Below are 72,089 nucleotides of genomic sequence, written 5' to 3'. Positions count from 1 at the left end.
CGAATGGTTTGTGGCCATTTTGATGCCTCACATAAAATCAGCTCTAGTCTAGAGATGCACACATAGTTTGGCTTATAGATCAGACACTGGAAGTGTCCCATATGACATATCCAAATCGTAATTCCAGTCACTGTTACAGGACACAAAAAAGTCCAGTGACTGCATTGCATGTATAGGGCTTTTCATTGATTGTCATTTGTTTCGAGCTTCTGTCATGTGTCACATAATATTAATATATCTACGTCATACGTCTTTGGTTTGTACCATTGTATATACCAATAACGTATGACAGATATATTAATATTATGTTACACATGACAGAAGCTCGAAACAAATGACTGTGAATGAAAAGCCCTATTGGATGATTCCACAACAAATCCGATACCGAATTGGGACAAAAAAGTTAATTAATCATATCAAGCATATTATTATCTAACAAATGATTATAATATTGATTTTGTCGGTGTCTGTAATTAAGTTATAGAAATAAAGGTTTATTTTAGGGAATAAATTATGACCAACTTACATTGACAAATTATGACAATTATTTGAAATATGCAAATGCATGTTTTACATCTACAATGGAACACAAAAAAAAAAACAATATTACGATTGAATTTAAAACAAATTAAGGATATATCGCCGCCGTCTACGAAAAGTAGTCCGAAAAATGCCGTTAAGTAAGAGTAGAACTTTCAATGAACGCCGCGAAAAATATTATTTTCGATTACATTGTGAAAATTATAATCCCTAATAAAGTGTTAGCGAAAAAAATTTATTTTTTGAGGAGTATCAGCAAATAACATAATTTCTTCTGTGGGTCCACGAAAATTATAATTACTAAAAAGTTCTCAGAAATAATTGTTTTCGTCGGCATCTATTATGAACTAAATCTTTTAGTTATAAATATTTTGTGAGTTATAATCTTCGCGGACACGCATATAAAAAAGAATTGTATTATCAACACTTATCAAAGAGTTATTATTTTCACTGGAAATGTATTAGGAATCACATTAATCATAGGTACCAGCGATATATTGCCTGCTAGTAGAATAACAGATGCAAGTCAGATAATGCAGGTGGAAAGAGTTGAAGGAGAGCTATGTCAGGCAGTGGACTCGTACAGATTGATGATGATAAAAGATATTTATATAGGTAGATATTGAAACAATACACTGTATAGACTAGTTATAAAAATGGTGCTATGCTATATAAAGCATAAAGCTATGTAAAGCAACCACTAGATAACTCTTCTGTACAATATCAGGAAATTCATTAGACCAGTGGTTCCAGAGGTGTAACCAGGATGATCCCAAGGGGGGGTTACATCTACTTGAAGGTCTCTGGGGGTATGGAATAATAATGATGTTAAGCGTATAGAGCTCAAAGTACAGTGGAACCTCGATAAGTCGGCCCCCGATAACCCGGAAGTCCGGCTAACCCGGACCGATTTTCATTGGACAAACATTTCAACAATAAAAATGTATGTATTATGTTAAAACATTTTATCTGCAGCCGCTTCTGGAATGTCTTAAAAATATCGAATTTCATTGATAAAACTTCCCTTCAATCATAATATAATATTTGAGAGATAATGGGTATCTGTGTAATTGAACTATATTTATGATAGTAAAAATGACTCATGCACACGGCGGCGGCAGAGCGACATTCATTATCGCAAACAACAGGCACCTGTTATTCCTTTATTTATTTTCAACTGTCTTTTAAAAATTTTGTTTTTTAAACAATGGTCTTTTAAACAATGAAAGAGTCACTGTTCTTAAATTACATAAGCAGACCAGACGAAATTATTGACACAACCAAACTGACTTGAGTTTTTTTACCTAGAAATTAATAATACTCTATATTGTCTATACTGAACTCTATACAACCATAGGTAACTGTGCATATATATTTCATATTATTTTGCTTATAAGGGACTTTATCTATAAGTATACCGTATTTTATTAATTTTTACCATGCTCTCCGGCTAACCCGGATTCTCGATAACCCGGATCGGCCGCGGTCCCGATTAATCCGAGTTATCGAGGTTCCACTGTATATCCAAAAAAAGGGGGGTTATAACCCCCAAAACCACCCCCTGGTTACGCCTATGAGTGGTTCTCAATCTTTTTGAGTCATGTACCACAAAATACTTTTTATTATTTTTGGTACAACCTAACTGAAATACATATCTAGTAGGTACTCTAATTAACTATAATAGTGGTGCTGATTTTGGCTGTTTTTGCGTTTCGTGTACCACCGCGAATGATGACATATGACATGTACCACAGATTGAGAACCGCTGCATTAGACGGTTTAGTCTCATTATTTAGTGAAGTATTGAGTAAAAATGCCAAAATAAATTTGCCATTAAATACTTATTTAATAACGAGTTTGCCTATAATATAAATAGGAACTCATATTTTACTTTAACTAAGACATACCTTTTTTTAAATACAACAGGAATCTGCCCCATAGGATATTTTAGATCTGCAATGAAAAGAAAAAAGATATTAGTAAATATGATAACCATTTAAAAAAAAAATTATATATTTTTGTGAATGATCAGATGGCCGTTCTATTTAACATCACAATTGAGGGTCAGAACAGGTCTGTGATAGAACAATCATCATATTCAATTATCTTTAAACCCTATAGCCAAGGCGAAAAGCTCAGGTGAGCTAGGAAAATATTACCATGAGATATTTTTGCAAAATCACTTTCGGAAGACACCTCATACTAAGTTTCAAGTTATTTAAACCTTTTTTTTTTAAGAAACTGCAAAAATTAACTTTCTTTGGCTCAAACAATTTTTTATATATTTTTTGCATCATTACCATCATTCTGGGTTTACTTTTATGGATCCTAGCCACCTAATTTCTTTTGTCATCCCTACTCTTCACCTTCCTCATCCAGGCACCTAATCCCATATTTTTCATGACTCTTGATGTTATAAAAGGACCTTCCTCTGGGTCTTCCACTTCTCTGAGCAATGGGCCTATCAAGGAGCATTTTTTTAGCCAGTCAGTTTGTGCACAAAACCTTTAAGTTCAAACCATCGTCTACCAGTTCTCGCAGTTCTGTCCAAGCGCTCATTTGTACAACACATTTTAAATCAGCTAAAATTTGTGACAAATCTTGTTACTTCTCTTTATACACGTGACAGCCCAAACGTCATTGAAAAACTAATATTTTTTAAGCACTGAAAATCGTATTTTTTTTTCAGTTTTAAATTGTAATTAACTCAAAACCGAACAACTTGATTTTTTACAATAGGGAACTTGCATAAATTTTTAAATTCGAAAAACATGTTATAAATCACAACAGAACATAATTTAAAACATGTATCAAAGATAAAAAGTTTTGTTTGTCTTTCGTTTGGCCCCTAAAGACGATTAAAAATTCAAATTAAAACAGGTGGTCCAAAATGCGTCGTGACGTCACTTGGTTTTACATGTACATTTTTCCAATAAAGTAAACAGAATTTTAAATTAGACGTTATAAACGTCAGTAGAAAATACATTTATGTGACCTTACAAGTGTTTTTGATCGTTAGACCTATTCATAGAAAATTTGTACTTTTACAAAATGGTTTTATTTTCAATAGTAAACCTTCGTTCCTTTCCTTCAAAAACAGTATAAAACTACAATTTTAACAAACTGGTATATATTATTACAATGATATACGATAAATGTCATTAGAATATGTGGACTTATTCCACGACGATGATCTTGCCAAATACCCAAGTAGGTGGAGGCCAATAAACTAAAGAAGGAGAAGAAGAATATACCTAAATATAAGGTTGTGTCTAGGTATATGCTAACGTGTACGCAAATAAAAAAGTTAGTGTCAGTGATTTCTTATTTTTTATTTGTTTAGTGTTTGTTTTTAAATTAACTACGGAGTGTGGACAATTATTTAGTTCTTTTAACGAGTTTAAGAACATTTTAAAACAGTACGAAAAAGATAAGAGACTATAAATTAATATATATTTTTTTGTTATAAATGAAATAGTGTTACCGTAAAAGATTAAAATATAAGGAAGACCTAAAGCTTTCACAATAATAATTAACTTGTTCTGAAGCTATTATCCTTGTGGCATTTTTGTAATCAACTATTCTAAATGAGAACTAAGCCACAATTTAACTAAAAAATTGATTTTATTAACGTTTCGACTTCTAAACCGGATGTCGTTGTCAAAATACAAAATATTATTAAATTAAACAAAAATGTTGTTGCTTAGTAAAAAAATTTTTCTAATAATTTATTTAATCTGACTAATTTTTGTATTTTGACAATGACATCCGATTTGGACGTCTAAACGTTAATAAAATATTTTTTTAGTTAAATTGTGGCTTATTTTGCATTTAGAATAGTTGATTATAATAATTCACTTACGTATAAAAATTATTTTAACAATATTTTGTACCTACATGTCATGTAAACTAAATACATATAATTATTTTGCTAACCTAAATATATACTTTTATATTATACATTGATTTATTACAATTAAGTTTGAAACATCTGAATAGTTCTGCTTCCCTTCCCTTAACAAATATGTTTCTATTAAACAAACACTAAACATATCAAAATAGCATGTACCGAAATATACAGGGTGTCCCGAAAAGAATGGTCATAAATTATACCACACATTCTGGGGTCAAAAATAGTTCGATTGAACGTAACTTACCTTAGTACAAATGTGCTCACAAAAAAAGTTACAGCCCTTTCAAGTTACAAAATGAAAATCGATTTTTTTCAATATATCGAAAACTATTAGAGATTTTTTATTTAAAATGGACATGTATAATTCTTATGTCAGGAACATCTTAAAACAAAATTATAGTGAAATTTGTCCACCCCATAAAAAATTTATGGGGATTTTGTTCCCTTAAACCCCCCCAAACTTTTGTGTACGTTCCAATTAATTCATTATTGTGGTACCATTAGTTAAACACAACGTTTTTAAAACTTTTTTGGCTCTTAGTATTTTTTCGATAAGCCAGTTTTTATTGAGATGCGGCTTCTTTTTCAATATATTTACGTAAAAATTTTATGGGGGTTTTGTTCCTTTAAACCCCCCTAATGTTTGTGTACGTTCCAATTAAACTATTATTGTGGTACCATTAGTTAAACACAGTGTTTTTAAAACTTTTGTCTCTTAGTCTTTTGTTCATAAGTCACCTTTTATCAAGATGTAGCTTCTTTTTCAAAATATACCTAAAAATGTAAATTATAAATAAATTTTCAGATTATTAACAGGTCTCTATAACCGTACTTAACCATATACAAATATGTGGTGGATTCGACAAATATTCAAAATATCTCGATAAACACTGACTTATCGAAAAAGTACTAAGAGGCAAAAAAGTTTTAAAAATAATGTGTTTAACTAATAGTGCCACAATAATAATTTAATTGAACGTACACAAAAGTTTGGGGGGGTTTAAGGGAACAAAACCCCCATAAAATTTGTATGGGGTGCACAAATTTTACTTAATTTTTTTTTAAAGATATTGCTGTCGTAAAAATGCCACATGTCAATTTTCAATAAAAAATCTCTGAGAGTTTTCGATATATGAAAAAAAATCGATTTTCATTTTGTAACTTCAAAGGGCTGTAACTTTTTTTGTGTGCACTATTGTATATAGGTAAGTGAGGTTCAATCAACCTATTTTTGACCCCAGAATCTGTGGTATAATTTATGACCAATCTTTTCGGGACACCCTGTATAGTCACTGCGCAAGCTAAATAATGACGTCACTGGCTTGATGAAGTTTAATTCGCGTCTACCTAACTTTTTTATTTGCGTACACGTTATCGTGTACCTAGATACAGCGAAATATAACCATAATAAAAACTAATGCAAAACTATGTGACGTCACGGGCCGTTTGAACTACTTTATACCGCAGAAGACTTTAAATATGTATTTCTAAGTTATTACGAGTTTTTGAAGCGTGAAATTTTGGAAATCTACTTTTTTAAACAAAACTGAACATTATCTAATAAAAAAAAAATGTGCAAGTTCTCTATTCGTTTAAAAAAATTGTTTAAAACATTGCGTGCGGATGTCCGATCCTAAGACTTATACTATGAATGGACAAAAAAAAAAACGCATTAAAAATGTGTACAGTCGAAAAAATGAAAGAATACCCATGAACGAACATATAAAACACGCTGTATTTTCCTGTCACTGTGTCACAAAGAAATTGTCCAGTGCAAGTACATGTAACAATAATTATTACATGTACTTGCGCTAGTCAATCTTTTGTGTGACACTGGCAGGAAAATACAGCATGTTTTATATGTTCGTTCATGAGTATTCTTTCATTTTTCCTACTGTATAATCAATGGCATACATGTGCGCCGTCCGAACATTGGTGAATGCATCATGTGGCTCACATGTATGCCATCCACATGGAAAGTGTTAAATACATTTTTTGCATGGGCAACTTCTGGGGTGTTCACCGAAAGTGATCATGCAAAATATCTAATGGTAATATTTTTTTCAAATGAACCTGAGCTTTTCACCTTATCTAATATGAGGCATTGCGGATAGTAAAGGCGAACTCAACAAAAACAAGTTTTTAAGGTTTATTTTGAAGGCGAAACAAGGTCGAACTCAACAATTCGATAGTTCTATGATGTAGGAAATTTAATTTAAAGGTATCATCAAAAAACATCTTTTGACCCAATGTATAGTTCGCCCTTACTATCGGCAACGGCTCATATAAGCAATAGAATTATACAATTTAAAAAAGGTAAACTTTTTGTAAACAAAAATAACTTACCTTTCACATTATGTCTCAAGATATACTCCTAGGAATATGTTACTCATTACAAAACCTGAAAGAAAAAATACACATAAGTAATGCAAAAATGTGTTACCAGCAATTAATATTTTGAAAGTTAAATTCAGACATCCAAGGAAGTTAAGTCCACAAAAATTTTCAGATGGCAACATTCAAATTCATCATATATTATATAGTAAATTATTACGATATTTTTATTTTAAAAAAATTACCTTTAAAAAATATCCTAATCGTCGATCTTTCAGTCTAAAACAAGATAAAGTTGTATTAATACCTCAATAAGATATCAACGAAATAAATTTTAAAATGGAAAATAATTTCAGGCATCCAAGGAAGTTAAGTCCTCATAATATTCAGATGGCAACATACATGATCATCATAATAAATCTGTTTAAATTAAATTTTATTTTGAGATTCAATTTTTCAACAACAAATTTTTTAAATGTAAATAATCATTTTCCTATGCACGACAAATGCTAGTTGTCATTTTTTGGAAAAGTATTTAACACATTGCGCGCAACGTCGCTCATATATAAGAGACACAGATATTTTACCAGGGGCCACGTCGCTCATTTTTGATATATGCGTATCAAGCCAGATTTATACTCAACTATTGCCACTGCTGCTGCCGTTGACGGAAATATTGCCCGAAATATGATATCGACGCGAGTGAGGTGTTCACATCAGTTCTTCGCCAATCTCCTCACAACTCATTACCGAACGACTCACAAGAAAGGAATGTAATGTGACAACAGTATAGTCTTGCTCCCTTATTCACTTGCCGCTTTGCCTGTCCAAGAGGACTGAGTGTAAATGCGGTATTAGGCAAGGCGAAAACGGCGGGTTCTTTGGATTAAATATTCCCATGAGATTTTTTTGCATAATCACATTCGTGAGACATTCCAGAATAAGATTCAAGAAGTCGCCCACGCGAAAAGTGGTCCAAATTTTTTTTAATCAAATTGCAAAAATCAAAATTTTTGGCAGGAACAATTTTTTTTTAGGGTTTTTGGACCATTCTGGATAAAAAAGGCCTCTTATAATTTTTCTCTAAAGTTAATGGTTTTCGAGGCAAAAGCATTTTAAAATTGAAAAAAAAAAAAAAAAACGAAAAATGGCGACTTTCAAGGCTTAATAACTCGGTTAAAAGTTATTACTATGAAAGTCAGAAAGTAACTAAATGAAAGTTTAAAAGTCCCCACTACAAGATCCTGAAGAAATTTTTGTCATTATTTGATTACTAAGCTGTTATTTTTAAGTAAAAATAATGAGCGCCATGTACGTATTAGGCGACCGTCCATGATGAGTGCGAAAGAGACGCCACTCGGGCAGTCCAATGGAGCATCTCACTCGCACTCACATTTACAGCCGCGTCAATACGATCTTACCACTCATTATTAATAATTAAAAATAACAGCTTAGTAATAAATTAATGCACAAATTTCTTCAGGATCATGAAGGGGGGGGGGGGCGCCTTTAAATTTGATTTAGTCACTTTCTGACTTCATAATAATCATTTTTAACCGAGTTATTAAGTCTTAAAAATGACCATTTTCGCGTTTTTCTAATTTTAAATTGCTTAAACTCGAACATGATCAACTTTAGAGAAAAATTATAAAGAGACCTTTTCTGTGTGGAACGGTCCGAAAAATCTAAAAAAAATTTCTCCAGGTAAACATATTGATTTTTGCAATTTGATTAAAAAAAATTGGACCACTTTTCGCGTGGGCGACTTCTTGAAACTTATTCTGGGGTGTCTCACGAATGTGATTTTCCAACGAACCCGCCGTTTTCGCCTTGTCTATATGTGTATACTTTATGACCGTGGACATCAATGGCCCCTGGAGACTGTTCTCCCGATTAAAGCGTGGCACGCGATGTGTTAAACGATCAGTATTATATTTTATTCATTCTGTCTGCCGCCTAAATCTCCATCCAGATGGTTGGGTGCTTGCACCTCTACCATGAACAAATTTCTTTAATGTTTTTTGCAAAGTCTAATTAAATGCACTGTCTATTTTAGTTTGATAACGTCAGAGAAAGAATTTGCAATTGTTTAATAAATTTTTTCACCAATGGGATTCCTCGTAAGAGTAGTGATACTTTTATATTACATTTTGATATAAGTTACTTTAGCACTTAAATTAGTTACTTGCGCTTAGCTAGGAATTAAATATTTTAAAATACTTTTTTTTCTTATTCATCCATTTGTCATAATTGTAAAAACATAAAAAACATTAAAAACATAAGTTTTTTCAAAAACTATTTAAATATATATTTTCACACCAATTAGGATTGAAAAATCACAATGTGTAGGAACATTTTTAATACTTACTTGTATAGGAGCATTCCTTGTCAGCTGTCAACTTGCAAAAATCAATTAGTTTAAGCTGAAAACAAAAAAAGTTGATTATGTAATTGAAAAAATATTTGAATTGTTTTTATTTATGTTCTACTTGTGTCAGGAAACTATGTATAACCACGATTATTTATCTTAGGTGTCCTAAGTTTAATTCATCATTAAAACTTTTTTCATTAAAAGAACATTATGTTAGAAGCTCATTTGGTGGTGGAGGTATGGGGCAGCATTTCTTTGAAAGCACATACAGATTTTATTATATTTGCGGAATGTGGCCCTAATGCCGATACATTAGCGAATTTTTGGAAGAACATGTGGGATCTTATATGTAATTTGTAAATGAAAATTTTCTAATACATACAGTTTAATGTTCGACCGCACATACCCACGGTAACATATCGCACCATCAATGCAAGACTATCACAACTCAAAAATTGCCATTTTTTGTTTTTTTTATGAATCTGTAATGGTAATGGGTAGTCTAACATAATGAAAGAGTATTATAACTCAAAATTTAATATAAGACATTATTAAACAATATTAATGTTAAGTTATAATACTCTTGCATTATGTTACAACTACCCATTACCATTACATTTTCATAAAAAACAAAAAATGGTAATTTTTGGGTTGTGATAGTCTTGCATTGATGGTACGATATAGTAATATGCTTCTTTTCATGAGCATTTGTCAGTGCGTCATAAATGATAGACAAAAAGGTAAGTCTGTGATAATATACATTTTAGTGACATGACATTTTAGTTAAATCTGACAGTTGTCACATTTTATTTGCAATTTGGCAAAAAAAAAACAAATCAATTGTGTTTATTGCATTTATAAAATGGTATTTTCTTTGATTTGTATAGTCTTATAAATTGTTCAGAATATATTCGTAGATATATTATATAATTCGCAAATTATTTTATTTTCGATTATGGCGACATCTATTGACAACTAGAATAAATGTCACCGACGAAATGTAATCACCGACGTGCGTTTTCTTCTGTCACATCGGCGTAGTGTTTGGTTAATTTTGTGGGGCAGTGTATTAAGTTCTCGCAATATTGGCAGATGGCAACATGCCCGAATAAATTTACTTAATGTCATATGAATTAATAAAATCCGTACCTTTTCAAAACAATCAATTCTAAATGAACTGAATTCCATGTTTTTCCTCATCTGGTATCGTGGTTTCTTCTTTTTTATTGTTTGATGAACTAAAAAAAGTAAAATTGCTGTAAATATCAACCTAAAGATAAATATATGTTCTAAGACTTAATAAAAAATCAGAAAGACTAATCAAAACTTCATTGAACGAGTCTCAATATTTGCAAGGTTCATCACGCAATATTTAGATGAAAATCATAGTATCACACATCCCGTTCTAAAATTGTAACAACTCAAAATATTAAAATTTTACAGGAGGGTGAAAACAAAATATTTTTTGATTTTTCCTAATTTATTTTTTATTTATTTTAGTTAGAAGGTATAATTCAATTTTTGTATCAATATTTTACCTGTTAGAATTGGGCTAGAGTATCATAGGAACAATTTTTGTTAAAACAAAATAACACCTAAAAACAACATTCTCTCGAAATAATAGTTTTCCTCCAAAAATTTTGATTTTTGACAATTTTTCCTGAAAGAAATGTTAAAACAAACTGCTGTTATATGGTGGCTTTTTGAATTAATATTTCTTTTAATATATTTCCCACTGAAAAAACTAATGCACCTTGTCAAAAGTTCGAATGATACTGTGTTTACCAGACCATGAGCTTTAATTTTTAATTGTGACATATCAGTTCCCTCCATCTATTGAACTATTTTGAAGATTGCGATATTTCAGTTTGTTAGGAAAAATATAATGCACAATGCATTTTGTTGGTGAGATAAACACAAAAATGAAATTTTTTGAGTTAATATACTTTTGATGGGATGTGCTATATGGATGCTTCAGAAGTAAAACGCTGTAAGTCACATTCTTCCTAAAAACGACTTATGAGATGTAACACATATTATTATGTACATATATAATGTATGTAATATTATCATTTCCTTGTTTGTATTTATGAGTATAATACTTGTAGTAGTAATAGTACTAATTACTAATATGATAAATAAAGACGGTTTATTTATTTTTAACGACTTATTTTTCTGCAACTACTTTCACAAAAATATTATTTCGTTTTAAACATTTATTGACTTACACCGATTGGCTTCTGAGGCATCGATACTTTTCATTTAATACTTACATGTATAGGAGTAATATTTTGTCTTCTTCAAAGGTATGCAATTTATCACTGAAAACAAAAGAAAGTTGTTTCAATTCTTTAATATTGATAAAACAGTTTTCATTTCTGTTTTTAATTTGTCAGGAAACTATGTATAACCACGATTATCAATCTTAGGTGTCCTAAGTTTAATTCATCATTAACACTTTTTTATTGGAACAAATAATAAAAATATTATAAAATATACAACAGATTTTTGAGATAATGCAAGGAAAATGTATGGCATGGACTGAAAAAATTACAAATTACTTATATTACTAAATAATCCAGATTAATGTAGTATGTATTTGGCAAATACCTGATAAGTAAACAGTGGATATGGTCTGTTTTTAAAACAAGAGGGGTAATTCAAATGTACCGCGCCATAATGATTGTTTGTAGTTGGTCCAATCTCGGACAAGTTTACTCCACTGTTATGAAATTTTGACACTACTGATATTTTATAGGTTAATAAGTTATATCAGCGATTTTTTGTTTTCTGCATTATTCCTTTAATTTTTTGATTTTTAGTCTACTTTTATATAAAACACACTTATTTTTAGAACTATTTCGCGACGTATTAGTGTAATATGTATGGTTTACCGTCAAAGGCCGATATGATCAACCAAAAAGACGTTTGGTGTTTTTTCTAGTGACTTTCTTGTCTTGTGGTGTGAATCAGTGTTTTTAGTTTACTCCTCCAAGTTTAAAAACAAACTATAGTTATTATTGTTCTGAAGCTATTTTTATTGTGACATTTTATTATACATAATTTACTATTTTTATTAGAAATTTCCACTTCCAAATTAATCATTTAATCTGTATTTTATGGACAATCTCAGAAGTGGAAATCAAAACGTCAAAATAAACGTATTTTAAAGTAAAAAATTGTGGTTAATCCCCAATAAAAATTGTGACTAGTTAATTAAAAAAAAAAACTGTATTACAGCAGCTGTATTTGTATTTTCTTTTTACTAAATTGTACATTTCTTTCCCTGGAAAATTTAAGCCACAGTACAAACCGACCGGAATAGAAATAGATGTGAGCATACTTTCTTTGCCTCCTTTATAATGGAATTTTTCAACAAATCTCTTACGAATTTTATTATATATAATTATAACTGAAAAACATCTGCCTACTATACATAAAATTCGTAAGAGACTTGTTAAAAAATTTGACTATAAAGGAGGCAAAGAAAATATGCTTACATCTATTCCTATTCCAGTCAGCCTGTACAGTACTTCAAATACTAAAATTTTTAATGGCTAACAATTAAAATTGGTTATTAAAAAATCGAATAATTGTTTTATATATCTATACATTGTATTAAAATTTTAAATCAGTTTACTTTTTCACTTTTATATGCCTTTAAATGTCACATCGAATGAGTTACATATCATAAGTAAACTTACTTTTTAAAGAAAATAAAATCCTTGCTATCCTGCCATTTCTGAAAGAGAAATAAATATGAAAAACCTATCATAAAAAAAAAAATAGAAATAATTGAATGAGAAGCGTCAGCAAACAATTATAACCAAAGCATGTCTTTAGGTAGTGGATAAGTAGTTGTAAGTCATCATTATGAAACAGTGATATAAAAGTATACTGTAGGCCAGTTACAAAACAAGTTATATCACCCACTGATAACGGTCTCAAGCTTAGCTTGAAGTTGAACAAATCACTTGTTTTGCAACTTAAACGTTTTTAAAAAGTTTGAAATGTGTCAAAACTAGGCAAACACTGAAGTTAGCTACACAACATGTTATAAACAGTGCAATTATAAAAATAGTTAAATCACTAAAACACCGGGTTTTTTCATTCCTCCAACCAGGAGGAATGTTGTAAAAACGTGAGGATCTGCTGAGCTGCGTTTCTTAACGTTTTATAAGGCACAATGTGTGGGCGAAGCAAATGAACGAAAAGCAAGTTATGTTGAATTTAAATTGTAATGGATATAAATGTAAACTTACCTTTAAATAAATGTGACATTACAATCTTCTACTAGTTAGTGGATATTAGCAAGCTAATATTTCTGAAAGAAAATAAAAAAAAATATAAGTCAATCTGCACTATACAACAACATATTATTTGTGATAAGTAAAATTGTCAGTAACAAAGTGTAACCACAGCAATTGGGCGTCTTAGGTGTCCTAAGTTCAATAACTCATCATTGAAAGGTTTAACTATTTAATTAATTGATTACTATCCATGTTTTATGCTTGTATCCCTATATGGCTTTTCATTCAGTCATTTGTTTCGAGCTTCTGTCATATCGTCGCCTTAGTACTATAACTTGATAACTACAACATTAACGTTTTTTGAGATAACTAGTTCACAAAATGTATTTTACTTGCCTCCATATTGTGTAAAAACTCGATAATTCGCTCCAAACGGGGTAAGTATTTATTTATGATTGACGAAAACTGATGAAACTCAAATGCCCCTAATATTTAGTGCTAAAACTTGACAAGATAAGTTATCAAGTCATTGTTTAATCGAAATAATCGCGAATACGACATACACTGAATGCTACAACTAGCTAACTCCAGTTATCTAGTTGTAGCACGTATTTTTCTGAAACCATTGAGCTTACCATGTAATTGATTTCATGTTATTTTCCATATTGGAAAACAAATCTGCACCGTATTCCTAAACAGATCAGTAGCCAAAAAGTTAAGGAACAGTATTTTAGAGCTGCAGAATGGATTTCCTATTTACCAACATCATGGTAGCAGCACAAATATCTTTAAAATCTTTAAACCCGTTTATCTCAGAACTACTAATTTCGAGTGATCAAGTTATAGTATTAAGGCGACGATATGTAGTATAATCTGTGTATATTAATATTATACACAGATTATGCAACATACGACAGAAGCTCGAAACAAATGACAATCGTTGAAAAGCCCTACTGGGAAACACCAACTACACATGAACTTACCTATAGAAAAGTTCATATGGAAAAATAAAAATGGTCTCTCCTCATGATTTCCTGAAAACAAAAAAATATGTTAAATTTTGTAATAATGTATACTGCAAACAATTATAATGGTTTTAAAGATAATCAGAACCAACTGTAACCATGGAATATTGGGCGTCTTAGGTGTCCTAAGTTTAAAATCATCATTTATAAGATTTTTAAAATAGTTCTATTAAAATATCTCAGTTGAATTTTTTTATAATCATGATAGTGTCTCGGTTGGAATTTTTTATATCATTTGTTGGCCAACTTACATCCCGACACAATAGATCCAAACCTACAGAATGAAAATGTCTGGTTCTGACAGGACGAGGTAACACCTCATTATTCTTTAACGCTAAGCACTTACAACATGAAATCTTACTCAATAAATGAACTGGATGAAGAGGTACTATTGAGTGGCCTGCTAGATCGCCAGACCTTACGCCCTTAAGCCGATGCCGCACTGCAGGAGGCTAGATGGTGGCTTGGAGGGTGGATTTTAAAGGTGGATGGTGGAGGGTCGCTGCATCCTGGTCACAGTGAAAGAGTGAAATGAAGTCAGAAGTCAGTATCCAACTGACTGCTGAGGAATCGTTTGTTTCATTTGTTACGTTACATTTGGTCTGTTTTTTAGCATATCGTCATATTGGAGGTAAAACTCACTCACTAAATTTTTCAGAAAATGGAGAAAAATCGACTTAAAGGCAAAAATTGCTTTTTAAATTCACCTGACTTGAATATTGGATTTTTTTAATGCAAATGCAAAGAATAAATAAAACAGATATTTTAAGCCATGTTTCGTCACATAGTGGGTCTGGTGGGTCCCAAATTGCCCTTATTTTATACACAGCACTTATTACGCTTTCATCCATAGCGAGGCTACCCGGATGGATTATCAAACACGACTGATATGGGTGTATGGGTGGATAGACGTCTGGCGGACCACCGGGTGGGTAGATGGTAGTGGGAGGCCACTGCGGCTACCGTCGTTGTATTATTCGTGGTATAAGTAGCTGCATGGTCGCCAGGCGGATATTTACCATCCACCATCCTAGCAAACTTCCTGCACTGCGGCATCGGCCTTAAGCCGATGCCGCACTGCAGGATGCTAGATGGTGGAATTTAAAGGTGGATGGTGGAGGGTCGCTGCATCCTGGACGCAGTGAACAGAGTGAAATGAAGTCAGTATCCAACTGACTGCTGAGGAGACATCATGCCTCTCTCTAAAGTTGCGAAAAAATGTTACTATCTTCGGCAATTATAATGGCAAATAATGTAAAAAAAATTTTTGTCATTATTTTATTACTAAGCTGTTATTTTTAAGTAATAATAATAAGCGCCAGCATGTATTAGGCGGCCGTCTATGGTGAGTGCGAGAGAGATACCATTCCGGCAGTCCAATGGGGCATCTTACTCAGACTTAGCCGCGTCAATACGATCTTACGACTTATTGTTAATACTTAAAAGTAACAGCTTAGTAATACATTAATTCATGTAGGGGGGCTTTAAACTTTGATTTAGTCACTTTCTGACTTTCATAATAATAATTTTTAATATTATTATAAAGTCATTAGTCAAGTTAAACAGTGTTTTTATCTCTGCTCGAATTATTGGATTTAAAGTGGTTTAAACTTATCCAAAATTTTCGTTCTTTTTGTGTATTGTTCTTCAAATGTATCTACGTTCATTGAAGAGATTAATTTTCTTGTTTTTGTTTGTAAGTCCAATCAATATTTGATAATATTATTTCATCTATTGTGTATACTCCTTATAAAAAGCTACTAATTAAGCCAAAAAAAGTGCCAACTGATAAGAACTTAATTGAGGTGATAGGTTTATTAGTCCAGGAATATTAGAACTGATATACTCACATTATATTAGCCCAGTGAAATTGGCATTATGGCTGCAAATAAGTGTTCAAAGTGCAATGAAGATATCAGTGATAAATCAGTGGCTTGTGACAGCTGTCATATTATTCTTCATCCGACCGAAGGATGTACTGGCTTAAGTGCTTCTGAACTTCGAGCTGTTGTAATCCAGAAGAGAACATTGTTCTACTTTTGTTCTGATTGCCGACTGTCATTCAAAAGTGTGCCCAAAATTCTAAGAGAAGTTGAAAACCTGAAGTGCGAAGTCACCTTACTCAAAGCTGAAATCCAGATGCTAAAAGATAACAAGAGTAACTTTCCAATAACCGATGACATCATAAATGAGCTACACGAACGCCAAAAAAGATCAAATAATTTACTTATCTTCAATCTCCCAGAACCATCAACTTCAACTGAGGATATTAATCAAATAAAAACACTTTTATCTGGAGCGAGTGAAGGTGAGATAAGTGTCAACAGTAAACATATCTTTCGTTTTGGGAAGAAGAATAAAAACGGTCATAGACCAATTAAAGTCGTTCTTTCCTCGGCTCGCGAAGTGCATCAAATCTTAAGAAACAAAGTTAAATTAGGCCAGGCAAATAAAATATTTTTCCTATCTGATCAAACTCCCTGTCAGAAAAAGCAACTCGATTCAGTGAAAAACGAACTTAGAGTGCGTCAACAGGCTGGTGAGCAAAATTTAACTATTAAATACTTCAACAATACACCGAAAATCTGTAAAAAAAACTAAAACCGGGCAGCCCTATACTTTATTACCAAAATGTTAGAGGACTAAGAACTAAACTGTCTGACCTCAGCTTGAATGTCAGCAACTGTTCCTATGATATCATTATCTTAACTGAAACCTGGCTCACACCTGAAATTACGGATGCTGAACTTGGACTTCTCAACTACAACATCTACAGAACTGACCGCTTTAAGGACTCCAGTGTCTTCAGTAGAGGTGGGGGAGTGTTGATTGCCATTAAGAACTCAATTCCTTCTTATCAAATTCAGTCTGATCCTTCGATTGAACAGTTGTTTGTTCTCTTTAATAACAAATCTATAATCGGTACAGTATATTTTCCACCTAAATCTATAGCTACTTTATACCAATCGTACTTTGAACAGCTTATCACTATAAGCGAGCAATATGATAGAGCAAACCTTTTTCTATTGGGTGATTTTAATCTTCCATCTGCAGTTTGGGATGTCGATGATTATTGTTCCGTTGCTTCTCCTCAGCCTACAGCTACACAATCTGAAGCTGATTCTATTGAAACTATATCCAATATCTGTGCTTTTTTCAATCTCTTCCAGACCAACGAAATAACCAACGATAGAGGAGTTACGCTTGATCTCATTTTATCTCCATTGGGTATTGATGTATTGAAGGCTATCGACACTTTAATTCCAGTGGACACACATCATCCTCCGCTTGAATGCAGTTTGCCACTCAAAATCACAAATGATCATTTATCTGGTGAAGAGTATTATTATGACTTTGTTCATGCTGACTATGCAGCAATTCGTTCATCCCTTCAAGCAATTAATTGGGATGGTGCACTTCAAGGAAAAGTACTCTCTGACATGGTTTCTGTATTTTACGACATTTTTTATTCCATCATTGATTGTTTTGTTCCGCTAAAAAAAAATCTGTGATAAGAAATATCCATGCTGGTACTCCTCTGAGCTGAAGAAGTTGCTTCACGAGAAGAAATCAGTGCACAAGATATATAAGAGCACAAGGTGTCCAGAAAGTTATGCAGCATTTAGTAACTTAAGAACTAGATGTAAATTTTTATCAAGACAGTGTTATGCTGATTACATTCAACGTACCGAACATTCTATTGTTAATAACGTTAAATCCTTTTGGAAATTTGTAAGTAGTAAAAGGGAAAATAACGCTATACCTAATACAATGACTCTTGGAGATCGTACTGCCTTCAATGGAACTGATATTGCTAATCTTTTTGCTAACCAATTCTCTTCCGTCTATACTAACCAATCCTTACATCCGCATGTAACCCAGATTTCACCTTTGGTTAATGTGTCTAATTATCACATTGAAATTTCAAAAATCTACGAAAAACTGTCTGAACTCAATACCAACAAAGGTCCTGGTCCTGATGGAATTCCCCCCACTTTCCTTAAAACATTCAGCTTCATTCTATCGCGCCCACTTTTTTATATATTTAATAAGTCTTTATCAACAGGGGAATTTCCAGACTACTGGAAAAACTCTTATGTCACTCCAATATATAAATCAGGTCGAAAATCGGATATAGGTAACTATCGTCCCATTTGTATTCTTAGTGCTATTCCTAAAGTTTTTGAGAGCATTATTTCCGATTATTTAAGTTATGACTTCTCGCCAATTATAGGGGCCCAACAATTTGGATTTACATCCAAAAAATCAGCAGAATTGGGTCTCATAACATATGTTGATTTTTTGACAGATGCTCTTGAGAGGGGTTTACAAGTTGACTCTGTGTATACTGACTTTTCCAAAGCTTTCGACAAAGTTAATCATGAGCTCTTGATTCATAAACCTTATTTATACGGAGTTGATGGCCTTATATTGAAGTGGCTCAAGAGCTATCTTACGCAAAGATCGCAAATTGTCAGGGTTAATCATCACTATTCTCATACCATCTCTGTTAACTCAGGTGTACCACAGGGATCACACTTGGGACCTCTGTTGTTTAATATATTTATCAATGATCTAATAACTAATACCCTGTTTCCAAGTAAGTGAAACTTTGTTATTCGCTGATGATTTAAAATGTTTTAAAATAATCACATCTGAGGCTGATTCACTTAGTCTACAAGGTGATATTGATCGCCTATCTAACTGGTGTATGCAAAATGGTATGTGTTTGAATGCATCCAAATGCCATATTCTTCGTTTCCACCGAACTCATCATCCAATCATCTTCGAATATAGTATAAATAATCTGACCTTACATTCTGCCTCTGAAACTAGGGATCTAGGTGTGATCCTTGACTCCGCCCTTAGCTATAAATCACACATTTACAGTACAATACAGAAGTCTATGAAGATGCTTGGCTTTATAAAAAGAACCACTAGAGACTTTACAAACATCTCAGCTATTAAATCTCTTTATTTCTCCCTGGTTAGATCTCATTTCGATTACTGTTCCACAATTTGGTCCCCCTATTACTTTACTCATAAACTGAAGATTGAGGCTGTCCAACACAATTTTCTGAGATATACTGCCAGTAAGTTGCATGTATACTATGACTATTCTGTATTAGAGCGCATACTGAACTTACCTCCTCTTGAGGTACGCAGAAAACAAAGAGACTTAATTATTTTATTTAAAATTATCAACGGGCTGTGTAACTGCCCCGAACTTCTCTCCAAAATATCTCTATTTGTCCCCAGTCGTTCGACTAGGCAGGTGCAAACCTTTTATGTCTCTTTTCATAGATTCAATTATTCTTACAACACATTTATTCCTAGAACTCTTCGATTAGCTAACTCATTAAATAACCTCGAAATTTTTAATATATCAGTTTCCCGCTTTAAAAACCTAATTTCTTCCCTAACTTTTTAACTTTTTAATATTTTCGGCCAGAGCTTTTGTATTGTGATTAGTGTTACATGACCTGTATGTATTAGATAATTTAAAACCGTTATACCTTACAACATTTCCGAATTGATTTAGGTGATATCTTTTGTTTGTAATTGTACTGACCTAATGTTATCTTATTCTTTTTTTTCTTTTTTGTAACTGTATTACTCATACGAGTTATTTTTTCTCAAACCACTTGGTTATATGTTATATTACGATAGTTTATGTTATATAATTGGTTAACATTAATGTTATATAATTGTATAATTATGTTATATAATTTAGAACACTGTAAAATTTATATCGGAATAGGGCTTGCCCGTGAATAAATAAATAAATAAATAAATTTTTAACCCAGTTATTAAGTCTTAAAAATTGCCATTTTCGCGTTTTTCAAATTTTAAATTGCTTATACAGTCGAACCCGCTTATTGGAATAGCGTTCGTGACAAGCAAAAGTATTCCTATAACAGGGATATTCTAATAACCGATCGTTAGTGGCTGGTGAAAAGGTTTCGGGGCATCAAATTTCTATTCCTCAAACTGGGATATTCTTATAAGCGGTATTCTAATAAGCGGGTGCGACTGTAACTCGAAAACCATCAACTTTAGAGAAAAATTACAAGAAACCTTTTTTGTCCAGAATGGTCTAAAAAAAGTTAAAACGGATTTGTCCGGACCAAAAATAATAATTTTTGCAATTTGATTAAAAAAAATTTGGACCACTTTCCCCTGGGGGGCGACTTCTTGAACCTTATTCTGGGGTGTATTACAAATGTGATTATGCAAAAAATTATTGCCCTTCTTTTATAAACAGCACTTATTACGCTTTCCTCCATATATGTAATATATTTATAGCGAGGCTACCCGCATGGATTATCAAACACGACTGATATGGGTGGATAGACGCCTGGCGGACCACCGGATGGGTAGATGGTAGTGGAAGGCCACTGCGGCTACCGTCGTTGTATTATTCGTGGTATAAGTAGCTGGATTGTCGCCAGGCGGGTATCTGCCATCCACCATCCTACCAAACTTCCTGCACTGCGGCATCGGCCTTAGATTTTTTTCTGTTGGGGGTTATTTCAAGAACAAAGCATATGCAACACAGTCAACTACAATTGTAGACTTCACAGAAAGGATTGCAACACAGTCAACTACAATTGTAGACTTCACAGAAAGGATATCTACAAATACCGAATATTTCTCCTCTAACTTTAAACAAAGTCCGGGACAAGTTTTGTATGAAATTGTACTATTGCCCAACACACAAGGTAGAGAACATTTTGAGCATTTATTTCAATGCGTCGAAGAAAATTATAAATAATTTCAAAATTTCATCTTGTATTATTCATAATAGACATTACAATATGTGGTTTGTTGAGATTAGGTTGTGAAAGAACTTTAAATTTTTTTCTTGAAAGAATACAATTTTATAGCATCATATAGAACAGTGATGGACAAACTTTTTTTAATGGGGGGCACATAGCTTGAAATTCTAAAGGCCAGAATTATAGAAAAAAAAATGCATTTTGTGTTAAAGCGGTCCATATACTATCCTTGTTAATATACACTTGGCGGGCCGGATTAAATACTTTCTCGGGCCGTACTTTGCCCATCACTGATATAGAACATAGCAAGCAATTTCCACAGTGTATCAAATAAAAGAACTAAAAGTTAAATAAGCTTACCTAATGTGTATTTGGAGATCTGAAATCAGTCAGGTGCCATAAATCAACCATAATATCTGAAAATAAAAATATGTACAAAAATATCTTGATAAAAGTACCTGAATAAATTAAATGACTTCGTCAGAATCCTTTTGGCAAACAACACTGTAAAATGTTATGTGTCAGAAAAAATACAAATTACTTCTTTTGACATTGATATCATCACTAAATAGTTTAATCTAAAGCTAGTATGATAAAAACAAAAATTCCTGATAATAATTTGCATATCTATTGGTTTGAAAAACGTAATTATCCTTTATGTTTAGTGATTTGAGAGCAATTATATTTGATAACGTGTGCACATACTTACTTTCATAAAATAATTAAAGAATTCCAATCAGCATATTAATGTTTCCAAGAGATCTGTAAAAAGAAAAAAAATGTCAGACAAGCGTTATCACCAGCATTAAGATTTATTATTAATATATAAAAAATCAGAATCCTTTTGGCAAAAAACATTGTAAAATGTTATGTGTCAGAAAAAATACAAATTACTTCTTCAGCAAAAATATCATCATGTTAATAATTATTCATGTTTTGATCAATACATCACTACAAAATTCTTCGTATATTTTTGTTGGATTTGAATCTCAAATGGAAGTTAAAGGGCCAAACAACCAAGGTAATGTCATGAAGCAAATAAGGCGAAGAAAATGGGAGATGGTTGGGCTACACACTCTTCAGACCCCCAGATGGCGTTGCCACGACTACCTTGGATTGAAATCCCCCAAGGCTGTCAGAAAGTAGACAGACCTAAAACTTGGGAAAGACAGTACTGGACAAAGGGAAAGAAATGAGAAAACATGGCTTGAAATCAAAGCACTAGCCAGATATAGACTTTCTATAGTAGTCGCTAAAACTTTCAGTGCCGGACTTAATTCAAATACAAAGAGGACTTGATTCTTTCAGTAAATGATTCATCGAGGATTAAAATTACTTGCTAAAGCAAATCGGTGACAACATTACAGTCTTATCTACTTTGTCAAGGTAATCGCGTTTCATGTGATTTCATCACTTTTTATGTACAATATTTGAGTGTTGATTAGTTTATACAGAAGCGATGTCCGCTCGCACCCGTCCAGCCGGTCACATTCTAGTAAACCGCTGCCGTACCGAAAGGGTTAATAATAACTTATGATTCAGTTACCTGGTTGTCAATACGAATAAAAAAAATTAATTATTAACAAATAAATGGGTGGGTAAATAGTAATAAGTAAATAAATAGAAGACTGCAATGATGGAATTCTTAAGGGTTTATTTTTTATTTGTATAGATAGAACAATATAATGAACCTATGTAGTGTGAAAATACAGTGTCAGCAAAAAAGATTTTACAAAGTGAATAAAACTAAGGGTAACTAGGTCCATCAGGATAATTATTATTTTAATTTGACAAATTAACCCTCTAATGCATACAACCGCCTTGAGGCGGACTTTGATCAAAGCCATATTGGTATCAACGGGCGAAATTCTAGTTGCATACCTACTTAAAACTGTTTCGTGGATGGCCTGTTTTATATGATAGCGGTGTCCCTAGTTTCATATCGGACACAGAGCAACCGAGGAGGTTAGTTATATGGGAACAATTAGTAGTATTGGATGAAAAAATTATTTGGAGTCAATACACATTTTTAGTAAAATAAGTACTTGTTTGTGGAATGCTAAGTGAAGTAGAAAAAATTATAGGTGAGTAGCTAAATATCTCTATTACACATTTTTCATCTGATTTGAGTTGAATCAATTTCAATGTTTTTGTTATGTTCGATTTTCCATACTCCGCCTGTAGGCGGATTTGTGCATTCTAGCGTAGTAAAAATTTATTTGATGGAGTATTGCTGAAGCGTTGTGAGATCTGGTACAGTACATTTTCCTTTTCAGATATGGTACAACGGGGTTTCAGAGTGCCTGAAATGACTGATGCAGAAATCTGGGAGATGTAGGACGATATACTTGCTGCAGAAGCTGAAGCAACAGATGTTGAGAGTGACTATGATTCTGATCGACTTATGTTGGAGTGAAACCATTTGCATCCAAAAATGATAGCGTAAAGTCCCAAAAAGTTAGACGTTGGGACAGAAAAAAAGAGTTCATGATGAAATCGATTGCCCACAGATCATCAAAGAATATAATCGGCATAGGGAGGTGTTGATTTTATGGATAGACTATTAGGTCGGTATGGCATGCATATGAAGACAAGAAAACGGAGTAATCGTATTTTTTACCACCTCGTAGATGTGGCGGTGATCAAAGCTTACCTACTGTATCATAGGATTCATGCACAAAAAGAAAAAATTGAGTTGCCAATGTTCAGAACAAAAGTAGCTGAATCGCTCTGCTTGTGTGGCATGGCTCCAGTCAAACGACCCGTTGGCCAACCTTCTAGTTGTTCACCTCAAACCACTGCAAGAGTACCAAAGAAAGCATATCTTCCGATGGAGGACATCAGTTACGATCAAATAAGCCACTGGTGTGTATTTCATGATCGTACTGGTAAAAAACAGAGCAAATTTCTAAAATGTACATCCGAAATCCAATAGTATTGTATAAAATATAATTTATCTTTATGTAGTTCAACCACAAAAATATTTTTTTATGATTTTCATAATAAACAATAATTTCCGTATGTTTTTACTTGCTTAGTTTGATAATTAAAAACAATTAAATGCTGTTACCTTAATGCATGGTTACTGCACAAGTCCGCCTCAAGGCGGATGTCTGTTTTTTCCTCTCAGAGGTATACCTGGAAGTAATATCAAATTTTGCCTCAGAACATTTGTGTTCGTAAGTGCAAAATCTAACTCTCCTGAATTTTTCAGCTCGAACAAAAATTGATGCATTAGAGGGTTAATACTTTATAAGGATACATATTTAATGTTGGCTTCTGTGGCAGTTATGGAAGGGTTCAACATTATTACACGCCTGATGATGGTGTCTGAGTTAGATGTTTTTTAAGACTTCCAGAACCATGCTTTAAATTTTAATCTTTTGAAACATCAATATCACATGCTACAGTAATTACACAATCCCCTTTTTTAAGTAACATTGAATCATGGACTTTCTGTTCATTTGTGAGCTTCTTTCGCCTCATAGTTTTTACTTCGGTTTTTTAAGAAGTTTCACATTGCCTATTGTATAAAGCCAACTGAGCCTGTTTAGCGTTTGAGGGGAGAGGTGATGACATACTTGCATCAGCAGGTGCCTATAGTTTACTGACATCTTATTTCCTTTAGTTTATTCTGTGCATTTGTACTCTAAACAAAGTCGTCTTTATACAAGTAGTCAATGTGAAACTTCTTAAAAAACTGAAGTAAAAACTATGGGGAAAAGAAACTCACAAAAACGAACAGAAAGTTCGTGCTTCAACGTTACTGAGAAATGGGACTCTGTAATTACCATAGCACATGATATTGGTGTTTCAAGAGATTCAATTACATATTTATCAATTGAAACGGTCGGATACGTCGTAGCCTCCCGAGTGTGTTGCGAAAAAAAACCTGGTTCTGGAGCTCTTAAAAAACATCACCTGACAAGTCTGACACCATCATCCAGCATGTAGTAATGTTAAACCCTTCCATAACCGCCACATAAGCCAAAACTAAATATAAAGTATTAATTTGTAAAATTCAAATAACAATTATCCTGATTTATGTGTTTTATTCACTTTGTAAAGATTTTTTGGCCGGCACTGTAAGATAAGTCAAAATCAAAATATTAATAATTTATGGATCGTAAACAGCCACTGGTTGTCAAGACTTAGATTATTGTGAAAAAGATAACCATAGAACTTAGGTTACTTTAGTAACTCTCTTCAGTATACCAGAAAAAAAGGTACAAAAATTAACTACTAACAACATACAGAAATGTGTAATAAATATACAATACTTACATCTACAAAGAGTTCAAACCAATGAAGAAATTCTGTTATATTGAATGTGATTGATCTGTAACAAAAAATTCCATTTAACAATAATTTAGTATAATATTTTAGTATAAACATATTTTGTATAATTAAAACTGAATTCACAAGATTTTTGTAGGTAGTTTCATATCTTCTCATAAAGTAGTGAAATGGAAGGAAGTCAAAATATCTCTCTTCAGTTGTCCCAACCTCCCACGAGTGTAGTGGTTGTTGCGATGTCATGTTTGGTATGCCCCAAAAGATATGTCTCTATTCATTATATGTATTCATTATTTCATGCACTGATCTTTTGCATATACTAGTAATTTGATTGATCCATCTTGTTAGGGATCTTCTTAATGTTTGGCCTTCTGCCTTTCCATGGATGAAAAGTCTCAATGATTTCTGTGTCTGATCTCACATATACAGAGTATTTTATGTTGTTGGAGATTAACTTTGCTGGAGAGTCGTTTACCGATCTTAAATTCTCTTAAAATTGAATTATTAGTCATACAGTTGGTCCATGGAATTCATAACATTCTTCTCGAACAGATCATTTCGCTGGCATCTATCTTTGTTCTTTCTGATTATCAGAGTCCAATATTCAGGTAATGTATCTCACAAAAATAATGTGAATCTTGGATTATAGCAATTCAATACATGCAGAACATTTTTAATCAATATCAGAAATAGAAATACCTATCAGAACATTTTTAATCAATATCAGAAATAGAAATACCTATCAGTCACAAAAATCAGACTGGGGCGGTAATAGGTTCATCATGTTTTATATTATTCAATAAATAGGTACAGCTGGTTCCCAAAAAAACTGATACGACTCTTGAAGTGTATTTTGTAGAAAATTGAGCAGTGTATTTTGAAGGATAGTTATTATTTACGTATTGTCACTGCCAAATCTTAAAATTTGTCAGATAACTTATTCTGTTCAACCTCAAAAAATGGCTTCACATGCTAGCAAAGAACTAAAAGCAAGAATTGTAATGAAATTAGAAGATCGTTGGTCACTATTTGCCGTAAAGAACCATTTTAACGTAAGCAGAACAACAGTTTTTAATATTAATAAAAGATGGAGTGAACAAGAAATTCTCTAAAGAAAGCAAGGTTCTGGAAGACCAAAAATATCTACCGCTCATGAAGATCGTAAGCTTTCGGAGAGATTAGAAGAGAATTCTTTTGAAGATGCGAAAACTGCAAGAATGCAAAATAATATCAAAATTTAGACCTTAATAATTATTACAATTTATGAATTAACATTATGTAATCAGTTGTTTGTTTATTTTATTATTTGTCTGTCATAATAACTATAATATAATGCCAAACCAATCAAATACACTGCTCAAAATGATCAAATTTTACTAAGAGTCGTATCAGTTTTTTTAGGAACCAGCTGTATATGTAATGTTGAAAACAAACTTACCTTAATGAATTTATCCAGGACTTTGTGAATATTTGTTTAGATAAGGTTTCTGAAATAGATAAATTACATAAATACTTGGAAAGACATAATATAATTAATAATAAAAACCACTCAAATCAGCAACACCAATCAGTCATCGAAATCAGACTGGGGCGGTAATAATAATCATCATAAATTCATACATTTCAGAAGAGTACAGCAAACATAATTTATAAGGTATGCAACAAAGTTTATTTTTGACTATAGCCACCAAGCCTCTCAGACCTGAAGGTTGTTACTCAAATAATGGGTGCGTTCGGACGAACACAGCGGCTGCACAGCTGAGAGATTTATTAAGATTCCCCTGGAAGCGCTGGAAACAACCACTCAGCCGATTTCTGCTGACAGTCAGCCGCTGTGGTCGTCCGAACGCAACCAATGTTAGGATAATGGCCGCGTCCACCCGGTGCAAACGTTGGCAATCAGTTTCCACTTGACAGCAAACGTGTTTGGAAAGCAATCGCCATTTTTGCAAGCATAACATATTTACGCTGAACTTTGCAAACGTGTTGACTATTGAAAAAATATGGTGGGAATTTAATTTGTATATACTACAGAATATATTTATAATGGTTTTATATAAAATAACGGTTACTGAAGCTACATTCAGCTACGTTATTATGTATTAAATCCATTTTCTTTTTTCTTGTAATTTAACAATGCCAAATATTAAAAAAAAAAAGAAAAAAATATGAATCGTCCGGGATTTGAACCCGCAATCTCGCGATTTTTTGATCTCTGGTCCAATGCTCTACCAACAAGGCCATCAAGCCACATGCAACTTACCTTTCAGATAATTGCATTTTTAACACGTTTGTAGAAAAATATATTTAAAAACACTAATATATTCTTTCCACACCTTTTCTGGACTGATACATACATAAATTAAAACATTTTGAAGTATAACTTCAAAAATATAATATGAAAACTATTTAAAAAGGCAGTATAACTATTAATTAACCTTTGTTGTTTCTCTTCCCACAAATTTTAAAACGCAACAACCATACATAACCAAACCGTCAACCGTCCAAACTACAGCTGCGCTACGAAGCGTTAATAACCGCTATGAATTCCAAGATTTTATTGGTTAGAACTACCCACGTGATATCTGTGTTCGTATTGGTCAAATGATTAAGAATGACAGAGCGGGATATTTAAATACCAATATTGTATGCAAAGTGACGTTTCAAGAAAACAAGTCTGCTGACCGAGGATAACGGATAAATGATAAATATTTCTTGTTTATCTTACAATTGACAATTTTTGTGATAGAAATAAAAGTGTGGTAGAAAATCAATATTGAAAAACAGTATTGATTAAAAAAACACTATTTATTCGTTTCTACTAGTCTTCTTTCTAGACTGTACCTAGTCTCATAAAATATTTCTTTTATCTCATAAAAAATATAAACAATTATTGTACAGTAATAATATTATTTTAATTTATTTCAGTTGTTCAATACAAACACAGCAGCACTAGAATAGATCTTATAAATTAAATTATAAATGCATGAAAATTAAAGACAGATAATTTACATGAAAGTAAATATACTGGATATGGGGAAAAGTAATTTAGGAGAAATTATGTTATATTATATAATTATGATTTTCTAGGCATTTTGTGAAATATAGGGCATGTTGTGTCTTGTGTCCTTTTAAAATGTCTGAAATTTCATATTTCATTTACATTTGGATTTTTAAATGTATTACTTAATATGTTGCTACGATTTTTGTTTCTTTGTGGAGAAAAACAGTTTCTGTGGTTCAATGTTTTTACATATTGAAACTTTTAAAACATTTCAATTTTTTTATGCAAATTTTGATTAAATTTTTTGTTGCATGTAGGTATATTTGACAAGACAATCTAAACATTGCTGTCACTTAAATTATCTAAATCGGGTGTATGTATTTACAAGCATCGTCAAATCTTCATGATCTTTTTTATTGCTAATTAAATTGATGTTACTTAAATCCTTAAAGTCGTGGTTTCACTATAAAACAGTTTGAGCAAACTTAGGAAGTGACGTCACAACTGCAGTATGTACATATATCAAAACCCACAAGCATTCCAACACTTTAACGAATAATAAGCCCCAAACTCTCTCTCTCTATTGTAGAAGGGAGACAGTAACTAACCAAAAAGAAATCAAGTCCTGATTAGGAAAAATCTAGAAAACAAACAAGAGTAACTATTGGCTACAAAAGCTGCTGTACAAAAATCAGTGTGCACGCTGAAGAAAGCAAAGCAGGGAATGATCAACGAAACAATTTTAATGTGTAGCTATGCCACGACTGATAAACATATACAGGGGCTCACAGCTTAAATGATGCAGTCGCTACTCAATAAAGCTAGCTTGTGTCAGTGGCTCAATATTTATTAGACTTACATACTGAAAGTAGGTAAGTTAGTATGAGTCTTCTAAAATAGCATAAGCTGTGTTTTGGGTTTCAAATATGCAATAATTAACACTTCCAGCGCCAGTGTATCCTTTTAGATAAACACTGTCATCAACACTGTACCGAAAAAGATACACATGGCTTGTTGTGTTCGATCTGTTGTGTCACCTAAAAGGACACACTTTTTATATGTAGAGAATAATGCTATGGCCTGAGCCAATTTCCTGGTATAACTGGGTTTGGCCTTACAACATGAAAAGATAGGTTGTATGTAACTAGAAATTCGTATGAAAAATGTTGCCATGTATGGGCCAAAACAACTTGCTCCAACTCATTATGCAGGTAAAGATTCAAGGAAAATGAAGCATAGGGAGATGCTATACGCTATACGCTGTACGGATGTACATAAACGAACTTTTCAGAGCAGCCGTCTCCAAAGTCCTAATAGCTATAGTTCGTCCGATACAACTTTTCCCATGTGTCACGATTCATTTTCAAACAAATTAAGTCAAAACAAAGTGAAACGTACGCTGATGTGTGTAGTATATAGTATACAGTATACAAAATGTATATATACATCGACATTCGTTTCACTTAATGTTGTGACTTAATTTGCTTGAAAATGAATCGTGACGCATGGGAAAAGTTATAGCGGACAAACAATAAGATGTATTGTCAGAGAAATAGCAAATAATCCCAAAAAAGTGCACCAAAATTGAGAGATGAGGTGGAAAGACAGTTTGGAAAAAAATGTAACCCTGAAACAATTAGGACGGATATTACAAAATAATAATCGACATAGCTGAACTGCAAGAAATAAATCTATCAGCCAAAGAAATAAGCAACAAGGAGTTTTGTTTTCTGTATTAATTTTAGCTGATAGCAAAATCATACACAAAATAATTAAAGGATTATTGTTATTTAAGTATATGGTATATCTGAAACCCAAAACATAGCTTATGCTATTTTAGAGGACTTATAGTTAGTAACTTACTTTCAGTATGTAATTTTTTTCTAATATTGAGTCACTGACAAGCTACAGTTTTATTGAGTAGCGATTTTATCATTTCAGAATTGAGGCTGTGAGTCACTGTAGGTGCAGTACAATAATTTTGCTTATACAAATTATCAGTAATAAATATTTATTTACATCAAAATAAAAATTCCATCACATAATGATGTCTAACAGCTGATTGTCACTCTGACCAATACCAACACAGATATCACGTGGGTAGTTCTAACGAATAAAATCGTGGAATTCATAGCGGTATTTAACGGCTCGTAGCTGCACTACAGCTGCCATATTGGATAATTTTTGACATGTCATTTGAACATCCAATCAGAACAAAGTTATAATGCGCATGCGCCGGGATCGTAGGTTTTAACATATAAAAATTCACCCTCATATCGCGCGTAAAGAAGTATAACTTCAAAAATAATTTCAAAAACTTGTGATGTTTGCTGTACATCACGTTACAAGAGTGTACATAATCAATAATTACCTTTGTTTCATTAAGGGCCGGTTGTTCGAACGCTAATCAAGAAGTTGATTATAATCAATCATTTATTGTAATCAATTTTCTTGATGGGAATCAAATCGCGACATGAAAAATACATGTAAAACACTAATCAGTTATTGATTGTAGGTAAATCAGTAATTAAAATATAGCCGCAGCTCTTAAATTATTAAAAATTGCTTATTATTATTATTGATTTGTAAGTAAAAACAAGAAATTAACATCAGAAACAGTTTAATTATGTTTTATTTTAAATTAAAACCAAAATAATAAAATAAATCAGTCAACATAACCTCAAAATGCGACATCTGTCAGAAGTACGCTTAATCAAATATAATTGTAATTAAATATTTGATAATGATCAGTTTTGATTAGCGTTCGAACAACCGGCCCTTACTGTAAAGTATGCTCCAATTTTTATACGTAATGACTCTGCAAAAAAAATAAAAATTTATTAAAGCAAATTTTATCCTCTATTATTCAATCCAATTTAGAATACAAATGGAAGTCATAATAACCAATCAGTCATGTAGTTCAGACTGGGGCGGTAATAGCAATAATCATTTTAAAGAACTGACAAAAATTGTCCCCAGAATAAATATATCCTGATATAAAAACAAGGAGAATCCTGATTAGCAGAGATAAACATGGTGACTACATACAGGGTGATTGATTAGTGGGATAAAGCTCAATAGATCCGCTACAGTAATAGATAGCAATAAAAGTTCCGGTAATCAATGGAACAATGTAGCAAATAAAGAAATAAAAATAATTTATTAGTAGATATTAATTTTACAAAAAAAAAACCCAACCACAACATGCAACATTTTTGAAACAATTAAAAACTACTTATTTATGTAAATGTAACAAATAAAGAAAGAAAATTAGTAATAAATTTTACAAAAAAAAAACACAAACACAAAATACAACATTTTGTGAAGAAAATTAAACACTATTTTTGTATGTAAATGTAACAATGTAACAAATAAAGAATGAAAAATAATTTAACAGTAACATATTTTGCAAAAAAACGTGTTTGAAATTTTTTTAATATTTAATTACATAAGGTGTTCAAAATTACCTCCTAACACATTTATTCACGCCTAAAAACCATCATTGAATGAGCTACTTACTCTACGAAGCATTTGTAAATTAACACATCGAAATACACTTTGTATTCTTTGTATTTAAATACACTTTGTATTTTTCATCTCATTCCTTGTTGCTGGAGGTATTTTATAAACTTCATTATTAACGTAACCCCAAAAAAATCAGTCCAGTTGATTAAATTCTGGTGATTTGGGTGGCCACACTACTGGTCCATTGAAAAATTAAAATATCTCGAAAACTGATAAATTTAGACATAGGAAATGTTATCTTAAAATTAAAGTATGGTAATGGTACTTTTCAATAGTGATCTAAAATACAGGGTGTTTCATTTAAAATTACTGAGAAAATAACGTACTTGCGTTTTGACTTACCCTGTATTTGATATAAAGAAAATTAGCAATATCAATCATTTTTGAAAATTTTGACAATATGTAAAAAAATACGGCATTAATAAACCATTACTGTTTTGCTTATTTTTATTTATACAGGGAGTTGAACTTGTTACGATTTTCATATAAAATTGGTTATAACTTTGTAAATACCCTGTATAATATAACAAACCTTTATACTTTTGTGATGGAGAAATTAACAGGATTTCGAATTTAAAACAAAATATAGGGTGTTCCATTTAAAAAAACATAACTTTGTTCGGCCACTTTGTTATCGAACAACCTGTAACATTCTAACTAATTTTGTAATGTGAAGCTCAAAGCTGGCTTAAAATTTTTGTTATCTTTTATTGCTATCTATAACTATAGCGGATCTATTGAGCTTTACCCCACTAATCAATCACCCTTTATAAGGGAATCTAGGAGTCCATATATTAGAAATAAGAAAAAAAAAACAAAGAAATATATACACAGTTCTTGCAGTTCACTATTATTGTTTCCTTTAAAGCCATTGAAAAACTGGAGTCATATTACTTTTGGACACACATTACTTTTAGAATTTGTAAGCAGGGAAAAAAAAAAAAAATGAAAAATCTAATTGTACAAAATACGAAAACAAATATAAGATAAGTAGAGTAGAGTATTTATTGGTAATAATGTACAAATGTACTTTTACAGGTCAGCAATAATTAAAATTGTCTAAAATTACATTAAAAGTTGACAGTACTTCAGTAAAAAAAACCTATTACTAAAATTTAAAAACTAAACACTAATTAAATTACAGGACAAAACAAAATTTAGATCTGAAGTACTCCTCAAATGAGTAGAAAGCACCCATCAGAAGATAATTTTTAATTTGTCTCTTAAATTGGTTAAAATCAAGACTTTTAATAGATATTGGTATACAGTTATAAAATTTCAATGCTAGGTATCTGGTTCCATTTCTGGTCCTCTCAAGTCGACTGAAGTCTGGTACAAGGGCATCATGATTTCTAGTCTGATAAGTATGCTGTTGTGTTTTATACAGATCTACATTTTGATGAACATACAACAGGCACTGCATAATGTACACAGAAGGTAGTGTGAGAATCCTCAGGTTTCTGAAAGACTGCCTACAATCATCCCGATAACCCTGACCTGTGATTATGCGAATACACTTTCTCTGCTGACCAAACACCTTATCTATATGGCAAGAGTGTCCCCAGGAAAGGATTGTGTAAGTTAGTCGTGAGTGAAAGTTGCTGTGATATGATGTAAGAAGGGTTTGAAGGGAGGTAACCTTAGATAGGTTTCTAAATAAAAAGAGTTGGCTTGAGAGCTTTTGGGAAAGTTTCAGTATGTGCCGTTCCCAAGTGAGTCCCTGATCAAGATAAACACCAAGAAATTTAGCTTCCTGTGAACAATCTGTTAAAGGGTAAAGTTCACTGTTTGTGATTTTGAGTTATTGAGAGAGAGACGATTTGCCAAAAACCATTGGAACAAATTGCTCTCTGTGGTCTCAAGATCAATATCACTGATTTGGGAAGGGTGGTAACTTTGATAGCATGTAGTATCATCAGCAAATAGGACTGTGCTTACCGGGCCCTCTTGTGAAAATCCCAAGTCATTTATATAAATGAGAAATAATATTGGACCTAGAACTGACCCTTGAGGCACTCCATACATCAAAGGTTTTTTATCAGATTTGAGCTGGTTAAAAAACACATATTGAAATCTATCTGATAGATAAGACTCAATCAATTGAATAGACATAGGATGAAAATTATAGGCATGTAATTTTTTAAGAAGAATACTATGAGTGACACAATCAAAAGCTTTAGTAAGATCAAGGAACGAGGCAAGGGTATCAAGAAAGTTTTCAAATCCTTCCAAAATACTGCCTGTAAAATGATCGATAGCAAGTGTTGTTGTTTTGTTTTTTCTAAATCCAAATTGCTGCACTGCAAAAAGCCGATTAGATTCAAAATAGTCATTGATCTGCTTCTTTAGGATTCTCTCAAACACTTTGGAAAGAATTGGCAGAATTGGAAGAGAAATTGGACGAAAGTTATTATGATCATCAGCCGAACCTTTACGTTTAAAGAGAGGTATGACTTTCGCAGTTTTAAACACTGAAGGAAAAATGCAGGATGAAATTGAGTAGTTTATTAGTTTAGTTAAAGGTAAGCTAATGTTGTGTTTAATTGCCTTGATTATTTTTGTGTTCATTCCATCCGGGTCCTTGCTCTGGCTATTTTTTAATTCTTCAATTGCTTTTACAACTTCCTCCAAATTTGTTGGCTCAAATCTGAAGGAGCAATGATTAGAGGCGAATGAAGGAGCATGTGGTATAAAACTAAGGTATGTATTGAATGATTGGTCAGTATGATTAAGTGTATTTATTACATTTTCAGCAATACCACAGAAGAAATCATTAAAACTATTTGCATTGAGTGATGAATTTTTTATTGGTAAATTCTTACATCTTGAGTTTATTAGGGACCACATAGCCTGTTGACGGTTGTTAGAGTTTAATATAAAATCATCATTAGATTTAATCTTTGCCTTATGTATAGCATGTCTGTATTTTTTCCTATATTCTGAGAGTGTTTTCTTTGTCACTAAAACGGGGTCACTTTTATTTAAAGATGTCAAAAATTGTAGTTTCTCCCTCATAAGTTTCAAATCATCATTAAACCAAGATTTTTTTTTTACATTGTTTACCTTGCTCAACAAGCCTAGATTTTTCAGGAAAAGACAGATTTATTGCCTGCGTTAAAATATCGATAAACATTTTAAACCTTGAGTCCACATCAATACATTCATTATCAATAAATTCAAAATTTTGTAAGCAAAGATTGTTATTTAAAGAGGCCAGTCCCATCTCTGTAATGGGCCTGTAGCTTATTCTAGATTTAGAAGTAGTTTGGGACACTTCACATTTAAACAATATGCCTTTGTGGTCTGAAGTGTGTGAAAGATCAACAGCTTCGGATTGCAACATGGTACTATTAATATTTGTAAATATGTTATCAAGACATCTATTATAACGGGTGTTAAATTTTATTGATTTCTTGAGGTTATAGGATCTAAAGAAATTGCACAGATCCAGGGCTGCAATATCCCTTTCATTGAAGTGCACATTGAAATCCCCTGTTATAATAAGAGGTTTATTTGTATTTAACTTTTTGAAAACTTTTGACATTGTATTGAAGAATTGATTTAAATCACCATCTGGGGTACGATACACAGTGACAAGTTGAATATCAAATTTTACCAAATGTACACCTGTTATTTCACAATGTTTTTCAAGAGACAAACTTTCAAGATTTAATGAAACAGAATCAAAGGTTTCTTTAATATATATACTTACACCCCCATGAGAGCCCACAGTCCTTGCAAAGCCAGAAATCATTCTGTAGTTCTTAATTTTAATTGAAAATAGTTCCTCAGATACTAGCCAGTGTTCATTTATACATAAGCAATCTGCTGATACTTCATTGAGGAGGACCTCCAGATCTAAGAAGGAGGTACGCAAACATTGTATATTACAGTGTAAAATAGTTTTTTGTGCTTTCTTAAAATTTCCTAAAATACCTTTATTATTATTATTATGTACAGGAACATTTACTGCACCACGGTTTTCTTCAGCGGATTCACTGAGGATCGAGGGCGTTGAACATGGAGAAAATGGTTTATGTTAGTTCCCAGTGGCCATAAATCAGATGACATTATGGCATCATTGTTTATCTCAGGAACTCCTACCTTAAAAGAGAGCTATATAGGTGGTTCTTTTTGGTAACCACCTTCTCACACACACAGTCCTGGTCAAGCTCATATTTTTTGAGAAAGTTGAAAACATCAGTTGCTTCAGTTTCAGGAGTAAAACCTGATATAAATACCCATGATTTAATTGGAGTAGGTGCTACAACCTTTAGTAGGTTATCAGTGTTAATGCCTTTCTTGGGACTTGGTCTTCTGTTTTGTTTTCTTTTTTTATATGACACCAGTTTGAAACCATCATTTTCAGTCACTTCCTCTTGGATGACGGGAAGGATTTGTAACTCAGAAGAGAGTTGTGAGTTTAGATTGGAATCATTGGCAATGTGGCTTTGATCTTGCTGAGTATTGTGATGCATAAGAAGGTATAACACCAAATTTTTGAAATTCATTACGTCAGCATAAAGAAATATTGTTTGCAAAAAAAAAACAACCAATGCACAGCAAACACCAATGATAAAATTTTATCCTGCACATTTTGTTAAGACCTATGGTTAAGTAAATTGTAGCAATGAAACAGTGAAAGGTGCACATTTGTCGAACTATATCCCGACTTAGCAGTAATAATGCAGACATGCCATTGAATGAATACAAAGCTTCTGATCATTTGTTGGTTGAAAATACAGTAGAACCCCGCAAATCCGAACTAATTGGGGGGACAGCCTGTTCGGATTCCGAAAAGTTCGGATTATCCGAAAGTTAGTCTAAGAAGCTAACGAAGATGATTTTTAAAAGATTTGGACTGCCACCGATCCCTTTATGAAAGTCTATCCGCACGTTTATGCCTCCAATATTCTAAAGCTGAAAAATATTTAGATCACTGAAATATTAAATCGCCAACGCCAGTAGTTTTGTTTCGTCACGGGACATGGGAATTCGGCCATGTAAATGATTCATTTAATTTGTAATCTGGATATTGATTACACTATGTTTCTCATGTTTCTTATCTTTTTCAATGTTTTCCTTCATAGTATACCATGGAAAATGTGTATTATGCACATTCCTTTATTGATTGTGTTTAGTCTAACTCGACGCTTTTATTCACCCATTACTGTTCCAGTGTTTAATACTGTAGCTAGCATCTTACGTAATTATTTTCTCACATAATAAACATGTTTTTAAATTTTTATTTTGAATTTTTAAAATTTTTTTTCACTTTCCGTTGGTTCGGATTTGCCGAAAGTTCGGATTTGCGGGGTTCTACTGTACTCATTTGTGATTAATACTCAAATTACATTAAAATAGTGAACATAATCCTTACCTTTTCTTCCTAATGTTTTATAAAGCATGTGGGTGTTTTTCTGATGTGGTATTGGCTCCTGAAATAAAACAAAAACTTTGTTATCCATAAATATAATATGTAATAAATCTGAAGTATTAATTAGAGGAATCAGAATCACCAATCAGTCACAGTGTTCAGACTGGGGCGGTAATTGCAATCATCATTTAGTATCAAGGTCAAAGAATTAAGACAAGGTAGCAAAATGCTCCAACCTTATTTGAAATTTATTTATATTCAGCACTGGAAACAAAACTGTTACAAAATAGATATATCTATAGATGACAAACCTTCACTTTGTTGACAACCAGGTTGTATAGGGCTTTTCATCGACTGTCATTTGTTTTGAGTTTCTGTCAAATGTCGTATAATTCATGTATAATATTAATATATGGATTATACTATACAACATATGACAGGAGCTCGAAACAAATGACTGTGAATAAAAAGCCCTATTAGCTGAGGATGATGTAACATCTGTATGTCAGAAAAATGGATAAAGACACGCATCCACTATGTTGGTGCTCCGCGCTCCCGCAACTGCTCCACATAGTGGATAAGTTGGCGCTCCCGGACCGTGCAACAGTGCGCGCTCCGGTTTATATGTAGAATCGGTGGCGGTTTATATGTAGAAAAGAGCATGTCATTTCGACTGGAGCAGTTGCAGGGAGCGCTAAGCGCCAACATAGTGGATCCCAAGCCTTAAGGCTTGGGGGACAATATGAAAAATGTAGAATACCTAGTTGATGGAAAAGTAGGGGTTACACAACTGTAAAATTATAAATTTTGAGGCACACAAGTACCTTAGAGCTACAACTAAAGAATAAAATATAAAGAAGGTTCTAGTGAGACTGAAATGCAACATTGGACAGTCCCTAATAGTTACTCAGTGTGAAAGAATTGGTTCAGATGCAAAAGTGGACTTTTCCTCCAATTAGAGATAGGGAACAGTAAAGTTGTAAATTGTTTTTTTTTGTTTACTTGGAATGGCAAAGTGGAAATGTCCGGTTTTGAATCTAGACCCCTCAATTAGACAAAGTAAACAGGTGACCAAACAAGTAAATTGTGGGACATCAAACACACAAACTAGACAAGATAGAGATCAAAATCTACAAGATTATAGTAGAAAGCATAGAAACTTATTGGGTCGAGGTCTGACAATCATCATCACGTAGCGCTTCAACCCACAGGAAAAAAACCTGTTTTTTCCGAAAAATATGGAAAAATTGAAATTTGTTACAATATACTAAACAAATTCTGCATCCCATATTAAAATCGATAAATTTGTACAATTGGATAGATCGGTATTATCAGAAGTGCCTTTTGTCTTTAATTATAAAACACAATATTAAATATTCTCCAACAAGTTGACCAGACTAGTTCTCTTATCTAAAGCTTGCTAAAATATGCTGAAGAACGCTACAAATTTTGTTTTAAGTAGATTCACTTTCAAGTCAATCTTCTTGGTGCTCGCTTTAAAGGAGAACAATTGAATGAAGACCAACTAATGGAAGCTATAGACTTACATTTTTGAAATGGCTCATTCACTAAATCCTAGATGTAGCGAAGGTGGTGGCAAATCTGGCCCAATTTGGAACAAGAACTGGATTCTTTTGGTCTAAATTCTTTATGGGATAGTGTAGATAATACTCATCCCCTTATATGGTGGCAAGGCTTGTGTACATCGCAGCAACTTATGCCAATTGCCTCCCGAATTTTAAATGGATCTCCATCTTTCGCCTCTTCAGAAAGAAACTGGTCTTTATACAGCCTCATACATACAAGCAAATGAAATATATTATCACAGGATAAAATTCGGAAGTTGTTGCTATTCATTTAAATTTGGTTATAAACGAAAAACAAATATTCATTTACGATGCTAGACCAGATCCACTTTTAGAAGAAACTGACAAAAATCATGTTTTATCAGTCCAGGATGATGAGGCATGGTTCGAGTCTGAATCAGATGCTTGGTCTGAAGATTCAGACTCAGATTAAAATATACCACTGAGCGCTTTGGTCAAATAATTTACTTTCTGTTTAAAATTTCGGTTTTAATACTTTGAATTATTAGGCAATAATTATAATTTTTGACAGTACATATATACTGCAAGCGCCAGTTAACTTGACGAGACGCATTGCACAGTGACTTATGGGATGATCATCAGTCTCAGTGTAGTTGTGCGTATTCGCTGTCGCCAAGTTAACTGGCGCTTGCAGTATGTCATGTTTGTACTTATATTGTAGATATTATTTTTACAAAATATATTTAAACGAGTTTAAAATTGGTATTTTTTCAAGTTTCAAGTCTCAATGAAAAATTATTTAAATTTTCCCATTTTTACCAATTTTTCCAGTGGTCTGGAAAAAAACCCTGATTGTTTCTCAATTTTTCCCGTTTTTTCAGATATGTTAAATCTCTATTCTTGGCTGACTGTACAACTTTTTTCCAATTTGTTCAGCCTTCCATCAATCTAGGGTCAAAAGGAACACCCGATGACAGGAGGACATCAGACAGGCCATGACCAAAAGAAATCTACAGGATGGCGACTGGTGCGGTAGAAAGTAGTAAAAGCAAGTTACAGTAGCAATAAGATAAGAAAATGTGAATCCCTCAAGAACTTACCTTCAATTTTAAAAAATCCTCTAGTTCTGTAGGAACACTATGTACCTGAAATCAAAATATTCAAAGTAAATTATTTGATCTATTAATGAATCACATTTAGAGTGTGAATGGGAAATCATAATTAACCAATCAGTCATGCAGTTCAGACTGGGGCGGTAATAGCAATAATCATTAAAATATAATTTGTCATCATAAAATGTCTTAAATCAAAATAGTAAATAATATAACAAGAATTTAAAGAGATGATTAATTATAATCAAGATAAAACCAAAAACTTTCAATACAAGTATCTAATCTATAAACAGACAATATCAGATCAACCAATCATTCATAGTTGTATCAGCCTGGGGCGGTAAAGAACTCATCATACTTTATGTTTAACCCTTAGTTTCCCACAGTACTTTTCAAGTACATACCACCAAATTTGGGTACCCTTAAATCCCAAGTATTGAAGTACACCTACTTTGAGAATGTTCTGTTAAATATCATTTATTCGTTATTAGCCTTTGTTTAATACTTATGTCATTCAAACGATTTTGTTTTAAATATATAAGAAGATATTATTATGTAGATACTCTAAAGCAGTGGTTCCCAACCTTTTATGTATGGCGACCCACCTTCTGATGGTTTTTCATTTTCGCGACTCATCCCTCACCCATGATGATATATATGTATGTTATTCAGCTACTGTAAGAACCACACAGCGACCTATCTGAAATCTGCCCGCGACCCACCAGTTGGGAAACGCTGCTCTAAAGGATCTCTGAGAAAAAACAACGCCTTGAGCTTATTTTAAAAAGCTATGACAGAAAAAATTGGGCGGACTTAAGTACTGTTGGGAAATAACTGTCAAAACAATTCTAAACAAGCTGGAAGACTAAAACCCGTTTTTACGCTACATCTTATTGTACGATTTGTGTGATACAATAAAATGTGGCGTGTAAACAGCAAAAATTATGTCATTTTTGCTGTACACGCTACGTTTTATTGTATAGGATTTGTCCTATCCAACAAAACGTACAATAAGACGTAGCGTGAAAACAGGCCTTAAGGATTAATGAAAGCTTTTTAGTTTGTCTTTTATTAACAAAGGAGTGTGAAAATTGCATGAAGTTTTCAACCTATAACGATAAAAAAATAATTTTTCTCTTGGAAAAATGGATTTATGGTTTGTTAACCAAGGGAAAGTTAAATTATTATATAAAACAGCAAAAAACAAAAAATAAAGGACCACTAAAAATTACATGAAAAAAGGAAACTGGACAAACAATAAAACCGGAGTACTAAAGCAGAGATTTGGAGGACATGAGATATTTCAAAATCATTTCAAAAAATTAGCATAAATCTGAAAAAAAAAGTGATAAATCTGAAAGTTCGATGTGACCAAAATAAGAAAAATACAAATTTTTTTCAAAGTTTCTTGAAAAAGGACCACCATACAAATAAGTACATATAGGAAAACAAGATGGCCGCCAAGATAGGCGACAAGATGGCCGCCGCCGATAAAGTTCGCGGTTTAGATATCCTAAAGAAACTTTGTAAAGGTTGTAGCAAAAATGTAAAATCTGGTGTGTGTTGTGCTAAATGTAATTCAGTTTATCACTCCAGTTGCGCAGAGAGAGCAAAAACGTGCTGCAGTGAAAATATTACTGAAAATTTTCATGCTGAAAAAGGTGATGTCAACCTAACCTCAACTTCAATAGAAGAATATTCTCTAAAAGAAGAAAATAAATTATTAAGAGCAACAATACAAGATAAAAACACTATAATAGTAGACAAGGAAGTCTTAATAAAACTTTTGAATGAGAAAATAGTATCTCTAGAAGAAAAAATGAATCAGTTACAAAAAGATAAACAGATGGACAAAAAACAGCCCAAGGGTAATAAAAACAATAGTCTTGTACCACAGCAATCTACCTTGATTTTAACAAAACAACAAGAGGCTTCAGCAGACAAACATGGACAACTTCAAGGAAACTCTACGAAAATTAATGAGAATGTCATACAAGGTCAGTCAAAAATAAATGAACAAGTTGTTAGTTTAGAAATTATGAAGACACAAACTCAGCTAATAATGAATGATGTGTTAAACATTAATAACGACGAGACAATAAAACCTGATGATTCAAGACTAACTGTTAAGTCTTCACATGAAAATCTTATAAAACAAACTCAAATTAATAATACAACGAATCAAAATGCTCCATCATCGTCAAGTAAAAATCAACATATGGATGGTTGGGAAACTCAAAGAAAAAGGGGTTTCTTAAAAAATAAACGACCAGCACCCATTCAAGGCAAAAGAAATGGAACTTCCAATCTTAAAATTGCCCCCAGTGTGTCTAGTTATAGTTGGATTTTCTTGTCAGGTCTCACTGACGATTCAACAGCAAAGGATGTGCAATCATACATGCTAGAAAATGGGGTTCAAAATAGTGTCATAGAAAAGTTACGCACAAAGAAAAAGTTCATTAGCTCTTTTAAAATTGGAGTAACACAAGAGAGCGTGCCCACAGTCCTAACTCCTGATTTTTGGCCAGTCGGTCTTTATGTTAGTGAATTTTTAAACCTGAAGAATCTAGCACCTCAATAGATAGGTTAAATAATCAACTTGAAAAAATTGCTTCTGACCAGGTGTGTATAGTGCACCAAAACCTTCAATCTATAGGAACAAGTCATGATGCTCTTCAAGAATTTCTAAACGATGAAAAAAATGTTCTTGCTATGTGTGTGAGCGAACATTGGAAAACCATCGATCAATTGTCTGCATATAATTTGGTGGGATATTCACTGGCATCAGCATTTTGCAGGCAAAATGGATATGGAGGCACAGCAATTTTTTTAAGGAATGGTATAGAGTATGTACATAGAAGTGACATAACCATATTTGGCGATGAAGAATGTTTTGAGTGTTCTGCCGTAGAACTCTCATTTTATAAAAAAAAGGTCATAATTATATGTATATACAGAACAAGCACAAAACCTGTTCATGACTTTTTAGTAAAACTTGAGTCAGTTCTAAATATACTACTGAATGAGCAATGCACATGTTTTATTGCTGGAGATTTTAATTTAGATATAATGAATGTTAAGGACAGTAATGCTAAAGATTTCAGTGAATTGTTGCAGTCTTTTAATTTTGCTCCTTCTATTTTAGAATATACACGGGTAAGTAGGACTTCTCAAAGTTGTATTGACAATATTTACACTAATATAAACGTTTTTGATGCAGAGGTGGTGGGCAGTCATATGTCTGACCATACTGCCCAGAAGGTGTCCTTTACTTTGCAAATAAGTGGAAAACTCAAAAAAGTTAAAAAAAGAATTTTTTCAATTACAAATAAAAATAACTTCAAGTCTATGCTTTTTAGTCAAAAATGGGACTCACTGTTTTTTACCCCTGAATCACTGGTAAATGAGCAATGGGATGCTTTTGTCAGTATTGTTGGGTCTACCTTTGATTATTGCTTTCCTATAGTCTCAGTTCAGCAAAAAAAATACTAAAACCTAATCAGCAGGTTGCTGCATGTAAGAATGAGCTAGACATCCTTCTAGTGCTTAGTAGGTCTGACAGAGTCTACAGTGAGGCTTACAAAACAAAGAAGCAGGAATACAATCGTCTCCTGAGCGATGCAAGAAGTGCTCATTATGAAGAGCGTATAAATAACAGTGAAAGCAAATCAAAATGCGTTTGGCAGATTGTTAGGGAAATTAATGGTACAGTTACAGAATATGTCGATCAAACTTCGAATATTAGTGGTAAGCCTGAGGATATTTGTAATAACTTTAACAAATTTGTACTTCATGCAGGTCCTAATTTAATAAAAACTCAACCTCAAGCCACTTTTTCATGCAGTATTCCATATAACACCAAATCTTTTTTTCTTATACCAGTAACTATTTCTGAAATTCTTAATATCATCTCAAAGCTAAAAAATAAAAAAAGTGCAGGTTATGATGGGATCTCGGCGAATCTGTTGAAACATTGTGCAGAACAGATTGCAGAACCATTGTGCCACATTATTAATAACTCTTTTAAGTATGGTATTTTCCCTAATCAACTAAAGTTAGCTCTAGTGAAACCTTTACATAAAAAGGGAGATAAAACCAAATTGGAAAATTATAGACCCATCAGTTTACTACCGACATTTTCAAAAATTTTCGAAATAGCAATGTGCACAAGACTTATAGCCTTTTTCAATGATGACCACCTAATTGCTGAATCACAACATGGATATCTCAAGGGAAGGTCTGTTGAAACAGCTACATACGAATTCGTGGATAAGATTTTGAATGGATGGGAGAACGGGGAGATTTCCTTGGGAGTGTTCCTGGACTTATCAAAAGCGTTTGACAGCATAGATCATCATATTTTGATCAACAAACTAGAAAGATATGGAATTCGTGGCCCTGCTCGGGACTGGATAAGAGATTACCTCACTGACAGACGACAAAAAGTTATTATAACTCGAGAAGGACAACAGTTTTCTTCAGAAGAAGGGAATTTACAACTTGGTATTGCTCAGGGCAGTGTCATGGGACCACTTCTTTTTGTTTTCTACATTAACAATCTTGGTAACGAAATACTGAGCAGTGAGTCTCACCTTGTAAATTTTGCAGATGATGCAAACTTATTAACATTAGCATCAACGTTTGAGGATCTTCTGAGTATTTCTTCAGATCACTTAAAAACAGCTCAGAATTGGTTCTTAAAAAATAAATTGGTTTTAAATACTGAGAAGACTCACTGTGTTTGTTTTCACACAAAGCAAAATAATGAGATAATTCCAGAGGAGATTGAGTTGGATGATCAAACTGTTGAATTATCAACAAATACAAAATTCTTGGGTATTTACATAGATCAACATCTAAATTGGTCAGAGCATCTGTGTGTTGTTCGCAAGAGAATCAACATGGCATGTTATTCATTACGAGTAATGTCTAAGTATTTGAATTTACAACACCTTAAGACAGTTTATTTTGCAAACATCTACTCAGTGCTCAGATATGGTATTATTTTCTGGGGAGGAGGAACTGATGTTGATAGAGTATTCATTGCTCAGAAGAGAGCAATAAGAACAATGCTCAAGATAAAAGCTCGAAGGACCTGTAGGGGAAAATTTAAGGAGTTAAGATTATTAACTGTGGCAGGGCTTTATATATATGAGTGTTTACTGTTCCTGTTCAAGAATAGGGATAGGTTTACACATTCTGAGCCAAAACACAGCATACCCACTAGGTATGTAGGGCTCAATTTTCCTATACATAGGCTAGTCGCAACAGAGAGAGGACCTACATATTCGTGTATAAAATTTTTTAACAAATTGCCTGTTAGAATTAAATTGCAACAGAATTTTAATATATTTAGAACTGAAATAAAAAGCATTTTATTGGATTTAGAACCATATTCTGTGTATGAGCTTTTAAATCACACATTTTAACTTAAACACCACCGCAAAAAATGGCTGTTATCGAAAAATAGCAGTCAACTCTACAAAAATTTTTGGCTGAAAATTTTTTTGAGAGTACCTTTAAGTACATACTATACTTTTACATGTTCCAATTATAAATAAAAATAATTTTTAGTTTTCGAGATGTTTTTAAAGTCATTTTTTTTTACCCCCAAGACCTATGTAACCCCTTAATAATCTTTACATTGAGCAGAATTTACTTACCAGATATAGTAGTACAAGAGGGCCCATTTCTTTTCAGCGGTCATCTTATCTGAGTCTAGAATGTATGTACAGAATATTTAATGTTTTATTGTTTACTCTCTAACCTTGTATAACTTTGGGTATAGTATTTTATTTACTTAACGTAATTGATTTGGATACCCACATTAAAGAAAACTAGATTCCTTAAAAAACTGAGTTTTATTATACACATATCCAAAAAATATACTTAACATTAATCAGTACTGCTCAAATAAAAATTACACTAATAAAATGTTTCAAGGGAGTAAAAATAAAACAAGACGAATTTGTATCCACAAATAAATACTCAAAAATGTTTCATCAGATTTACTTTTGATGTCAAATTAATAAATATACAAATATCTGGACTGTTAACAAAAATATATATAACAAACATAAAATATTAGTCAGATTATTTAGTTTATTTCATTTCTAGTGTTGCCATCAATTTGAGAGAACTGAAAACTTATCAGAATAAAAATATCAAAAATACAATTAACTATAAAAACCGTTGAGTAAATTGAAATAATTTTATTAAATAATCTGTACATAAATTAAGTTTCTTAGTTGTTTATAATTTATCCAGATATTGTGCCAGGTCTGGAAGTCCTTCTTTAAGACCCTTTCTTTTACGTGTGTCCTGAAAAAAAGAGATTGTTTATTAAAATTGGCAGATGATATGCTTAGTAAAAGCGGATAGCAAATATGAAAAGTTGAAAATAATGAAAAACAAAAATAACACTCAATGGACTGAAATAATACAAATGGCAACATGTAATATAAGAGACGAGGAAAATTTAAACAAATGGTACTTGAACTTAGAAAATACAACTTTCAGATTGTAGCATTACAAGAAACGAACTAGGGCAGTATGGCTAGGAAATAGAAGATTACTTATTCTTTAATATCGGAGAACAGTACAGGCATCAGTACAGGAGAACAGCAGAAGAAATTTAGAGCGTCAATTGGTGAATTCCAGTCGATATCAGATATAAATGTTCTGAGGGTAAAGGAAAAATTCCAAAAAAATTCATTTGTAAATATACACATGCCTTCGGAAGAAACAGAAATAGAGGGAAAGGAAGATGACTAAGTATATGAAAGCATCCCCAAATAATTTTTAATATGATCTCAAAATGGTTCTTGGAGATGCCATTTATGCATATGATAGGAAGATACAGCTTACTATAGACAACTCTTTGAGGGAAATACAAGCTGAGAGTCATGAATATATATAAACTGACAATGTGTAGATTTAATGCATAGCTTTTAAGCAAGCTCTTGGTAGAATAAAAAAAGAAATATATGAAACATTAAAAACTCTAGTTTACCAAAAACATTAATAACTATTGAAATAACACTTCAAATGACCACCTGAGAAAGGCACTCTGAAAAAACAGCTGTGATAATAAATTTTGTGGAAGTGTTGAAAATTTCTCAGTGTTTTATTATAAAAACATGTATTACTTGAAAAGTATGTATATCCCCCTATTCAGACCAAGAAGACCTACACTTCAAGGACGAAACTTAAAAGATAAGTTGATATACCACATATGCAATACACAATAGTATTTAATAGCTACATAGTACTGTCATTAGTGGAGTTACTAATCAGTAAAACTATTATTTTAACAAAATATATCTGGTAGATGCAAGTTATATATTATCTGGTAGATGTCAGTATGTAAAATATGGAAATTGTTTATCTCAGTGAGTATCTGTGGCCTCAGGAGTTCCTCAGGGGTCTTATATTGGGCCTCTCTTATTTAATATATTTGTTAATGATATCTCCTCAGTCATGTCTGCTGATGAAATTAAAATATTTCGAATAGTTAATAACCTATACTAAATTTACAATACATAGTAGAAATAAACAAACTAAGACACATTCAATGCTACTAGGAGCACTTCCGAATCATAATTTACAATGTATAAACTTGGGAAATCATGATTTGGTACAATGTATTATGATTCGGGAGTGCTCCTAGTAGCATTTAGCTTGTCTTGGTTTGTTTATTTCTACTGCATCTTGATTGTAAATTGAGTATAGTTGATGCCTCTTTGTTACAGAATGATATTAAAAAGCTTAGCTAGTTGGTGTGAGGTAAATATGCTATACTTAAATATAAAAAAAAAAAATGTTTTTACTTTTGATTTTGGTTTGTTTTTTAACGCAACCTATGCTTTGTAAAGGTTGGCGTTTATTTTTTTAATAATGGTATATGCATAAAATAAAAATATACTATCGATACTAATTTAGAAAATTTCATTGTCTTACCTGCACAATTCCATAGGGTTTGGTACTGGGTTCCATTGGGTCACCAGGTAAGATTTGCCAGTGATCGAAGACTGATTGTGGGAAGGCCTGACCTCCAGTGTTGGAACGTAAATCAGCAGTGAAACCGAATGATTCGTTTACAGGTAAGTAAGCTTTTACTAAGAACATAGGTGTACCAGCGATTTGAGCTTCTTCAAATACGTGACCACGTCTTCTGTTCAATACACCATAAATACCACCAACAGCAACTTCGGGACACTTAAAAAAAATTTAAAATAAGCAACTGTGGCTAGTAGGTAGATAGTATAAACTTACCATAATTTCACACTTGTAGATAGGTTCCATAAGTCTGGGTGCAGCTGTCATTAAACAAGCATACAAACACCTACGGGTTGTTGGAATGATTTGACCACCTCCACGATGGATAGCATCAGCGTGTAAGGTAACATCATAAATGTTGAATCTAACACCTCTCAAGTTTTCTTCAGACAAGACACCTTCTTTGGTTGCCCATTGGAAACCAGCTACCACAGAGTCTTTGATTTCATTAAGATATTGCACTCCCTACAATACAGAAGAAATTAGTAATAATTCAATATCAGCTACCATTAATGCAGATTTCAAGAAAAATTAAATATTAACCTTAGTACAATCAACAAGGATGTTGGGTCCAGTACCATCAGGTCCAAAGCACCAGATCTTACGGGCTTCAGTTATATCATAGTCATATTTCTCAGTAAGATAACGGGCACGGACTTTGAAGTCATCACGTGGGTTAACTTTACCATCATCAATATCTTCAGCAAGTCCATCAGGCATAGGACAAGCTTTCATGAACAATCTATAATGAAAATGAGTAATTTAAGAGTAGAACTTGAAATGTTTTAATAAAAAATTATAATATCTGTAGATAAAAATAATGTTTGTCCCCCTATTCAGACCAAAGAGCAGAAAAACTCTAAGGACGAAACTTTAAAAGACAATTTTATTTGCCATCATTTGCGAGTACTAAACAGTATGTTTGACTATTTAATATTGTCTGTGATGGCCAAAAAATGTATTCATAACTATAAAAGTGACGAGTGTTTTCATTATTACAGTAGAACCTCCGGTAAACCGAAATAATTAGGGGGGAGCCGTTTCGGATAACCAGAATTTCAGTTAAAAACAACATTGTCTTCTGTATTCTTCAATCAAATTAAGTACATGGTATTCTTGGTCAAAGTGGGCATTAAAAAATACTATGAGGTGATTTCGTAACGTTTTCTTTAATATGTAAATAATATAAAGCAATAAAATTATGGAAAATTAACAATGTTTAAAGCGTTTTTTTAAAGAAATCTTATATTTTCGTTTATGTTTTCCTTTGACAAGGATGTTTTGCAGCTATATCTAATGAAGGAATACATTAAGAAGAAAATCTATGAAAAAATTGATATGATACAACGTTTTGGGTTGAAAATACCCATGATATGCATCCTAGGGTTACATACCTGAAGTAATAAAAAACATGTGTTGTACATTTAATTGCGTTCTTTAGTTGTATGAAAGCAATACTGACGATGATGACAAATTAACATCTGAATTGTTTCTGTTTTGCGATAAAAATTTCATTCTATTGACGAAATTATTGAAACTGTCAGCCATTTCGGTTAACAGAGGTTTTACTGTAAACATAAACATTTCGGTATGATACAAGCTGTTTTTCAAACGGGTGCCACATTTTCTCACACCAGAACAAAAACAACTCATTTAAGAATCTCTGTGCTGTTTATGCATGTCCAATTGAAGATTATAATTTTTCCACGTTTACAGAACACACTTAATTCTATGACTATCCACGCCTTAGTGGCTTCTTCATGCAAAAACAAGACCACCTAAAAGTTACAGTAGAGTTTTGTTTACATATACCTACATCAAGTTGGAATGAAGTATATATATACATATCGATGGGTTTTTTGACAAAACATCATAAGCGACAAAACTCACAATTTTCAGGAGACGACAATAATTTCTTCTAACAACTTTTTGTCTAATATAATTAAAATTTTTAAACTATGATAAATTAGTAGAATAGTAGATTATTTTACTAATTTATCATAGTTTCAAAATTTTAATTATATTAGACAAAAAGTTGTTAGAAGAAAAAGTTGTCTCCTGAAAAATGTGCGTTTTGTTGCTTACGATGTTTTGTCAAGAACCCATCGATATACCTAGAAATTAGAAATAAAGCATAGAAGAAACCAACAGAGAGAGTAGTCATGTGGCAAATAAATTTACCAAATTAGAGTAAAGGAATGACAGGATTTCAAAACCACAGTAAAATATTAACATCTTCATTATGTCCCAATGATAAGATATATCTGGAATCTAGCACATTTAACACTTTATTACTAAAGTCATAAATATCCTTGATTCACATTTGACTCATGGATGTATGTTCTATTAATAATTATATGATTCATTAAACAGTAATGTTGTTAGATAATGTTAACACATTAAATAATATAATCTATCATACCTATTGAATAAGTCTAAACAAAAACTTCTTGATATTGTGATGAAGAAAATTATAATCAAAATTGTTTGATATTTATTTAAATGATTAAGGGCCGATTTCACCAACAACAAATAAACCAGTGTTATTCCTTGAATAAAATTTATTAGTCTACTGTATAGTTCTTACGATGTCAGTTGGACCAGTATAAAAACAAAATTCGACACCGATTGTCGGCGCCGTTTGTAAAACATAGGCGGCGCAATAGAAATTAATGAGTAAACTTTTATTTTTAAATTATGGTTCAATATTTGTTAACAGTAATAATGTTGTTAATTGTTCACATTTCTTTATGAAATTGACACCAAAGATAATTAAAAATACATAATACAAATGAAATTTAACGTGCTTATTAATTTGAGAACTAAAGAAATAAGACTACACTTTGAATATACACATAAAATACTTACATGAAAACGAACAATTCATCTTCCAGTCGAATTGTCTTAATTCATGACTAATGGAGAGATCACTTTTACTACTGTGCATGGGACATATTTTTGACAAGTTGAAATATATCACTATCCGTGTGTTCAGAACTTGATTCGACACTTGTTGTGTTTATAACTACCACACCAATATTGGAAAAGAAGTGAAAGGCGCAATTTACATAACAGTTATCAGACCAATAATGAGATAAATACGCGGCAGAAACACGACTTGATACAGAAAGGACAGAAAGAATGCTAGAAACAGCAGAGATGAAAATACTTTGAAAAATCGATGGGATATGGGAAGAGCTAGAAGTGCAGATATATGACAGATATGCAAGGTGGACAACATTAATAACTGGGTAAAAAGCAGAAGAGTATAATGGAACAACTACATAAGCCAAATGACAAAAAAACAAAATAGTAAGGACGGCGAGAGACGGTTCCCCAATAGGAAGACGATCAGTTAGGTCTGTATCCCGCGTATGAAAAAAAAGTTGACTAATAGTAAGCTGAAAACTTGTTAATAGCTTAAACGGTGTCTAGTCGGATAAACTGTGATATATGAGAACACTGTAACAGGGGCAGTTTTAATTGTGGAACAGGTTAAAAATTTGGAACGGTCAGACTTAAACTTTCCGAACAGAGATTAAACTCTCATGCAAAAATCAGACTGCTATTTATCACCTGTCATAATTCCTGTCATTTGACATATTCTACATGTTCCACTCATTAAAACGCCCATTTGGTGATAAATAGTAGGCTGATTTTTGCATGAGAGTTTAATCTCTATTCGGAGAGTTTAAATCTGTTCTGTCGGACAAAATACATGTGCCGTTTTCGTGGTCTGGCCGTTCCAAATTTTTAACCTGTTCCACAATTAAAACTTCCCCTGTTCCAGTGTTCCCATATATCAAAGTTTCTCCAACTAGAAACCCTTAAGCTATTAAAAAATTTTCAGCTTGCTATATCAACTTTTTTTTTATACGCGGGATCCAAACCTAAGTGGGAAGACTACGAAAACGATGGAATGACAACTTACTAGAGGCACATTGAAAAACAGACAGAGTCATGTCTACACAAGAAGAAGAAGAAGAAGGAAAAGAAGAAGAAGACATTAATATTGGCGACAAAGCAAGATAATATTTTTATTTTACTTGAACATGAGCTACACAATTTTTCCAAATGTCACTTTTGACTTGTAAGTATATATATTGTATTAAAACAGAAAGTAGTGAAGAATTACAAAGAATGATGGAAGCACTAGATGGTGAATCGACAAAGATGGGACTGAACATCGCTTACAGTAAAACAAAAGCCATGACCAATCAACAAGGAGAACCAATAATTACAGTGGCACAAACAAGAATAAAGCAAGTAAAAGAGATATTCTAGGACAAACCACTAAATTAAATAAAAAAAATCAGACCGAAGAAATAAAAAAAAAAATAAGATTGGCCTGGGCATCACTCGGAAAACTGTCTTTAATTCTAAATAAAAAAAAATACCCCCAATACCTAAAATCAAGAGTCTTCAATCAATGTACACTCCCTCTCCTCATATATGGCTCTTAGACATGGACACATACAAAGGAAAATATGGAAAAAATAAAAACATGAAACATGAAAAATTCCATTAATTACATTATCCAATCAGCGGACTGAGCAAATTGACGTCATTAAATCTCGCATAATATATGGGACATCCTGTATAAACAATACAGTTATTAAAATTTAAAATTGATCATTAAAAGTATATAATACTTACAAATGCAATTTAATGTGCTTATTCATTTTTTAAGTACTAAAGAAATGAGACAAAAAATGTATTATAAAAATAAAATAATTGTAAGTTATGAAGACGACACTGTTTATATAGTGTTTATATTGCTTGCCGCCTTTGAAACATGAGAAGGTATTTTGACCAGATAACGATATGATTTGAGCCTAAGCACTTCCAAACAATTTGACCAATTACTCTTCAGTATTGCCCAATAAGATACGTTAGAAAGTAATAAGCCACACCCGCCTCCATGTGGACTAATACAAGGAGTGATCAATTTTGAAGCAAGCAAATGTTTATATGGTTTATCTTTATTTCTATGCTCTTCGTAGAATTACTGACCGGACCCCAAAAATGCTTCTGGTCCAACTGACATCGTAAGAACAGTATTTCAATACAATTTTGATAATTTAAAGTTAAACTGACAAATTTTCAGTAGTAATTGCATGAGAGCTCTAAAATTATCGATTTGTTTCACGAGTGACACTTTGACAGCTTAATTTCACGACTCAAAGGGGAGTGAAATTATGTCACAAGAGCAAAAAGTCAATGATAATTTTAGAGATCGAGTGTAATTCGCTGAGTTTATTTCATGAATAAAACTGTCTTTTTGAATAATTTTAACTAATATTTAATTGATATCTTCACCTGAATATTTGCTAAACCTGTTTCTTGGTGTTCTCTGTGACAAGTTGTAAAACATCAATTGTCATTAATGTCACTGAATGTTCATTTTTGCATAGCAACGAAGGGCATCTGGCGATAATGCTTGACGACGGGATATTATCAAAAATTATTGCTGTAGCTTTCTATTGGTCACAATCTCCTATGAATCAGTTTTATTGGCCGAATAGTTTTATTTATCGAATAAACTACTAAAGCATTGTTGGTGAAACCAGCCATAATACATATTTATAGTGTTTTTTCCCAGACTTTAGCAAAAATGGTTTTCATGCAGAATGTTTTTTTTAGACTTATTTAATTAAGGCTGACCATATACTAAAGTAATTGATGTCCACATGCTAGTGGTGTTGAAAGATATCCATGCGCCTGTGACTTAAGAAGCAAACGACATCTTTCGCCATCATTCGCATGAAAAGGGTTAGTGACATGTTCTCATATTCAAAACCTCACCTGTTGTGTTTGTTGGGTGATTTTGAGAGGCACATCTGATCAGACTCTTCACTTACTGTCTCACGGTAGGATACAACAGGGTCAGATTTCTTAATGGGAATGCAGGCATGATCTTCTTCAAGATCCTTAAGGCAAATTTCAAGATGCAATTCTCCGGCACCAGCAATGATGTGCTCACCAGATTCTTCAATGATACATTGGACCATAGGATCGGATTTGGTCAAACGTTTCAAACCTGTATAAAAAGAAAGATTGTAAATAATATACAAAGGATTTAATAGTTATATCCAAAGATAAGAGATTAAGATGTGTATGATTTACACCGTAGCATATCACCATTGGACATAAAGATAGAGGTCCTGTAACAGCGTTTAAATGTAAATCATTGATTATCTTCTTCCATTGCACTGCCAACAAAGTCAACGTTTGTATACAACAAAATAAATTTGCCATATAGCAAACTGTTTAGTGGCTCTAAGGGTGCTGGAAGGTGTAACTAAACGATAACGTAAAATTTATTACTAGGTATTAGCTCATTTTAGACTATTTGACACTGGCTTAACAACTTTTGCCTACACTATTAAAAAGTAATAATTACCTTCTACAAGTTTTGGCAAATCAGCAGGGTTCTTAGGTTCAACAGCAACACGTACTACAGGAGATACACTGAATTTCATGACCTTCAAGTTGTGGGCATCCTTGAAAGTGGTAATGGTACCAGTCTTAACCAAGAATTGATCAACACCAACCAAACCACAGATGTTACCAGATGGGACATCTTCAATAGCTTCAACATAACGACCCATCATGAGAATGGTACGTTGGATAGCCTTTTCATACAAATCTTCCTTTTTGCCAGGGGTGTAGTTGGGTCCCATGATACGGGCTTTCATACCAGTAGCTACTTTACCAGAGAATACACGACCAAAAGCATAGAAACGACCTTTGTCAGAAGTGGGTACCATTTTAGATACATACATCATAAGAGGTGCATTTGGATCACAGTTCTTGATACCTAAAGAAACAAATCTGTTGAGTTTTAAATATTACCAGTAACAGAATATCAGGTTAATGAAAACTGCTTACCAACAGCTGCTTCATCATCATGAGGTCCTTCGTACAACATTTCCATTCTGTATTTCTGTGCTACCACAGGTGATGGTAAGTGAATGGCTATCATCTGAAGTAAAGCTTCTCCAGCTGGCAACCAGGTACGCATAACTACTTTCAATAATTGTTTACCATCTTTGTCTTTATCTTCATGTTTTAAGGCAATACCCAATTTTGGAAGGAGTGCTTCATATTCTTCTTTCTTGTAGTTCATGATGGAGTCAAAAATCTTGTAGATTGGATCTAAGATGTACATACAGAATGAACGTTTGTTATCATCATCCTTTTGTTTGGACCATTTCTTGGTTTTGGGGTTGAAGAAGTTCTCACCCCACAAACGGTTCATTAGTTTAACTACATCAATCTTGAATTTCTCGGCATACATTTCAGAGAATTGTTTGAGAGTGAAAGCCCATCCGTGGAGACCTGATCCAAAACCAACTGAACCTTTGCTGGGGTCAACCTAATGAAAATGATATATTCAGAAAAGATTGTATATGTAAAAATAAATTAATTACATAAAATGTGTATATTGTATCACTGTAGGAAACTGCAGTAACTATTAAAAAAGTTACAGCAGGGCAAAATATGAAATTTTATGTATGAGTCAAATACCTTTGTTAGCCAATAAGAAGCAATACAAATAAGAATCGACTCAACAGTCTCTGACTGACTATTTACAAAATGCTACTTACTCTGACTTCACCCATTGGACCTGAATCATCGTTGTAGGTGGCAATAATGACGTTGACGTTTTCAACAATACGTTGGAAAGTCTGGTAAAGTTCTTCAGATTCCAACTGTAATTCTAAGAGGGCACGGTCCATCTTGTTCATGAATAAAATTGGCTTAATACGTTCTGCAATAGCTTGACGGAGTACAGTTTCAGTCTGTACACATACACCTAAATAATAAAACTGCTTGAGTAAGTTTTAATCAACCTATATTATTTTATTTTGACTTACAAGTAAAACAACTATGTTCTAAGTTTTAATTGTATAATTAGTAATTTGGCAACATAACTTTTACTTTGCTTTCACAAATATTTATGATTTTCAAATATGAAATGCCCAGCAGAAAAAACAAAAAATTATTGAAAAGATAAGGAAATACTAAAGCTAGTCTCATAACCAGTTAATGTTTGACAATAGGGAACTTGCACATTTTTTTTATTATATAATAACATTAAGTTTTGTTAAAAAATGAGATTTCTAAAATTTCACACTTCAAAAACTCATAATAACTAAAAACTAACTAAGTACAAATTAAAAGTCTTCTGTGATTTAAAATAGTTCAAACGACCCGTGACGTCACTTTATGGTTATGTTTAGGTATATTCTTCTTATTCTTTAGTTCATTGGCCTCCACCTACTTGGGTATTTGGCCAGCCCATTGTTGCGGAATAAGGGAAAAATATTTATATTCTAATGACAATTATCCTATGTCATTGTAATAATATATACCAGTTTGAGATTGGAGTTTGATACAGTTTTTGAAGGAAAGGAAAGAAGGTTTACTATGGAAAATAAAATGGTTCAAATGTATTTTCTACTGCTGTTTAGAATGTCCAATTTAAAATTATATACACTTTTTTTACTTTGTTGCTGCAGAATGTAAACACACAACCATATATCGCCTGGTGAGAACAATAGTGACGAAACTTCAAAATGAACATTTAGAGATAATCGTATTTGAAGTTTTGATATGAAACTGCTAAACAGTATAACTGACTTATAGGTAATCATTTTGCCAAATTTTTCTAATAATGTGCTTTCTAGATATGTAAACCAATTAGTAGAAGTAATTTTATTTGAAGAAAAGATGGATATTGTATTTATTTTTGATTTTTTTTCTGCGTTACGCCATTATTGCATTATCGAAGATGTTTAATTTGATGTTTCGCCACTATACTTTTATACTACTATACTACAACAGTTTAGTTTCTCTTTTAAATAATTAAAAAATAAATTAAACACATCAAATAAAATATTTTATTGTACACACCAGTTATGCACAAAATGAAACAAAAGTAAATAGAAAAATAACAAAATAAGATCTAATAATATGAAAACGATAAACATGATAAAAGATAAAAAGTAAGCAAAAGAACTATGAATAGTAAAATTAAATTCATCATTTTCACGTATGTTTTGTATTTCAAACTACAGTAGACTCGCGATTATCCGAGGTAACTGGGACCGTGGCTACCTCGGATACGGAAAAACTCGGTTAACACTGAGATTGGTTATATCGATAGAAAAACACGTAAATAATCATAACTGTGGATATTTTAATGACAAAATTAATACAGTACTGTCTATTAAAAGATAAAAACATTTACCTTGTCAATATTACTGTTTAAAATAGTCTTTGATTTTGCATAAGCTTTATTCCTCTTTTTGATTTTGAGGCGGTGATGTTGCGCCAAGGTTAAAAATTGTAACTCACCTGTTATGACTTTTGCCTCGATTAATCGAGGGGCTCAGATGACCGACACTCGGATAATCGCGAGTCTACTGTACTAAAGAAATTATTGTGGGTAGAAGGAATTGATTTATTTTGTAAGACTTCTTTTTAGAAATGAATATTGGTTCTCGATAGTGTGGAATTAAACAATACTGATCCAAAGTGGATAGACGCTTTCTTGATATGCTATTTCTAAGTACCTAAGAACGATTGAAACTGAGTTTCTCTGTAAGAAGTTTTATAAAAAAAAAAACACAAGCAAAAACGACCACACAGACAAAAGTGCTCATTCGCCACTATTGCACATTGTACTACTATCTTGAATAAAATATCTAATATTTCAAATACATGTAGGCACGGCGTAATTACAGATTCGCCAGTATTGATATAAAGTTTGGTGTGCTTTCGTCATTAATGCATCAAAATATTTGACAAATTCACAATACCATAAAGACTTGTAGGCACCCTCTAGTAATAAGGAAATTAAATAATTGTTAGCCGATATTGCACATAAAAGAGGACATATTTAGATGCTGATTGATGGACTTAACTCAAAAATGTTAATTTTCGAGTTTCGCCACTATTGTTCTCACTAGGCGATATGATGCACAGCATGTTTTGGGCTAGCTGCAATAATTTGAATTTAGAATCATCTTTAGGGGTCAAACAGAACACAAAAACAACTTTTTTATCTTTGATACATGTTTTAAATTATGTTCTGTTGTGATTTATAACATTTTTTTTCGAATTTAAAATTTTATGCAAGTTCCCTATTGAATTAGTCACATTTTGGAAGTGATAGTATATGACAACTAGGGACATAGCAGCACTATGTGGAGCCTAAAGAAAATGTGAAAGAAATAGGGCTAGCCATCAACATGGATAAAACTAAAGCCTTAATACAAGCAAACAATGAAAAATAGATGACACAAATATTGAAGTAGTAAAACAGCTCATATAATATCCGAGGTGCTAAGGCAAAACCCGATATGTCAACAACTGGATTTTGCAGAAGATGAGTTTAAAAGTTCGTGGTGTTGTTGTAATAGTGGACATATCGGAAACTAATTTTATTATCTACTGGTTATATAGATACGTTTAGCCATGTTGGGTTTTGCATCATATTCTTCATCGCTCAATGTACTGATGTGATCTTGATTATTGATATGAGATAATATTCTTATATGTCATTTAATTTAATCAATGTATTAATAATAATCTAATTAATTTACCAGATCACATATCAATATGTTTTCAATCTCAGGGTGAATTATAAAAATTACTTACTCTCGTGGCTTCTAAGTATTTCTCAATGGTTCCTAATCGGGATAGGAAAGAAAAGAGTAAAATAATACACACATATGGGTTACAATTATAATCAAAATATTGTTTATTTTATGTAAATGGCAATCACTGCTTAATATTTGCTAGATCTTATTTTTCTTAAACATAACATTTACAAATGGGAATCTTATTTCCTTTTGGTTTCCAATTGAAAGTTTTTATTAACATTTAACTATTAGGATTTATTAGCAACAATTCTATTTAAGTTTGATGAAGCTTTTCTGATATTATTTATTATGTTCTTCAATTTATAATGTGGTATTTAATACGAAAAACCCATACATTCATGTCCAAACAAATGAGACTGACCTTTTTCTGGTGAACTGAGGATGTCTTCACACAAGACCCGTTTCCTGCTATCCTTGGCTGCGATCAAAACCTCGTCCTGGCTTTCAGTAATGTTCTCCTTTGAAAACTAGCTCGTATAGCTCTCGTACCTGCTTCTGTCGTGATGCTGTATTCTACTTTTTTCGAAACTGCAATCAGCTACCGGGACACTCTTGGCTCAAGGAGGTTCTTTTACTCTCAACCTGGCCTACCTCTCGTTCCACGATAGATACTCCACACTCACAGAACTACACTGGCTTTCTCACTCTCCGTACACTACCGTCTACTACTGGACTTCACTTCTCGACAGCTCAAAACATTCTGCTCTCTCTTTTCAGTCATTCACCTACTTTCTAAATATCCCTTCCAGATTCACAAATCAACCTTCCACCCCCCAACTCTCATTCGCAGTATTCCTCAAAACCCCTTTTTAATCTTTCTAAATATGCTTAATGGATTTCCAAAAAAAATAGTTAATTCCCATTCTAAAATTACTTTCTATTATTTACAAAATTTAATGACCTATTCTCTATTTCCACTAAGTCTTATTTAGCATCGGCTAATGATCGAACCTTCCGCGAACAACGATAATGACCTATTATCGATTTCACTTGAGTTTTATTTTAAGCGCATTGTCCCGAGTTTCGTTTAATCACTTCTTAAAATTAAATATAACAATTTGTTGTATACAGGTTGTTCTAAATTTATATGCCCGTGGTTGAGAAAATTGAAAATATTTTATATTAAATTGAATTCTGTTTATAATTATCAAAATTTAATTTTCATATCAAATAGAAATATAACAGTACATATCAGCATTAAAAACGAAAAATCAATAATTTTTGACATATCGGGTTTTGCCTTAGTACCACAGATATATGGGCATAGATAACCGAGGAGTAAACACGAAAAAGGATAAAGCTTGCTAACAAAGCACACTGCTCTCTGTTACAGGTATTTCAATCCAAAGACATCCATTGGGAAGTACACTCGCGATCATAAAAAGCGGGTCACTCGATGAGTTATTCAAGTTAGATGTCTCGAATTTTCTAAACCTGTTGTCCGATTTGAGTGATTTTTTTAGTATGTTATAGCCTTATTCTTTAGCAATATCGCTATAATAATATTGTTGCTGCAACAGTTAATTGTCATTGTATACCGGGTGTAACAATCATACTGTGTTTATTCCTAAAAGTTCGGAACACCCTGTGAAATGTTTTAGCATAGATAAACTATTGAATTTAAAACTCGATTGTAGCCTTAGGCTCTCTTAGCATTTTCTTTTTTGATTTATTTCTTTATGTTGGATAATAAAAAAGTTAAGCACGTTAATAACTAGCCATGTTCTTCATCAATACAGGGTGTTTATAAATAAGTGCGACAAACTTTAAGGGGTAATTCTGTATGAAAAAATAATGACAGTTTGCTTTATAAACATATGTCCGCAAATGCTTCGCTTCCGAGATACGGGATGTTGAAATTTTTCTTACAAACTGACGATTTATTTATTGCTCTAAAACCAATAGAGATATGCAAATGAAATTTGGTAGGTTTTAAGAGTCAGGTATTATGGATTTTTTGACATACAATTAATAATTCTATATTGACCATTGGCGTGCATACGGGTATAAACATTTTAGATACATTCCGTATGCACGCCAATGGTGAATATAAAATTCTTAATTGTATGTGAAAAAATGCGCCATAACTACCTCTTAACATCTATCACATTTCATTTGCATATCTCTAACGGTTTTAGAGCAATAAATAAATCGTCATTTTGTAAGAAAAAAATTCAACATCCCGTATCTCGAAACCGAAGAATTTGCAGTCATACGTTTATGAAGAAAACGGTCATTATTTTTTCATGCAGAATTGCCCCTTAAAGTTTGTCGCACTTATTTAGAAACACCCTGTATTGATGAAGAACATGGCTACTTATTAACGTGCTTAACTTTTTTATTATCCAACATAAACAAATAAATCAAAAAAGAAAATGTTAAGAGAGCCTAAGGCTACAATTGAGTTTTAAATTCAATATTTTATCTGTGCTAAAACATTCCACAGGGTGTTCCGAACTTTTAGGAATAAGCACAGTATGATTGTTATACACCCGGTATACAATGACAATTTACCGGTCTAGCAACAATATTATTATAGCGATATTGCTAAAGAACAAGGCTATAACATACTAAAAAAATCACTCAAATCGGACAACAGGTTTAGAAAATTCGAGACATCTAACTTGAATAACTCATCGAGTGACCCGTTTTTTATGATCGCGAGTGTATATAAAACTATCATACAACCAATCAGAACATATGGCGTATAACAGGACAGAAAAGACAATAAATCTTATCAATACTTTTGAAAGAAAGATATTCAGGAGGATATTGGGATCCATCTGAGACAATAGTATGTAGAGAATAAGGTTCCAACCACTAGTGTCAATTTTAAAAAGAACTGGGCAGGTCCTGACTTGGGCTGTTGCACCATAGGATACATCAGGAAAATGATGTGAAACTCACAAATCAAATAGGAGTTTTCATGTTTTTTTGGTATCTTTGATACTGGTTTTATATATTCTATTGGGCAAAACATCTTAAAAATGCTTTAATTAATCTGAAAATGATGATAATTGTAGAGATTTGTGACTGCAAACCTCCGTAAACCCAAATTACTATATTGTTTTACTGTACTTACAATTGACGAAAATGCCATTGTATCATTGTAGGAAACTGCTGCACATATTAAAAAACATGCAGCAGGGCAAAATATGAAATTTAATCTATGAGCTAGATACTGTTGTTAGCTACAGTTCACTAACATTTATGATTAAGCTCAAGAAAGAAATGTTATTAATTATTTTAACTGGACAACTACGATACTATTTTGTTATAAATACATTTAAGATAAAATCTTGTAATAACAAAAATACTTACCAGATACACAATCTACTACTACAAGGGCACCATCAGTGACACGAAGGGCAGCTGTTACTTCTGATGAGAAATCAACGTGTCCAGGAGAGTCAATAAGGTTAATCAAGAAACCTTTCACATCTTTCTCACGTTGGTCAGCGTTGGTGATGAACACAAGATCTTTATCATCTAACTCGAAGAACATAGATATGGCACTAAAATAAAACAAATTATTAAATATATGTATATAGAGTTAGCTCACTTTAACCCATTCACAGACATGACTACATATACAGACACTTACAAAGGGAAATTACTGTCTGCATATGAAGTTGTGTTCAGGAATGTGTTAATCTTTTCAGTGTGGCATTAAATAGTAGAGAGTTGTTCTGTGCACCCATGCTCTGTTTAAATTAAAAGTTATGACGAAAGCGCACCTATATACCTTGTGAATTTTATCAAAATTTATCAAAGCATACCAGTGCACTTTCTGCATTGGAAGGATTCATGAGTTAGGGAGCGTTCAAGTATTACATAACGTAGGTTGGGGGTCAAGACTCTCCAAAAAATTGCGTTATGCAATAGTTATACTCCCATAAGAGTGCGTTACAAAAGGGGGGTTAAAAATCTTCAAAAATCGCGTTACGTAATACTTGAACGCTCCCTTACATAGGTCTCGAAGGAAAAACAAAATTTTTCTGATTCTCAGATTGCTTTTAAAATATTTTTTTTGTATAAAACAAGAATGAGTCAAACCGAATATAATCATTCCTTCAATAGGGAACTTGCATAAAATTTTAAATTCAAAAAAAATGTTATAAATCACAACAGAACATAATTTAAAACATGTATCAAAGATTAAAAAGTTTTGTTTGGCTTTCGTTTGGCCACTAAAGATGATTAAAAATTCAACTTAAAACAGGTGGCCCAAAACGCGTTGTGACGTCATTTGTTTAAATTATGTTTACATTCTTCCAAAAAAGTAAACAGAATTTAAAATTAGACATAAACGTCAGTAGAAAATACAGTTATGTAACCTCACAAGTGTTTTTGATCGTTTGAACTATTTTAAATCTACTAAAGGTTCTCTAAACCAAGGCCAGAAAACAAAAAAAATATATAGATTTTATATTTGTACTTCTGTTATTATTTGGAAATCTTATTTTTAAAGGAAACTGAATATTATTATGCAATAAAAAAATGTGCAAGTTCCCTATTAGGTTTGGCATTCGTTTTGACACTGATACTATTAAATGACATTTAAAATAGTTCAAACGATAAAAAACACTTGTGAGGTTACATAACTGTATTTTCTACTGACGTTTATAATGTCTAATTTTAACATCTGTTTACTTTTTTGGAAGAATGTAAACATAATTTAAACGAATGACGTCACGACGCGTTTTGGGCCACCTGTTAATTTGAATTTTTAATCATCTTTAGGGGCCAAACGAAAGCCAAACAAAACTTTTTAATATTTGATACATGTTTTAAATTATTTTCTGTTGTGATTTATAACATTTGTTTCGAATTTAAAATTTTATGCAAGTTCCCTATTATGGGATGCATAAGATTTTTATGACATTCAAAGTGCTCTACTTCAGAATTGCTCAAAATGACATAGTGCAGTTTGCCTGCGGGGTTAAAATATGAATTTCTAAAATGAAAATTAATTTCAGTTCAGAGTATAATATTTCTTAACTCATTACATCCACAAGCAACATGTCAAGCCTTTGAGAACACTGAAATATGAAATCAAGGAGTGTAAAATAGGTGAAAACTGTGGGGTATTTTCAAAAAATGTGGTGTCAATTGTGTGGTCAACAGAAAAAAGCAGACAAGTCAATTGAATGGGTCTGCCAAATAATGTAAACGTAATGTCTACGTTTTTAATTTAAGAAATTGAACAAAAAGTGTTGAACAAAATTATAATAATAATGGTATAATACATTTTAAGGATTCGTAATACAGTACACAGTAGTTAGATTTGTATTATTAACCCTTAAATGCTATAAATTTACCATTATTATAATTTTTATAAACACATTTTGATATTTTTTAAAAACAAATAATGAGGCACTTCTGTTATTTGGCGGACCCATTTTTAATTATAAAAAACGCATAAAAAATTTCTACTGCTGAAATACAACAGAAAAATAAAAATTTTATACTCATAGTTCGACTTTGAATAGTGATCTTTTTCCTATTCACATTTTTGACTTTAATTTCAACTTTAAAAGTAAAAAATTGACATGTCTGCTTTCGTCCGACAAACATACCATTATTAGGTTTGTTCGTAGTACGATCTAATCGATCAGCAACCGTTGCCAACCATCAGATGCATGAGCGTTCGTAGTCTACAAACGCTAACTGTTTACTGCGCAACGCTAACTGTTCACTGCGCATGCGTCTGATGGTTGGCAACGGTTGCTGATCGATTGGATCATACTACGAACAAACCTATAACCTACACATGCAGTCGGAATAAATTTGCTATCTTTTTTTATAACAAACGTTTGTTATTAATAGAAAAAGACAGCAAATACAAAATAAGTGATTGATGTGATCATTCATGGGTAATCTTTTATTTTTCTGACTGTACTTAATGTTAATAGGTCAGTATCTGTGATTTTCTCCTTCACGCCACTTAAAAGTTTGTTATGGTTTGTTTTTAAACCAAGAGGAGTAGAGTAGAGTATTTATTGGTAATAATGTACAAATGTACTTTTACAGGTCAGCAATAATTAAAATTGTCTAAAATTACATTAAAAGTTGACAGTACTTCAGTAAAAAAAACCTATTACTAAAATTTAAAAACTAAACACTAATTAAATTACAGGACAAAACAAAATTTAGATCTGAAGTACTCCTCAAATGAGTAGAAAGCACCCATCAGAAGATAATTTTTAATTTGTCTCTTAAATTGGTTAAAATCAAGACTTTTAATAGATATTGGTATACAGTTATAAAATTTCAATGCTAGGTATCTGGTTCCATTTCTGGTCCTCTCAAGTCGACTGAAGTCTGGTACAAGGGCATCATGATTTCTAGTCTGATAAGTATGCTGTTGTGTTTTATACAGATCTACATTTTGATGAACATACAACAGGCACTGCATAATGTACACAGAAGGTAGTGTGAGAATCCTCAGGTTTCTGAAAGACTGCCTACAATCGTCCCGATAACCCTGACCTGTGATTATGCGAATACACTTTCTCTGCTGACCAAACACCTTATCTATATGTGATTCAAATTTACCGCCTTGTAATGCTGGTTTGTCATTGGTCCAACCACAGGCAAGTTTACTTAGTCCTGTCGCCAGGGGGGTACAACGGCCTCCTTTATTCAGATGGACTTACCCAAGTTTTTTTCATGTATTTTGAACCGTAGAATACGAATATTTTGGGTAACAGTTGATCCAGATGTCGATAAGATTGTTATTGACCAAGAACTTGAGAAATTACATAACCGCGATCTCTCGCAAAACAAAACATTTTTTGGGTCATTCTAAGCAAAACATGTTTCTACAATTTTTTTCGTAGGATGCCTAGTTTTCGAGATAACCGCAGTTGAACTTTCAAAAAATCGAAAAGTTGCAATTTTTGAACCCGAATAACTTTTGATTAAAAAATAAAATAGCAAGTCTGCTTACCGCATTTGAAAGTTTAAGTCAAATTATATCGGTTTTGATTATTTGCATTGCTAAAAATTTATTTTTTTATTGTTTAACAAAGCTATAAACACATAGTGGTTCCCGTGCCTTTACATGCGTTTTAACGCATGCTACGTAGAAATAGCCTGGATTGCACTAGTACCTATTCTACCCACTCGTTCGATTTTAAATGAGAAATCATTGAAAACATCACTCACTCACTAGGTGTTTGTAGCTTTGTTTAACAATGACAAAATAAATTTTTAGCAATGCAAATAATCAAAACCGATATAATTTGACTTGAACTTTCAAAGGCGGTAAGGAGAATTGCTATTTTATTTTTTAATCAAAAGTTATTCGGGTTTAAAAATTGCAGTTTTTTGATTTTTTGAAAGTTCAACCGCGTTTATCTCAAAAACTGTGCATCCTACGAGAAAACTTGTTAGAACATTTTTTGCTTAGAATGACCCAAAAAATACAAAAAAATGTTTTGTTTTGCGAGAAATCTGTTATGTAATTCCTCAAGTTCTTGGTCAATAACAATCTTATCGACATCCGGATCAACTGTTACTCTGTTACCCAAAAAATTCGTATTCTACGGGTCAAAATACATGAAAAAAACTTGGGTAAGTCCATCTGAATAAAGGAGGCCGTTGTACCCCCCCTGGTGACAGGACTAACTCCACTGTTATAAAATTTTGACACTAAGGACATTTATCAAATTTTGACATTTTTGGCATTTCATAGGTTAAATACAGTCAGAAAAATGAAAGATTACCAATGAACTGTCAATACGGATGGAATAGGCACAAAGACAACTAATGCAGCCACGATACAAGAGAGAGGTCCTAGAGAGAGACAGACAAGGTGGTGGAAACTTTGACAGGCCGTGTAATTTGAGTTGCCTATATCAACTTAAATCGGGGAAATGGACCTCATATTTTTTTAACTGGGTTGATGGGGCAGTATTTCCAAATTTAAATACTTTTTTGTATTTAAATACGTCAGAACTCTCTTCTTCATTTAAAGAAGTACTGGTTTTAATCTGTCTTTTTGTCATTGTCATTAAGTGATACACATCATGGCGCAGTTCTAAAACCTACAAAATAGAATATGCCAAAAGCAAAGACTAAAACCAGTACTTCTTTTAATGAAAAAGAGAGTTCTGACGTATTTAAATACAAATGAAGGGATTTAATGTGGTCAGAATGAGAGCAATAGCCAGGGAAAGAGGGAAGATAATCGCCACCTTTCGTAAACAAAAAAATTCATAGCGGTAAACGGTAGTTGAAAGTTGTAGTAATAAATATTTTACATCAAAAGACATGAGAGACTATTTGTAGAGGATTGAAATCTATATTAAAAACAGCTGTTAAAATTGTTCTACAAACATATTCCAAAATTTTGTAAAAAATGTTATTCAGTTTTTAAATTAACATGCCACAGTTAAGTTAGGCCACACACATTGCAACAACGCTTTTTTCGAATTTAATTCTTTATTATAAAGCTTTTTTAAAGAAGTGGCACACGAAAGTTAAAAATATTGAACACAGAGGTGAAACTGATTCAGCAAATTTATTACTACATATTACAATGCTATTACCCTTAATAGACCTGTTGGAACCGTTTCCTAAAAGTGTTTATGCATTGTGGGAGTTTAGTTACAATAGAATAAAATGTATGTATATACCTACGTAAAATTATTGAAAAAAAAGTAACAATAACATAATCAAGGACTTCTTCACTTTATATAAAACACTAATTTAGCATTTAAACAGTTTTAAAACTATTTAACTCCCAAATACTTTAGGAAAGTAGGTATTTGTTTTGATAAATACAAATAACAATTCTGAAAAGTATTTAAACACCAAGTATGGCACTGTGTACTCTATTTATCCCCTAAATACAAAAAAGTGGTTGAATTTTGAAATATGTACTGCCAATCAGCATTAGGCCTTAGCCAAGTTAAAATATAAGTTAAAATATTCAACGAACTGTAAATACTGATTCAATTCAATCGGGTCCATTTATATAGGCAACTCAAATTACACGGCCTGTCAAAGTTTCCACCACCTTGTCTGTCTCTCTCTAGGACCTCTCTCTTGTATGTTGGTGTCAATCTTGCTTCACTATTTGAATGGGACATGGCCATTCCATCCATATTGACAGTTCATTGAAGATTACCCATGAATGATCATATCGATCACTTATTTTGAATTTGCTGTCTTTTTTTTTATAAATAACAAATGTTTGTTATAGAAAGACAGCAAATACAAAATAAGTGATTGATATGACCTTTTTCATTTTTCCAACTGTAAGTTATATCAACGATTTTTTGTGTTTTCTGTATTATTCCTGTAACTTTTAGATTTTTAGTCTGCTTTTATACAAAAAGCAGTTGTTCTTAGAATTCTTTAGCACCATTAATATAATATTTATGGATTATTGTTGAGAACTGACATGTTCAAGCAAAAAGGATGTATTTGGTTATTTTTCTAGTGACTTTCTTGGGTGTGAATCTGCCTTTTTAGTTTACTCCTCTTGGTTAAAAAATAAACCATAGTGTCTCGATAAGTAACATGCCACAAAAGCACAACAGCATTGTGGTTGAACTTTGGGTAAAAATTTACTCTAAGGGTAGACCTTGAAAATGCCAATTTTTTTATGGACTTAGCCTGAAAAGTGGAAAAAAGCAGACATTTTACTGTTTTCTTTGGGGGAAACTGGTAAAAGTGCCCAAAAATCAAGAAATATTTGAAAAAAATCAAAAAATGTAATAGTAGCCAAAAAAAATTTACGTGAAAAGGATACAAAAGTATATAGAATGTCTTAATAAAATATAAGTAATTGAAACATAATAAATATAACTGATTTTTACAATCAAATTATGAAAAAATACGTAATATTGGTTAAAATAATATTTTTTTTGTCATATTTCAAAACAATATGGCGGACAGGCGCCGAGAGGTCAAATTTGACAGTGTTGCCAGTTTTAACCTTTTAAAGATTTAAAAATTTAATAAAAATTACTTACAAAACAGCTATAGATCGATGCAATTTGAGAGTCCAAAGCCAAATTCGTGGCTTTAAATGTAATAAAAGTTGCCACCAACATATTTATTTCCTCTGCCTGCAGTTTACTAGCTTCGAAAGAGGCCTTTTCTTTGTGAATATAGGTATTAAAGCCACACCTTAATTGTACTTAAATTTACTTTCGTAACACCTACACACCATTTAGTCTCACTTCACCTTTATTTAACGATAAACTGGGCAGATTGCAATTGGGCGCAGCGGTCTGAAAGGAGGAAGGCCTAACCCTTCGGTCCAAACCTAACTTACGGGTATTAGATTGAGAGAACCGCAGGAGGTATTTGACCGCTGAGCGCAATCACAACCCACCCGATAAACTAACTTCACTTTCACAAATTTGTATATGATGCAACAGACAACGCCCAAATCCAGGGCGCAGCACAAACAACCGACCTAACAAACTAAAAACTAACAATAAACTGTTTAAAAAATGCGTCAATGCATGCATCTACCAATTTTTCAAAAACAGTTGCCAAATTTAGAGGTTTGCATAAATATTCCAAATCAATGGTACGCTTAAATGGACAAAAATCGATGTTTTCATGTGAAATTATCTTTTGTCATTCACATGGCAACATGGTTTCCCGAAATCAGTGACAGTACATAACCATGAAATACATAAAATTTCATTCCAACCTTGAAAGTGTATTCTGGGAATCCCACAGAATTTATTTATTAAAATATAATCATAAATCACTATAATATTAATAAACTTGATGTAATCTAACCTAACGTAACGAAACCTAACCAGAACTAACCTGACCCTTGTAATAAAGCAGTCATTTTGTGTTAAAAATGCGTCAGAATAAGTAAAATGACATATTTAAGAATTGAAAAATTGTAATTTTCATAAGAAAACATATTTTATATAACTATGGCAACACTGTTAGGATTCTCCTTCTTGCGTTTATAAAACGGTTGTCATTCCTGTCGTTTCTTGTTGTTTCATGGTATATAATGGCGGAAAATGGCGGCGATTTTTAAAAATAAGACATATTTTAAATTGCAATTACATGAAAAGTAACGCCCGCCCCCAATAAAAAATTATTGTACAATTATCAGTAAGTGAAACAGAATTCATTGGTATAAATTTCATATCCGTAATCCGTCTACCCATTCAGTAAACTAGAACCGAACTTTGTATTGAAATCTGAGGGTCTATTTGAGAACAATACTGATTGATAAGATTGTTAAATTTCATGCAAAAATAATGACCACTTCAATATTATCACACTTTTAAACACATGTTATTTATACATATTGTGCAATATTATTGTTGTATACATATTGCGCAATACATACATTATAACGAATTAAGTAACAACTTTTTAACTCAAAATTAAAAAAACGTCTTTAGAAAATTAAAAATGGTATTTACTTACGTTGATTTGATGGTAATACAACGTTCCTGTTCATCTTTCCTTGTGTCTGTGAATCTGGTTTCTCCAGCTTTGGCACCAGCAATAATACCAGCTTTTGATACTAGAGAATCTGTTAATGTAGATTTACCATGGTCCACATGGGCAATGACGGACATGTTACGGATGTTCCTCTTTTTGTCCATCATGGCCCTAATTTCATCTACGGTGAAGTTCACCTACAAATAAAAAAAATTAGTAATATAAATTTGAAGAGTCTTATCAAAGGAAATTTTGCTATTTAGTTTTGGTAAAACACTGAGAAAATGCAGCCAGCATTAATTATAAACATTTTTTTAACTTCGAATTGATCCACACCAAGTGTATTGGCAACTTACCATATTTAATTTTGTTGTTTTTACTTTCCGCAAACTTTATGCCAACAAAATATTACCGAAAATAAAAACTATATTTGTTAACAACGTCAAATTACAACTTCATTAAATAATAAAACAATATGTAAATACACTAATTTTCAAGACCTTTCATACTGTTGTGCAATTTCTCAAAAATGTTTATAACGTATCTCGAAATTAATTATTGATAAAAATTTAGTTTTAAGATAATAAATCAATATTTGCTTTGTTCATATTTGCTATTAAAAATGATTTAATGTACATACCATTTTGGATGTTTGACGATTTTCTCAAGCACAACCAAAAATTACGATACGCCAACGATGGCGCACTCCCGTGAAAGAAAGAGACCGACTCTCTGCCACGCCGTAGACACTAGACAGCTTGTCACTGCCGCCAACCAATCTCAGAAATACTTTTAGGCATATTTTGGCGAATTTAGTTTTTTTTTTAAATATAGTTGAAATATGAAAAAAATTAATATTATCATTTAATTAGAGTTTAATAATTTAAATAATTCGTGTATTGTACACTTTTTTTATAAAAAATAGTAAACATATAATATGAATATTAAAATGGGAATTTTTAGTGCGTGATCCGTCGGTTCTTAAGTGCGGTTTTTAAGTACTAATCCGGTTGTCGGTTTTTGAAATAAATAATGTAGATTTTATCGGAACTATTGGTACTTTCACTTTGTTTCTTTAGTTGGATGTCTGTTTGATTTACTGAAGTCTAGTTTTCCACAGTTTCCCTTCATTTTTGTCATCTGGCTATACAACTAAAATTATGCAGTAGTTCGTCCGCAATTTCTCGGTCTTGCCTTTCGTTGTGTTCTTAACACAATTTTTCACATTTTCCATCCCATCCCAGGACATACTCTGTACAAAATCCTCGGTAAACAAATCTCAAGTAGCTTTCTCCTGTTAGGGTTACCCAAGATTTGGTCAGTCGCCCAGTTTGCTTTTTTGAAGTTCCATCTAGGTCGAGAAAAATATGTTATTATTGATATTTTCATGTAAACTTCTATAATAATTGGTCTTTGTTGGCATATGCGTCTTTTCACGAATTTCATTGGGGTGGCAAAACCTGCCAAAGGGTTTGGGGGGAAAATTTTGTAAGTTTTGATGCAAAATAGAAGGGTTTAACGCAATTTATACACTATTTTTTTTATAACTATACACGCTGGCTGTACACATCCTGATTTTCGATTTTTTACAATATCTGCCCCAACCTTGTGTATCAACCTAGGATTCTACTGGATACAAGTCTCTTATAAATTCAATACAATCATAAATTCAAATTTATGTGATGGATTCAAAATCTAACTTAAATGAAGTCACCTTTCCCGGATATTAAATACATCAATGACACTTTCAATATCGACTGGGGTCTTTCTTTCAATGGCTAAAGGCCCCAATGCAGACATTCTTTCCTGGCCGCTAGCGTTTCTGGTGTAGGTTTTTAATCTT

The 72,089-nt window shown here is 32.5% G+C and overlaps 1 protein-coding gene and 6 non-coding genes across 7 annotated transcripts; all 7 read right to left on the bottom strand.

Moving 5' to 3' along the window:
• Window positions 1-26,225: 26,225 nt before the first annotated feature.
• Window positions 26,226-26,299, bottom strand: LOC114326151 (small nucleolar RNA SNORD31). The gene has a single exon (XR_003651796.1). It is a non-coding gene; the product is annotated as a small nucleolar RNA SNORD31 (small nucleolar RNA).
• A 759-nt stretch (window positions 26,300-27,058) lies between these two features.
• Window positions 27,059-27,125, bottom strand: LOC114326154 (small nucleolar RNA SNORD31). Its single transcript, XR_003651799.1, has one exon. It is a non-coding gene; the product is annotated as a small nucleolar RNA SNORD31 (small nucleolar RNA).
• A 4,275-nt stretch (window positions 27,126-31,400) lies between these two features.
• LOC114326152 (small nucleolar RNA SNORD31) lies at window positions 31,401-31,462 on the bottom strand. The gene has a single exon (XR_003651797.1). It is a non-coding gene; the product is annotated as a small nucleolar RNA SNORD31 (small nucleolar RNA).
• A 6,080-nt stretch (window positions 31,463-37,542) lies between these two features.
• On the bottom strand, window positions 37,543-37,609 carry LOC114326153 (small nucleolar RNA SNORD31). The gene has a single exon (XR_003651798.1). It is a non-coding gene; the product is annotated as a small nucleolar RNA SNORD31 (small nucleolar RNA).
• Window positions 37,610-40,170: 2,561 nt separating this feature from the next.
• LOC114326156 (small nucleolar RNA SNORD31) lies at window positions 40,171-40,233 on the bottom strand. Its single transcript, XR_003651801.1, has one exon. It is a non-coding gene; the product is annotated as a small nucleolar RNA SNORD31 (small nucleolar RNA).
• Window positions 40,234-40,366: 133 nt separating this feature from the next.
• Window positions 40,367-40,436, bottom strand: LOC114326155 (small nucleolar RNA SNORD31). Its single transcript, XR_003651800.1, has one exon. It is a non-coding gene; the product is annotated as a small nucleolar RNA SNORD31 (small nucleolar RNA).
• A 5,834-nt stretch (window positions 40,437-46,270) lies between these two features.
• LOC114326145 (translation elongation factor 2) lies at window positions 46,271-71,043 on the bottom strand. The gene is made up of 11 exons (XM_028274394.2): window positions 70,887-71,043; window positions 70,229-70,443; window positions 62,126-62,319; window positions 55,742-55,950; window positions 55,023-55,509; window positions 54,535-54,951; window positions 53,937-54,171; window positions 48,675-48,873; window positions 48,348-48,596; window positions 48,033-48,290; window positions 46,271-46,394 (listed from the first exon to the last, which is right to left on the bottom strand). The coding sequence occupies exons 1-11, from the start codon at window positions 70,887-70,889 to the stop codon at window positions 46,326-46,328; spliced, it is 2,535 nt and encodes an 844-aa protein (XP_028130195.1). The 5' UTR covers window positions 70,890-71,043; the 3' UTR covers window positions 46,271-46,325.
• Window positions 71,044-72,089: the final 1,046 nt, after the last annotated feature.

This window comes from Diabrotica virgifera, chromosome 5 (assembly GCF_917563875.1).
Source record: "Diabrotica virgifera virgifera chromosome 5, PGI_DIABVI_V3a".
Classification (NCBI taxonomy): Eukaryota; Metazoa; Arthropoda; class Insecta; order Coleoptera; family Chrysomelidae; genus Diabrotica; species Diabrotica virgifera.
Note: the sequence above shows the minus strand (reverse complement) of the source record. Positions and strands in the feature narration are given on the sequence as shown.

What these genes read in the sequence shown, in the direction of transcription:
- LOC114326145 (XM_028274394.2), bottom strand. An exon ending in TGTATTACCATCAAATCAAC is followed by an intron (nt 62,320 to 70,228) that starts GTAAGTAAATAC and finishes GTTTTATTTTAG; the next exon opens with TGCCATATCTATGTTCTTCG. An exon ending in TCTACAAGTGTGAAATTATG is followed by an intron (nt 48,291 to 48,347) that starts GTAAGTTTATAC and finishes ATTTTTTTTAAG; the next exon opens with TGTCCCGAAGTTGCTGTTGG.